Here is a 71,265-nt window from a genome sequence, read left to right on the forward strand (position 1 = left end):
ATATTTGGCCTTAAATAACCAAGTTCTCCATGTAGGGCTAGAACCACTATCCCACAGCCAAGTTAAGTGGGGAGGCAGGGATGGAGCTGTGATTAGAACTCAGTCCTCTGAGTACCTGGAACAGGGTTTGTCTAGCTCATCATTTACATATACTTCCCTCTGAGACCAAGACTGCCTTTTCTTTATGCCCATCTGTCTTGCCCACATTCATTGCACTACCCAAGGCAACCAGCTGACATTACCGACCCATCAGCTAAGAGTTCATGCCTTGATCTTACAAAATGTCTAGGCTACCTTTTAATAATCAGTTCAGCACCCCAACATATTTTCTGGTAGGGCTTAGAAATATACTATGTATTTTGTTAAGTCAAGAACCCATGGGGAGATGAAGGAAGATAAGATATCAGAACAACATAGAAGAGAAAGAACAGGAAAGAGGAGGATGGCAACAATGGGTGCATGCGAATCAATCCATTAACCAATTTGAGGCCATTAATCACTTATCACATTATTGGCTGGTGGAGAAAACACTCTTCTCGGTGTCAGAAGGGAGAAGAGATAGGGGGAGTGCTTCTCATGGCACCCCCTGCCCGGGTTTCTTTCAGGCTCACCTGTTCCTGCAGCAATGTCTTCCCAGCAGCAGCAGCAGCAGCACCTGCCCCAGAAGGCCCAGCAGCACCAGGTGAAACAGCCCTGTCAGCCACCGCCTGTCAAATGTCAAGAAACATGTGCTCCCCAAACCAAGGATCCATGTGCTCCACAGGCCAAGAAGCAATGCCCACCTAAGGGCACGGCCATCCCTGCCCAGCAGAAGTGCCCCATGGCCCAGCAAGTCCCCCAGAGTAAACAGAAGTAAGGATCAACTGGAATACCACCTGCTTGACATCTAGGCTACCAGATGGAGACTTCTTTCTTCCTGCTCCTCCCCCAGGTTCCAGGATTTCCCCTTCTCTCCCACTTCCACCTACCCTGGGTCAAATGAAGCATTGTTGGAAGTTCTTCCCACTGAGACCTTCACACACCTCACCATTGCCTCCAAGTCTTCTACCTTCCACCCTGATACTCTCTCAGGTGGATATGAGAAGGCCTCATTCTTTCCAACCTCCGGCCTGACCACAGCTATGGTGCATCCATGGCCCAAAGCAAAGAATGTATCTGGGCTTCTTTCAGGGTTCCAACCTGATTAGTGGGGATACCAGGGGCTGATGCACAGCTTTGGCCTCCTTTTCCTTCCCAACTCCCCTTCCCTTAGCTTCTTTCTTATTTCCTCCCCTAATAAAACTGTGCTTCATGTCATTGTCTGTTTCCTGGCTCTAGTCTGTGATCTTTCATTTATTCAGAGGGGATATTTGGGGGAAGTGAGTGTGTGAGCACACACGTGCCTGGGAATGCATCCTCATGGGCAGAGTTGCTCTCCAATGATTAATGACAGGAAGATCAGATCTTGATGCAGCTCAGGTATAGAGAGAAAGCCCAGAGACTAGCTGACAAGAGTCTGGGACACTTACCCTGGCTGGGTAGCTTAGTTGGTTAGAGCATCATCCCGATATGACACATGTAAGTGAGATCATGTGATCTTTGTCTTTCTCTGACTGGCTTATTTTGCTTAGCATAATAATGTGATAAGGGGGTAATTTCAAAAAAATAAAGAATTCATACAACTCAACAAAAAGAAGACAAACAATTCAATAAAAAATGGACAAAGGACCTGAATAGACACTTCTCCAAAGAGGACATACAAGTGGCCAATAGACATGAAAAAATGCTCAGTGTCACTAATCATCAGAGAGATGCAAATTAAAATCTCAGTGAGATATCACAGTGGTCAACAAACTCATTAGTCAACAGAGCCAAATATCAACAGTACAACGATTGAAATTTCTTTTGAGAGCCGAAAACCGACTTCTGCGCATGGGCCACGAAGTTTCAATCACACTGTACGTGCACACCCGCATGTGGTATTTTGTGGAAGAGCCACACTCAAGGGGCCAAAGAGCCGCATATGGCTCGCAAGCCGCAGTTTTTTTTTTTCCTATTTATTTATTTATTTATTTATTTATTTATTTATTTATTTAATAAATCTTTATTGTTCAGATTATTACAGGTGTTCCTCTTTTTTTCCCCCATAGCTCCCCTCCACCTGATTCCCCACCCCACCCCATGCCCTTACCCCCCGCCACTGTCTTCATCCATAGGTGTAAGATTTTTGTCCAGTCTCTTCCCGCACCCCTCACACCCCCTCCCCCCTGAGAATTGTCAGTCCACTCCCTTTCTATGTCCCTGATTCTATTATATTCACCAGTCCATTCTGTTCTTCAGATTTTTTATTCACTTGATTTTTAGATTCACTTGTTGGTAGGTATGTATTTGATGTCATTTTGTTGTTCATAATTTTTATCTTTACCTTTTTCTTCTTCTTCCTCTTCTTAAAGAATACCCTTCAGCATTTCATGTAATCCTGGTTTGGTGGTGATGAACTCCTTTAGCTTTTTCTTGTCTGTGAAGCTCTTTATCTGACCTTCAACTCTGAATGATAGCTTTGCTGGGTAGAGTAATCTTGGTTGTAGGTTCTTGCTGTTCATCACTTTGAATATTTCTTGCCACTCCCTTCTGGCCTGCATAGTTTCTGCTGAGAAATCAGCTGACAGTCGTATGGGTGCTCCCTTGTAGGTAACTAACCGTTTTTCTCTTGCTGCTTTCAAGATTCTCTCTTTGTCTTTTGCCCTTGGCATTTTAATTATGATGTGTCTTGGTGTGGTCCTCTTTGGATTCCTCTTGTATGGGGTTCTGTGTGCTTCCTGAACTTGTAAGTCTATTTCTTTCACCAGGTAGGGAAAGTTTTCTGTCATTATTTCTTCTAATAGGTTTTCAATATTTTGCTCTCTCTCTTCTTCTGGCACCCCAAAAATTCGGATGTTGGTACGCTTAAAGTTGTCCCAGAGGCTCCTTACACTATCTTCATATTTTTGGATTTTTTCTTTTTGTTTTTCTGGTTGGGTGTTTTTTGTTTCCTCATATTTCAGATCTTTGGTTTGATTCTTGGGGTACATTGATCTACAGTTGAGTTTCTGTATATTCTTTATTTCAGACAGTGTATGCTTAATTTCTGACTGGTCCTTTTCCATTTTTTTGGCATTCTCATTAAGGTCCTTGAAGGTCTCACTAAGCTCCTCGGAGGTCTCATCAAGTTTCTCGGCGGTTTTTAGAAAATTCTTGAGTAACCTTATAAATGTGGTTCTGAACTCTATGTCGTCCATTAGTTTGCTTTCCTCCATTTCTCTCATTCGTGACATGTTTCTTTGTCTCCGCATTTTGCTGCTTCCTTGTGTTGATGGAGTGGCTTTGTGTGGTAGGTGACCTATAGGGGCCAGTAGCTCAGCCTCCCCAATCACCTGAGGTGGACGCCTTTGGTACACCCCTTTGTGGGCTGAGTGCAAAGTCTTGATGTAGTTAAGCCTTGATTGCTGTTGGTACACTGGAAGGAATTGACCTCCAGGCTAATTGGCTGTGAGGACCCGCTGTGTCTATAATGGAAGAACTGCTGCGCTGGAGACACTCTTATGGTGCAGGACTTGTTTCAGTGGGGCTTTGGTGCTCACTGAGTCTGCCTCTTGAATGTGTCACTTATGGATGTGAGGAGTTGAAATCTGGTGTCTCACACTGACCACTAGGTACACTGGCTTCTGGATCTCCAATGGGGTGCAGGTCAGCTACTGTCTGAGGCCACCCAGCAGGAGCTACAGCAAGAACTACAGTTTTCTCCTCTTTGCTTGGGGTTTGGAGGTTTTGGAGCTGTCTGACCTGGGCTTCAAGTTTGCTAGCTAGCATATGAATGGCCTGCGATAGGGCAGGCCATTCATATGCTAAAGCCGCTGCTTGGAGCTTGGGTGGGTTCGTAGATTGTGCAGGGCAGGGTCTCAGGGCGTGACTAGGCTAGGGCGTGGCAAACAGCGATGGCTGCCAGTAAGCCTGCTCTGCGGCTCTGCATCTCCGACCGTGTCCCCGCTTCCCGCGCCCCAGCACAATAAACAATTGTTCCTGCACGCAGCCCTGCAAGCAAGCCTCCCTCACTTTCCGACCCCACGGCAGACAGTCCAGCTTCTCCCCGTAGGAGTTTGGGTCCCCTGTGTCTCCCCAGAAACTGGAGTTTGGAGTAATCGGGAGCTTATCTCCCTTCGGGTTGAAAACAGCAGCGCTCCCAGTCACCCGTTGCCAGCCCGATTCGCGCGTCTCCGTACCTCAGATTTTCAGCGCTTGTGCACCTCTCAATGCTGTTTTCTCTTTCCTTCTAGTTGTAGAACTTCCACTCAGCCAGCTTTCCCGTGGTTCTGGGTGATAGACGTTTTGTCTTTTAGTTGTAGTTTTGAAATTGTTGTGCGAGGCAGCAGTTTAGGTGTTTACCTACGCCGCCATCTTGGATCTCTCCCCTCGCAAACTGCAGTTTGCGGACCACTGAGATATCACCTCACACCTACCAGAATGGCTATCATCAATAAATCAACAAACAAGTGCTGGTGAGAATGTGGAGATAAGGGAACCCTAGTACATTGCTTGTTGGAATGAAGACTGGTGCAGCCACTATGGAAAACAGTATAAAGTTTCCTCAAAAAATTAAAAATGGAACTGCTGTTTGATCCGGCAATCCCACTTCTGAGAATATATCCTAAGAATCCTGAAACACCAATCAGAAAGAATATATATTCATAGCAGCATTATTTACAACTAGAAGCCCAGTGCACGAATTTGTGCTCTGGGTGGCCTGCAGGGATCAGGCTGAAACCGCAGTCCAATGCTGCCTGCAGCTCCTACCTGCTGCTCCTGCTCATCCCCGCCCCACTGTGCCTGCTGAAGGCTCTCGCCCAATTAGTCCCAATCAGGAGAGGCTCGCGCTGCTGCAGCAGCTGCCAGCCATGAGCTCCATGTCTGGCGCCCTCCCAAGGGGAGTGGCCTGCAGGATGGGGCTGAATCCAGCTCTCAGACATCCCCCGAGGGGTCCCAGATTGCAAGAGGGCACAGGCCAGGCTGAGGGACCCCACTGGTGCATGATCAGGCCGGGGAGGGACCGAGGGAGGGCTCCAGAGCATGTCCGGCCCATCTCGCTCAGTCCCGATGGGCCCGGACCCCAGGAGCAAGCTAACCTACCAGTCGAAGCATCTGTCCTCTGGTCAGTGCATGTCATAGCAACTGGTCAACCAGTTGACTGTCTGTCCCCTGGTGGTCAGTGTTCATCATAGCGAGTGGTTGAGCAGCCTTAGCATATCATTTGCATATTATGCTTTGATTGGTTGTTCAGTTGTTCTGCTGTTCGGTTTATTTGCATATTGCCCTTTTATTATATCGGATAGCTAAGATCTGGAAACAGCCCAAGTGCCCATCAGCAGGTAAGTAGATAAAAAAAAAAGCTGCGATACATTTAAACAATGCAGCTGTAGTTTAACCAGCATCTCAAGTGATTCTTATGCTTAGGTCAGTCGGAGAAACACTCCTCACCAATGGGTATTGGGTCTCAGAAACTCACCAATTGCTGCCTATTTCTCTGCCAGACTTCAAGCTTGACATTTGGTTGTCACTCAGCAACATGTGTTAGACAAATGATTGACTACTTCACAAACCAAGAAAATTGTGAAATGTTCTGAGTCACTGGAGATAAGTTTCTAACAATTCATGCATTTCTGATCCTAAGGAGATAAAATGCACTGACATCTTGTATCCATGGAGTATGCTCTAGTCACTGTAGTAGTTACTTCGCATATGTAATCCCATTTAAAAACGGTCTGGAAGCCAATATTATCATTTCTGATGTATGGGCAAGATAAACTGAGATTCATAAAGGCCTTGGAGTCACAGTACTGGATTTGCATCTTGAACGTTCCACCTATTTGCCACATAAACTTGAGCAGGTGTCTTATTTGTGCTTCAACTTTCGCATCTGTAGAATGGGTTTAATGATCTATTCCTAGCACTGCTCTTGTGACAATTAGCATCAAGTGTTCAGAACGAAGTCTAACACTTGTGGGTGCCAATCAAATGGGAGCTATTGTTATTAAGAAACTTTCCCAATATCATACACACACAGCTAGGAAGGACCAGGGGCAGAATTTGAACCCAGGACTTTATGTTTCCACACCTGTGACCTACAGAGGCCACTCTGTACTCTGGAGGTGCTGGCTCTCAGAGGTGGATCAGGGGAGCTGGCACAGCTGAACAAACAAAGGCAAGACCAACACCTACAAAGAGTCGTCACCTCCAGTGGGGTTCTGAACTCTCTGTGGAAAATGCTTAGCTGTGTTCTTGTCACTGTGCCCTTCCAATAGCCCAAGAGGCAATGAATGATTGGAGGGGGAGCACACCTATTATATAGCCTAAACCACCCCAAATTTCATTTCAAACTCAATATTCTCCACTAAAAATAGTTGTCTACCTGTGCTTTCAATCGTCCATACCCAGGGAAACTTTGTGTCCAATTGATAATAGATAAGCAATTGATCACTTCAGCTGTGCGGGAACATCAGGACCCAGTCAGTGTCTCTTCTGAGAGTAGTCCCCCAGCTCATAGAATGGCCCATGCTTTACTAGTATTGAGAAGCAATGTGGCAGAGTTGCTAAGGGACTGTATCCTGGTTCATTCTATCTTTGTAACCTCTTGGGAGAGTTACTTAACATTTTTCTGCCTCAGTTTCTTTATCTAGGGCATGTTCAGGCCATTGTATAATCACCAGAAACTTTAGCCACCCTCTGTGCCCCCACTCATATAATGAACTTTGCAGTCATTGCCACTATCCAATAACTCATGGTAAAACCCGGCCAATATGTACTCCTGAAAGTTAGTGGAAAAAGAGAAGGTAGTTAAAAAGCTCTCTCTCTCTCTCTCTCTCTCTCTCTCTCTCTCTCTGTCACTCTTTCTCACACACACAGCTGAAAAAGGAAAGCACACAGACAATAGGAACAATAGGAAGAAGTTTCATCTGATTCAAGTGAAAGAAGAGGGAAAAATGAGACAAATTAGCAAGAATCATTACGTACAGCATTTTTAGCCCATTCATCCTAAAAATGTCTGAAGCATCATTTCATTTCACCTTTACAATCATCTTGCAGAGTATAGTTTGAAGTTCTCATTTTAAAGACGAGGACATTAAAGTGCAGAAAGGTTAGACAACTTGCTCAAGGTCACCCAACTAACAAGGACAGAACAAGGCTTTGAAACAACTGGGCCAGACAGTAATGTAGATTCTTTCTTTTTCACCTGCCTCAAGCAAAGAAGATATTTAAATGTTTATCCATCCCTTAGGGATTGGAAAGATTAAAAAGGGAGACAGTGGCATGGAGATAGTATCTAATTCTGCTGCTAAGCAAGCTGGGAAGCCTGGACCAAGTCCCTTCCCTACCCCACATGTCCCTTCCTCGCTGTAGGACAAGTTGTAGAGGCTCTCAGTGCTCTTCACCTCTGCATCCATGCTTGCACCCTCTGCTTCCCCTGCCTGTGGACCAAAGTGCTCCGGAGGCTTCCATGCCCTGGGGCCTGGTGTGGCTTCCTCCTTCCCCTCCTCCTTTTCAGATGGGGAGCCTGTGACTTTTATTTATTTATTTTTTTAATATATTTTACTGATTTTTTTTACAGAGAGGAAGGGAGAAGGATAGAGAGTTAGAAACATCGATGAGAGAGAAACATCGACCAGCTGCCTCTTGCACACCCCCTACTGGGGATGTGCCCGCAACCAAGGTACATGCCCTTGACCGGAATCGAACCTGGGACCTTTCAGTCTGCAGGCCGATGCTCTATCCACTGAGCCAAACCGGTTAGGGCAACTTTTAAAGACTTTCCTCTTTCATTATCATGACCTGCACCAAGTAGCCAGTACTCTGTTCCTCTTGGTGATCATGGAGAGGATGAAAGTAAAATTCTCTTAATTCTACTTGTTTCTCGAGGTTGCCATATTTCAAATATGGGCTACTACAGTGAAAGGACTGGAACTGAACGTCTGCGTGACATTCTCTGCCTGCTCTGAGCCTCAGGAAGTAAAGGAGGAGGGAGCGACCGGAGTCAGGAAGGGCCTGATCAGTGGTCAGACTCAGGGCCAGTCTGCCCAGCTCTGTAAGTGGGTGGTGAGCCAGAGGCAGCTCTGAGCTATGGAAGATCCCACAGCTGGTCCAAAGGGGAGCCAGGCTCGCACTTGGGAAGAGCAGCAGCCCCCTGTGAACTTAGGAGGGGCTTCTGCCACAGGCTGAGCAACCCTGGGAGATGGCCTTTCCATTAGAGGCGTTGCTTTCCCCCCTTTTTTAATGTGGTGAGTTTGTAGGACTGGATTCACCAGCTAGGCCAACCCTGATAGTGAATCAACGCTTATCTGAAGGGGAGAACGGACTTAATACCAGCCACTGACTGAGTGTCAGGTAAACACCAGCCACTGAGTGAGCGTCAGGTAAACAAATGAGGGTCAAGGGAAAGTTCCAAAGTCAGAGCCGGAGCCGGAGCAGTGGGGTGGAGAGAAGGAAGCCCAGGAGGGGACAGGAGAGCCTGGCGAGTGCAGTTACTGGGTGACGGGGAGACTCTTTAATCCAGAGCCAAGGCCAAAGAAGGGCACAACGGACCCAGCCTCAGAGCGAGGTTCCGATCCTCAGGCTGAGACAGCTGGGTGGGCAGAGCAGAGGAGCAGAAAGCAGCTCCCTTAGGGCTGAGAATGGTGCCAGGCTTTTCCAGCTGCTCCCTCTGTCAGGGGTTCCTGGGAGGGCATTGGATGAAGAGAGGGACCTGGCTCAAGCCCAGAGGGTAGCTAACGTGAGGGGAGAGGCTTGGAGCTTGGTGTGGCCATGGTGCTGGTGGAAGCCCAGAGAGAGGCGGGTCGTTAAACCCATGGACAGTGAAGCAGATGTGTGGGGAAAGCAGTGGAAGGGCTGTCCTTGTCTGAGACCCCTTTTCTCAGCTCATCCCCGAAGATGAGAGACTTTCCAGCAGTCTCTGGGCCTCTCTTTACAAATAATGCCATTCATTCATTCATCCATTCATTCAGTCATTCTGTAATCACAAGCTCACTGAGCGGCTACTGCCCACTAGGCACCATGTGTAAGGATGGACGTGGACCAATGTCTGTGGGGACACAGTGGGAGGCTGACCCACGACTGAAGTTAACAAGAGGTGACTCAGCTGGGGAGCCAGCAGGTGCTCCCCAAACATTTAAGTGTGACAGTGGAGAGGAATGAGGAGGAACTGTCCACACACCTGGGTTATAAGGTGATTTGGATTTTCCTAAGGCCACACCTAGTAATACATTGTGTGTTGAAGGCAGCTCTGAACTTCCATTTTATTTTGTGTTGATCAAAGGAAATTGCTGGTGTAAGGTCTCAAGGAATCCCTGTTCTTAATGGCCCCAGAAAAGAGACCATGGCAAAGAATCTTCCGGACCTGCCCCGAGTGGAAGGAAGGTACACCTGGGCAGGTACTCAGAGGCTGCTCACCTTCTGCCATCCTCAGTGTCACTATGGTCAGGGTACCCGGCCCTGTCACTATGCCACCCTGGGACCTCCTACAGAGTGAAAGCAACTCTGGTTCAAAACAGGCATTTTAGCCTTTTCGTTCCTGTCAGACCCTGGCCCATGAGTGGGGAGGAACTTAATTAGTGCCTTATTTCCACCTCTGTTCATTAATGTCCCCTCCCATTTTTAGCAGAGCTAGAAATGCCTTCTGTTTATCCCCACAGCCACTTCAAACATTAAGCAGATTTATGACTACTTAAGCGGATTCGTCCTGGCAACCATTAAGGGCTCACCCAAATTCTGGAAGCCTCCTTATGACTTTTCACATTGCCACACACGCAAAGCTTTCCCAGGACTCTGAGTGGACCCAGCTCCAAGCCAGGAAGCCTGGGCTACCCCTGTCCACTTTTAATCATGTTCCTGCTTCATTTCCTCTGTAGGCACTAGGAGGGGTTAAGACAAAGAAGAACATAGGATTTCTGTGTAGAAGTCCTTTTCTCATGGGGTTTGTTGTTTGACTTTGGGGGAGTTACTTTACTTCCTGTGGCCTCTTACTCCTCATCACCAGGTGAGGAGTGTGGCCTGAGGATCCTTGAAATCCATTACACTGGAGTCTGTGTCTCTCGCCCCAGGGAGTTCCCGATCTAATGAGGAAAAGTGGTCTTCCTATAGCAAACTCCTAGAATGAGCTATGACTGGTGTATGCTAAGGATTCTGAATGAATGAATACTTATTGAATTACCATCGTTTTGAACAGGCACAGCTCCAACACTCAGAAAGCCCCCAGGAGATACAGAGCCAGAGGGGGGCGAGGGAAGCATTGCAGCCAGCGAGGCTGGTGTTAGAAGTGAGCAAGAGTTGGGGGGAGGGTATTCATCACTGAAGGCTCCATGGATGGGCTTGGGGTGCAGGTAGTTAGAAAGGGCTTCCAGGATTTCAGGTGGGGGGTGATGTATAGTTGGATAAGGAAGGAGGAAAGGGCCATGGCCAGAAGACTGGGTGGAGTAGAGGGGAAGTTATCCTAGAAGATGAATTAGCCCTTGAAAATCTCTTAAATAGGAAAGGGGTGAAGGTGTGGTTGGTGAAAGCAAAGCAGGTTTACCCAGGTTAGCAACCAGTCCGGGAGGGGTGGGGTTGGGGGAGCTAATAATTAAGTAATTCTGAATGGGTGTGGTTCAGTGGAGTTAGGAGAAAGATGGGAGAAAGGGATGTAATGGTCTTAAATCCCCCAGACAAGGAGTCTACCTTCAGTCAATTCCATGATCTCTAGCATCCATCTACCTTTATAAGGCAGGCAACTGGTGCCCATCTCCGCCCCTCCAATCCTCCACTCCTCCTCTCCCCTTCCCTTTCCCACTTGTTTATGTGCCCAACTGTATTCTATCCCACAGAACATGAGAAGCAATCATCTCAAGAAAAAAGAGAGCTGAAAGGTGGCAATATCACAGAAGTACTCAGATTTCCCTCTGGGGTTAACTTATAAAACTCCCCAGGAAACCTATGGCTCACCCCACCCCAACACAAGTCCTATACTTGGTTACACAGGGGAGGGTGGCCGTGGGAATTAGGCCCAGGTGACAATGCTGGCAGGCAGCCAGTGCCAAAAATTACCAAGTGGGTGGTTTTCATCACAAAAGGTGAGCCAACTGATAATTGAGGGGAGTGGGGTGAATCATCTTTGACAGGTAAGGAATGAAAACAGAGGGGCCTGGGATGATCCTATTTTCCAAAGGCAGGGCTCAGTTATCTTATAAAAAGCCAGCTGGCCATTGATTTTACACCAGATCAGAGGGACCAGGAAACTTGTTCTTCACTGCATACCAGGTGAGTCTCTGATTGGAACCAATGTGAAATTCTTGGTTATTTTTTCATTATTAGAAGCTGGGAAGAGGCAAACGTGTAAGAGGGCTGGTGCAGGGTATTGAATAGAGAGTGACACTATTGGGATATTTGTTATTTTAAATTAAAGCATAGTTTGGGTTTGAAGAGAACTTAATAGGTGGTTAAGTCAGCCATCTCAGTGGGCAGCTTTGAAACTGGGCTCAGGGAAGGGGACATATCTGGGCAAGATCCCACCATAGTTAAAAGCAGACTTACAGCTAGAACACAGCCCCAGAGACTCTCAGAAGCACCACTGTCCTCTCTGTTCATGAAACTTATTATAACATTTTAATTCATACGATAGACCTCTACAGAGCCTTTATTATATTTAAGCACTTTGGGTAACACATACCCATAGGAAATTACTCAACAAACTCACAGTCTAGCAGGGGGGAAAAATCCATGTACATATATAGAAGTAGATAGTGACTGGTATGAGGAGGAGACAGGGAAGGGCTGTGACAGTTGGGAAGCCCCACTCATGAAGAGCTCCAAGTGATGGCACATGATATGAGCTACAATGGAGGAGTATTTGGACAGCAAAGATGGGAAGGAAAGAATTTCAGGGGGTGCTGTGTAAGCAAAGGCCAGAGTCAGGTTGCAGGAGCTCAAATTCATGTAAAGTCATCCCCTGAGTCACAGTGCTGTGTAGTAATAGGGGTGGGTAGATTGCAGTCATTTCTAAGATATCTTTTCCCAAAAGACCCACTATGGGTACTTGTCAGTAGGGGTGTGACATGTCTGGGGAAGAAAGAGAGCTGAGGAACAAATTCCACTGAAATGGAACCAACAAACTGCCTTTAAGCTCCTCCCCCTGAGAGGGCCCAGAAATGACCAAAGCATATTTTACTCTCAAATGTAAGAGGGCAGCCAGGGGAGAGATGAGGCTCACTCTTGTAAAGGCTCTTAAATTAAACCTACTTGGCAATGAACGTGGCTTCTTCCTTAGCCATTCCCTGTTTAAACCATCTGTTCTGTCTCTAGGTCCAGCCTCCTTTGAACCATGAGTTCCCACCAGCAGAAGCAGCCCTGCACCACACCCCCCCAGCTTCAGCAGCAGCAGGTGAAACAGCCCTGCCAGCCTCCACCCCAGGAACCATGTGCCCCCAAAACCAAGGAGCCGTGCCACCCTAAGGTTCCTGAGCCATGCCACCCCAAGGCTCCTGAGCCATGCCACACCAAGCTGCCAGAGCCATGCCACCCTAAGGTTCCTGAGCCATGCCACCCCAAGGTTCCTGAGCCATGCCACCCCAAGGTTCCTGAGCCCTGCCACACCAAGCTGCCAGAGCCCTGCCACACCAAGCTGCCAGAGCCCTGCCACCCCAAGGCTCCTGAGCCCTGCCACACCAAGCTGCCAGAGCCCTGCCACCCCAAGGTCATTCCAGCACCAGTTCAGCAGACCAAGCAGAAGTAATGTGGTCCATGTCCTTGAAGAACCAACCGCTGAATGCTGAATCCCCTCTCCCATTCTGCTTATTTGTCCCACTTGCCATTAGCATGCTGTCACGCTGAGTCATAATCCCTCCCTCTTTGCACCCTCCAGAAAGATGTCTCTCACACTCAGTTTGGAGGGCTCCTGAGCCCAGGGCTCATCTGAAGAGTGATTTTTTGGAGGGAGGAGAAACCAAGTGACTCTTCCCTGCTCTGCCCCCATTAAATCATTTGTAACAATATAGCTGGCTGTGTGTGTCATTGGCTGACTCAGCTGTTTGCACTGGTCTCGCAACATGAAGTCAGAACTGCACACAGCCGGGCTGGTTAGGAGGGCTGTCAGAAGGTGCCTGATGCAGGCACTGAGAACATGCAGATGTGTACGTGTGACAGTTGTATTCACCAGATATTCCTGGGCTGCCAGTGGGAGAGTGGTCAAGGCCACCCAGAGCCTGTTACTTTGGGCAGCCTCAGCCAGAGAAGGGCTTTCTTTTTGCCCCTGAGTGCATCATATCTGAATATAGATGGTCCCTGCTTCAAGCCCTCTCTGCCTCTGAGTCCTTGTTCCCCGATAGCCCTCATTCTGTTCAGTTTATTCTATTTATTATTATTATTATTACTATTATTCCAAAGAAATAGTGCTTGTACATATTCCAATGTGATTATCTGTTCTTCACTCATCCTCCCTTCCTGATGCCACAACTCATGAAAGGCAAGCACTTGAACACTCACTCTCAGACACAAATACACACACACATACACACCTACCCCCACACTCATGACAGAGAAATACAGGTAGACTCCTACACACACACACACACACACACACACACACACACACCACACCACACAAATCCCAAAAATCACACAACACACACACATGTGTGCTGATTATCTTTCACTGAATGCCCAATATGAAGACCTCAGTGCTGCAGGAGAGTAGACTCCACAGGCCTGCCCTAGGAGAAACCCAAGAGGGGTGATCTTTACCTCTTTTCCTATGTAAACTTACACTAACACAACTCTCTCTCTCTCTCTCTCTCTCTCTCTCTCTCTCTCTCCCTCCATCCACACACACACATACAGGTACCTCACAGAGTAGAACATAAAAGCAAATGAATCATAGAAAAAAAGAAAAGAAGCATTTAGGAAGGTTTCAGAGATTAATACAGATAAGACAAAAAGTCATCATAAAGTTGAGGGAGACCACGTCATTAAGATGTAAAATAAAAGGCTTAAAGAGCACCTGTCACAGCTCATTCATGTTCCAAATCAACAAACGGATATCCAGGGGTCAACATTAGTACCTGCATGATGTACAGCACTCAGGTAGATTTGGGAAGAAGTCCAGATTTGGAGATGATAAGAGAAAAAGTGTTCAACAGAGCTTTGCAGGTTCAGGAGTCATTATCAGACTGGCGGGAGAGAATGACATCATTTGGGTTTGTGAGGTTTGCACATGTTCAGGTGATTTCAAATTACTACACATTGACATAATGGAAAATGTCACTAATGTCTACAGGAGCAGTCAGTTTTAAAGGGGCTGACCACAGATGGGGACACTGACTGGTGATACACAGCTGGAAGGGTATAAAATCAAGGAACCATCATAGGAGGAGTTGAGCAAAATGAATCAAAATCCTTAAACATTTGCATACCCTTTGTATTCCACTGGGAAATATGCATTGATGGGCACAAAGATTTATTTATAAGGAGAATCAATTCAACAATATATAATAACAAAAAATGGAAAGAAAAGGATGGAAGGGAAACAAAATAAATTCCCCCAAGGAGAAAATTAATTGAACAAGTGATTGTGTATCTATGTCATGGAATATACTAAGGTCATAAAATAATATTTAGTCATATGGAAAAATGTGCGGACAATGTCAAGGTCATGTAAAATATTATGGCATGTAACACATAATTACATAGTTATACCTTTGTTAAAATGTATGTCTACATGCATAAATCTTTTAAAATCCTCCAGAATAAACACAGCAAAATATAAACAGTGGCTATGTTTGGTTGGGCAGTAAAAGGAATTGTTTATTTTATTCTTTGAACATCCCTATATTTTAATCATTGTCAATACCATAAATTGAAAATATTTTTATTGTTCACACTTGTTTTACATATTTTAAAAAATTAAAGCACTCCAAGATGTTGATGAGGTAGAGGAAACATTTATTCCAGAAACTTGAGTCCTGTAGCATGTTTCCAGGCCAGCAACCCCAAAGGGTGGGGAGAGGATCACAGCGAAGTCTTTAAAAAAATGATATCCCATATAAACCCCAATACAATCCTAAATCTTTTCGTGAAAAATCCCCCAGAACACCACTCCCTTCACCCCACTCACAACCAAGGGCTCCAGTCTTGCCCATTGCCTTTGAACCTGTGACCTCGAGGTTATCTGGCAGAGGTAGAGTTCTCCAACCGGTCTGAGCTCCTCCTCTTCCCTCAGCTCCTTTCTCTCCATTTGTAGAATGCCATTCACCCAGCCAACAGCAGAGGGTAGGAAACTGTGTCTGTGTGAGGAATTTGAGGTACAAACTACACACAGGAGATAAACTGCATGTTTCTGGCTTGGATGCAGATGTCACCTGTGCAGATAAAGAAATGCACATTTGGTTCTCTGCATGGGTAGGTCTTGGTTTCCTCTGTTCCAGCAGCATCCTGAGTCTCCATGTGTGCGGAAGAAAACAGAAGACAGTATCTGGTTTAGATGAGAACTGTTCAGTAAGGGAGTTCCCACTGGGCTGCAGGCTGTTACCATGCTGGAACCTAGGCTCAAGAAAAGAGAGTCCAAGGAATTATGTGGCAACAGTCTACAGTCATGACAAAAGAGCAAGGCCCAGAAACTTTAAAAGTTACCCCATATCGTCCACATTCAGGTCTCAAGCAAGGCCTGGGACATTGATATGGGGAAAGAAGCAGCCTCCTTATGCCAGGAAAGGGGCCAGGAAAGGTCACCGCACCTCTGGAAGCAGGACTCTCTATCAGAAGTGATGTGATTCACTCTCTGCAATGGGGGTTAGTCTCCTTAGGGCAGTGGTCGGCAAACTCATTAGTCCACAGAGCCAAGTATCAACAGTACAACGATTGAAATTTCTTTTGAGAGCCAAATTTTTTAAACTGGAACTTCTTCTAATGCCACTTCTTCAAAATAGACTCGCCCAGGCTGTGGTATTTTATAGAAGAGCCACACTCAAGGGGCCAAAGAGCCACATGTGGCTTGAAAGCTGCAGTTTGCCAACCACTGCCTTAGCACATGCACACTGGTGAACAAACCAAGCTTCTCTGAAGGGCGGAAAGAGCCTTAACACCCAGACACTGAGTATGTTGTCCAAACAAAAAGGAACAACAGGATTGGGTAAAATTAGAAGTCCTAGAGGCTGATGCTAGAGAGGCTTTTATAAGAGTGAACAAGATATCAGGACAGGGCAGGAGAAAGCCCACTCAGGAAAGAAATATAGGAAATGAGAAAGGCATTTCTTCTAGAACCAAAATCCAGAATCAAGATAGGACACAAGAAAGACCCAGATTCATACAGAGGAGTAGGTACTTCAGGAGATAAGAATCCCAGGTGAAACAGCAGAGTCTGGTCAAAGCTCCTTCTGTCAGGGGTTCCTGAGAGATGGTTTTGGACCTGAACCCAACCCCAGAGGAGAGCTAATGTGATACCAGGAAGTAGAGTTTAGGTATCATGGTGGCACTGGCACCATCCCAGAGGTAGGTGACTAGTCTAACACTAGCAGAGAGAGAAGAAGATGGGTGGGAAAGGAAGCAGAGGAAGAGGGCGATGAGCCCTCACCCTCTTCTCAGATTATATCATGAGACCTGTCATAAGAAAGTGAGTCATTTTCAAGTAGTTGCTTTATGATTATCAAAGCAATTTATAGACATCTCTCTAAAACAATGATTTTTCTTTCCTTCCTTCCTTCCTTCCTTCCTTCCTTCCTTCCTTCCTTCCTTCCATCCTTCCTTCCATGAAACTACACATCCATCAGGGAAAATGACAATTTTCCACTGACTGAGCATCTACCAGACTGGTGTGAGGATAAGTGCAAATAGACCTTTGGGTAACTGATGGAAGGTCCTCATAGTATTGGCTCTGCCTGAAGGTTCAGGTTCATGGTAGGTAACACAGGAGTAAAGAAGTGGGAAGGGAGGAGCCATTCACATACTTGAGTTTTAAGGATGTTTGGATTTCTCCAGGGGCACACCTAGCAAAAGATTGCATGTTGAGGTCAACTCTGGGTTAGTGACCTCTGTTTCATCTTACCATGATCTGAGGACATGACTGGTGTATGATAAAAGAGAACCCATGAGAGGCAAGGTCTTCAGGGCTGTGCATCATGTTGAACAGACTCAGTCAATCCTGGCTCTCCATTCCCAAAGACATCTGCTGTCCTTGGTTAACATGGCATCTTAAGTCTCTCACCAGAGTAAATACAGTTCATTTCTAAAGCAGGCATTTTAGCCTTTCCTTTCCTCACAAAGGGCTGGATCTGCTAAGAAATGGAATAGCATATTGTTCACTTATTGAATAGTCACTTAAGTGAAGATCAGATGATTCACCTACTACTCTTCAGAGCCTCCCAGAAGAACCAGTAGTGCCTATTGTTCATCTCCACATCTGCTTAGAAAATTAAACAGAATTAATCTGAGCTAAAGACTAGGTTTCTGTCCAAGAAACACACTTGTTCCTGGTCCCAGAATCCAGAACTTCCCCCTGACATAACTCATCACCACCCAGGAATCCTGTTATCCATACCAACCTCATCACAAAGGGTAGACAGTGGGACCAAGCCCAGGGTGATATCTTTGTCAAAGAGTAAGTGCCAAAAAATGTTAAGCCAGAGATTTTCATTACAAAAGCTGGAATAAAGATAGAGCAGTCCAAAAAACTTCCACTTCCTTAAGGCAAGGCTCATACTCTGTATAAAATACTAGCTGGCCAGAGACTCCCCACCAGACCCGAGAGGCTAGACAGCTTGAACTTTTCTCTGCACCAGGTGAGTCTCTCTACTTGTAATTTCTTAATATGTGCCCAATTGTGTTTTATTTGTTTGGCGTCTGTTTGTCATGCTAAAAATATATTTACTTCAAATGCAATGGTCATTTATGTTTAAGGTGACATTCCGGTCTGTGGACTTCCACTCAGATTATAACTATGAAACTTGGGATAAAAAAAGGGGGAATGGTTTCTGTAATGATGATTTGTTCAGTTACAGGATAGAGACTACACCATGTCTAGGGTACTTTTAGTGACTTTTAACACTTCTTCTAATCATTACTGAGTATTTGAAATATTGTGACACTGATGATTTGGATGTTCAAAAGATAGGTTTTTCTTTACTCCATGAACTTACCATCCATCAAAGAACATAGGACATGGGCATAATTTACAAACATACTTCAAGAAAAGTGATTAACAGAGAGGACAAGGCAGGTAATATGCTGTGGCAAATGAGGAAAGTGACTTGGATTTGGCAAAGAGTGTCTGGGAGGATGGGTGAGCATGTGTGGAAATAGCAACAGGATGGAAAGCCTTCCATTAAGCATGCACAGAGGGGACGATGTGGACAGAGGGTCAGAGGTGGAATCATGTGGCTCAGGACAGGTTGGTGTGCAGTTTTCTTAGGAGAGCTATGTGGTGGACTTGAGAGGGTCGATCTTAGACTTTTGACTTTATCATCTTCCCAAATTATTAAAATCCTGGGGACTCAATCAATCCTGGGAGCCAATATTGTGTTATGCTTCCAATGTAGGTTTTCAGAATCACCAGGACGAAAGGAAGGATAGGCCAGGGGTCCAGTCATATGGAGCAGAATAAAGCACCTTTAAGTTTATCTCCTTGAAAGGGCACAGGGATCAACAAAGTTTCCATTGATTCAGGAGAGAAAGAAAGAAAAGAGAGGCTCTCACATCTGAAGGGACATACTAGCAGATATATTGAATGTTAAATTTGTCTTTTTCCTTGTTTCACCAAATCACTGGGTCAACTTTTCTGTCTTTAGGTCCAGCCTCCTTTGAACCATGAGTTCCCACCAGCAGAAGCAGCCCTCCATCCCACCTCCCCAGCTTCAGCAGCAGCAGGTGAAACAGCCCTGCCAGCCTCCACCTCAAGAACCATTTGTTCCTATAACCAAGGAGCCATGCCCCACCAAGGTTCCACAACCTGGCCAAACCAACATTCCACAACCTGGCCCTACCAAGGTTCCACAACCTGGCCCCACCAAGGTTCCAGAGCCATACTACCCCCAGCATCCTCAACCAGGCCAAACCAAAGTTCCAGAGCCATACTACCCTCAGCATCCTCAACCAGGCAACCCTGTGATTCCTGAGAAGGGTCACACCAAGCTTCCTGAGCCAGTCCACCCTAAAGTCCCTCAGCCTGACCAGCCTAAGATCCCTGAGCCATTTCCTTCAAAGGTTATTCCTGGCCCAGCCCAGCAGAAGACCAAGCAGAAGTAATGTGGACCACAGCCATGCCCTTGAGGAGTTGATCACCAGATGCTGAATATCTTCTTCCCTTCTGCTTCTGTGTCTTGATTATCTGTAGACCTTGTAATCAGTATGTTCTCACCATCAGTCAGAATCTTTCTCTTATTTGCATCCTAAAAAATATTTGCTATGAGACTTTTCCTTGCACACTCTGAAGAGTCCTCTGAGCCTCTGAATTATGCAGAAGGCCTGAGTGGCTCTGCTGGTCTTAAGTTGCTCAGGGCTCATCTGAAGAGTCAGTCTGGATGAGAACAATGCCTGTTTCCTGCTCTGTCCCTATTAAAGCACTTTAATCCCACTCTTGGCTGCTTGTCTTAGTGAGTAAATCTGCCCCTTCCTGTTCTATCATGAGTAGGACCTGCAATTAGAGAGGAGTTGGTGTAGACATCATCCACCTGTTCTGTTACTGTGTGCTTCCACGAGTGTGTGTGTGTGTGTGTGTGTGTGTGTGTGTGTGTGTGTGATTACATTTAAGGATTTAAGGGGCATCTCAAGATTGACAATGGCTATTGTGTAATGGAACCCAAAGCCTGTCACTTTGGGCATCCACACCTGGAGCAGGGCTCTCCTCTGGCACTGGACTGAGTCATGTCTCAGTCCCACGGTGCCTGCTCCAAGCCATCTCTGATCCTGAGTACTCTGCCCCCAAGTCTCCTGCTTATTCCCAAAAACATCAGTGCTACATACTTGAACCCAATTATTCTGGTTTTCTTCATTTATTTTACCTTCCAGACATCCAACACATACAGACACACTCTCACAAAGAGGCACATTTATTCAAGTAGCCACACACACCTAATTATACATACAGCATGGTCCTCATTATCTCAGACAATGTTATCTTTTGCTGGGCACCCATCATGTGCAGGGAGGCCTGATACCATCTATACCAGGAAGAAGGAGAGGAGGATACACAGTGTCTCCCCCTCAGAGAATTTGTAGGCTTCTCTGGGAAATACAATATTCAGGTCCTCATATAAACATATATACAACCACATGCACCCACTTCAGATAGTGTTTCTCCCAAAATAAACCACAGACAGCTATTTATCAAGAGACTAGAAAAAGGAGCTAAGATTGAAGAAGATTACAAGGAGGAGTATGTGATCCAAGTGAGATGGATAACTAGCCATGTACTGGTGGAAAGCAGGTCATTAAGCTATAAAATGTCAGGAGTGAAAGGAGAGTTAAATAGCACCTAGTACAGCCCCTGAATTTCCAGATAAAGAAACTGATAACCAGAAAGGAGAAGAAGATTGAGACCAACCGGAAATTGTTTCTGAATCACACCCAGAGCCCAGTGACCCTCATTTTCTCCTGCAGCCACTTTTGATCTCAAGGATGACCAATAGGTTTGTAGGTCTTTGTTGAGTGGATTATGGATTTTAGGGAGCTTATTTCCAAAACCAGTAAAGCCAACATAAAATTTTAGAATAGCTGCAGTGGTCACTGGGAAGTGAAGTCCATTTCTTGACAAGGTTGATGGTCCATAACACCAAGCAGGTGTGAGGCAGGTGACAGATAGTATCTGAGTGATGTAATGCACAAGCACTCCAAACACAGTTGGCAAGAACTCAGAAATCTTTGGAAACTATAAGACAGAAACTGTCCAACAAGTTATTACAAGGTGATGAGTAGTTGTCACACTGGCAGAAGGGAATGACGTGTCTTGGGTCTGCCTGGTATGCACATTTGAAGTGGCTTCATATTATTGCTGATTTCAATAGTGGAAGAGTCTAGAGATAACTCCAGGCCATTCACAATTAAATAGGCTGATTCTTAATGGAGAAATGGACTCTGTAATACACAGATTTTATAAATATAGTTTAAATGTCATAAAGAAGAATTTGGCAGGAAAGAATCAAAAGGTTTAAAGATCTACCTGACTCTTGAATGATCATTTTATTCCAGAATTTTATTTTTAGGAAATATTCATGCATGTACCCAAATATTTTATACATGAGGATATTTGTTTCAGCATTGTATCTAATATAAAAAAAGTTGATAACACTTAAATGCATATCCATAGATAATACAACAGTGGATGAGATGTCTATGCTGGGATTATACTACAGGCATTAAAAAGATTGTTGTAGAAAAATGATTAGTCTTATTGGGAAAAGTTCAGATTATATTATTACAAAAGCAGATGCTAAACAATATAAGCAAAAACATCTTTTTAATAATGGATGCATGTGTCTGGGTTTACAGGAAAAAACCACATGCAACCACTTCAGATAGTAAAGCAAAAATATGCCAACACTGAATAAAGCAAAATGTAACTATGTCTATTTCTGGCTGCTTATATGTTAGTGTTCATTTTTTTAATAGTTCTGTTTTTCCACTTTATGCATTATACAATGTTATTTGATTTTTGTAGAACTTTTAATCCTGATATTAGAAAATACAAAAGTCAGTGAAGATGTTGCTAGAATAATTGTATGTTCTGCCAATCAAGAACATTCCTGAGGCTCTGCAGCAGGTCCCAGGTCAGCAGCCCAAGGGTGGGATGCCACATCTTGGTTGGGGTAGCCCATATGTCTCATCTCTCCACACAGCTCCATCCCAGTTTTGATCTGGTGGGTACACTGGAGCCAACAATCCACTCACACTCACAGCCCAAGGACCTCAAATCCTGCCCACTAACCAACAGCTGAAGCCACCAAGATTTAAATGAGGTTCCTCAGCCTAGCCACACCAAGGTACAAGAGCTGAGTCACCCTAAGGTTCCAGGTTACTATGGGCCCATCCCAGCAGAAGATCAAGCAGAAGCCATGTGGTCCACAATCACGCCCTTGAGGAGCTGACCACAGGATACTGAACACCTTCCCTTCTGTTTCTGTGTCTTAACTGTCTGTAGATGTTATAGTCAGTATGTTCTCACCCTGTGTCACCATGTCTTTCTTACTTGCATCTAAAAATATGTGCTATGAAACCTTCCTTACACTCGCTTTAGAGGTCCCATGGGCCTCTAAATTAAGCAGGGGTCTTAGTGGTTTTGTTGGTCTCGGCTGCTCAGGGTTCATCTGAGGAGGGAATCTGAATGGGAAGAAATGCATGTTTCCTGCTCTCCCTCCATTAAATCACTTTTGAGTCCACTCCTGACTATATGTGTCATTGGGTGACTCTGCCCCGTTCGCTGCCATTCCATCATGATAGAACCTGTCATCAGAGAGGAGTTGGTGAAGACATCATCTCTCTGTCCTGGTACTGTGTGTGTTTCCATGTGTGTGTGATTACATTTAGGGGGCATCTCAAGAATGGCAATGGCTATTGTGTAATGGAACCCAGAGCCTGTCACTTTGGGCAGCCACACCTGGAGCAGGACTCTCTTCTGGCACTGGATTGAGTCATGCCTCAGTTCCATGAGATGGTGCCTGGTCCAAGCCACCTCATATCCTGAGGACTCTGCCCCCAAGTCTCCTGCTTATTCCTCAAAACATCACTGCTACATACTTGAACCTAATCATTCTGCTTTTCTTAACCAATTTAACTCACAGGAACAGATTTATCCAGTGACTTAAAACTGGAGGGGAGTTTTAGGAGGGATTAGGGATACATGGTCCAGGTGAGGTGAACAATCAGCCACAGTGTTGGGAAAGAGCTGGTCATTAAGATTTAAAATGCCAGGAGTGAAAGAAGACTTAAGAGCATCTAGTACAGCCACTCCATTTTTCAAGTAAAAAAAAATGGTATCAAAACGTTAATTAGAGTATCCCAGAATTCATCTTTTTTTGCATCACACATGACACACTAAAACCTGCTAAGAGAGCTTTCTTGTCTTCAAAAGCCTCTTATATGTGACTTTAATCCATCCTTATAGGTATCCCTTCCTGTGTAGAGTGGACATTTTCAAGAAAGTCCACGAAATGTAAGTGGCATTCGGGTGCCTGGAGAAGCACTCCCTGATGCATCTTGTTCTGAGCTGATGGTTGCTGCCGACTGAAGAGGCGTCCTGGAAGAAGAAAGATTCATCCTTGTCCTAATGGTGGCTGACAGCAGAAAGTAAAAGCAGAGGATAAACTTACTTTTCCTTCGGCTCTCCCCTCTCTTCTGCTTACTCTCTCCAGTCCAGCCACAGCATCCCTGGAACATGCCAAGCAAGCTCTGGCCTTAGAGAATTTACATCGGATATCCTCTTGACCTGGAACTGTTTCCACAGAGAGCCTAATAGCTAACTTTTCATCTCCCTCAAATCTGATCAAACATCACATCCCGTGCACACACACACACACACACACACACACACACACACACACACACCACCTCTTTGGTGCTCTCAATTGCTTACATGGGTATTCCTTTTTTTTCATAGCATTTAAATAATTTGCATATTCATCATGTTTCTTTATTGTTTTTTTCACCCTCCTCTATAGTATGTGAACTCCACAAGGTCAGAGATCTTTGTTATTGTTCATTGATACACCCCCAAGTGTCTAGAACTCTGCCTGACTTATTATAGCCACTCAAGAATCAGGTGAATGAATGAATTAGAGGAGTTCCTTTGAGCTATAGTTGAGAATCCTCAAAAATTTCCATTGTCACCAGCATTTGTTGAAACTACAAGGTTAGACAGGCCTCCAGTGCCAAGCACATATTCCAGTGGGGAGATGCCAGGGGATGTCATCACCTGACACTCCCTGACTTGTCCTCTTGGGTGACTTGAGAAGTAACTAATCCTGCTCGGTCTTAGGAAGGCTGCAATCTCCCATGTAGCTGAGCCTGAGTTGTTGAGATTTATCTCTATTTTAAAGCAATCAGATTGCGGTTTGCATTTGAAAAAAAGTATTTTGTGTGCTTTTTCTCATGTGGTGAGAAGATGTAGAACTCTTTGTCTGGAGATGAAGGCAGAAGTATTTGTCCATAACCTCCTATCACTCCCATTCACAACCACCATTTGTCCATGTGCATTAACTCTTCCTGGATTATGCACTCAATAGTGCATTGTTCTATGGGTATCCTGCACTTCAGTATCATAGAAGGCTTAGATCAGGAAGGGACAGGACGATCTTGCACAAATCCCATTCGAGCCTACATTGAAAGGGCCACATGACAGTGTGTGGATACAAAGTAGGGCAGAGAGGCTGAAAGCGGCTTGGCTCAGTGGATAGAGCATGGGCCTGCAGACTGAAGGGTCCCGGGTTCGATTCCGGTCAAGGGCATGTACCTTGGTTGCGAGCACATCCCCAGTAGGAGGTGTGCAGGAGGCAGCTGATCAATGTTTCTCTCTCATCGATGTTTCTAGCTCTCTATCCCTCTCCCTTCCTTTCTGTAAAATATCAATAAAATATATATTTTTAAAAAAAGAATAAATTAGGGTTTAACTCAAGTTTGTCTGAATTCAAAGTTCATGCTCTCTGAAGTGGCTTTGGGTCTTGTCTTCACTCTAAAAAAAAAAAAAAAACAAAACAAAAAAACAAAAAACAAAGTAGGGCAGAGAGAATTTGTAGAGATGCCCAAAGGTGTCTAGTACAGTTACTAGTAAGACTAAGAAAGATCAGGCTTTGGAATAAGAACATTAGCAGCATCCAGACAAAAGCATTAGTGTGAAAGTCAGAGGTATTTGGGGAGATGCTAGCTGCAATCAGAAGCCATATGGCTTCCAGCAAATTCATTGGCTAATTCAGCACTGCTGGTGAAGAAATTGAGCTTCCATGTATAGTATAAAAAGGTGTGGTATCCAACTATTCACTGTACTTTAGACAAAAGTGCAGTAGGGTAAAGAGGAAATTCAGATGCTAGAAAGGAAAAGGTGTTGTCTGGGGGAAAGGACACACAAGTCAGATAGGTGTATCAGGTCAAACCTAGAGAATATGAATGACAGTCCCTCCCTCCTCCCCCCCTCCCTTGGCAACCAAAGATGTGGGTCCAGGAAAGACATGTGAGGCAGGGCATGCTTGGAATTTCCTTTGCAGGGTCCTTAGATACAGGGTTTAGGGGAGGAGAGGCTTGTACACAAGCCTAGAGCAGAGCTAGATTGATGCAAGAGGTCTTAATCTCAGGTCTGCTTGAGTGGTCGCAGTGGTCCAGCCCAAAGGGAAGTAGCTATTCTAACTCTAGAAGGGAAACAGATGAGTGGGGATGATAGCAGAAACAGCTGCCTCTTGCTGAACCCTTACTCCTATTCTCAGCTCATACCATGTGGCTTGTGACAAGGGAGTGTTTCTTTTATAAGAAACTTCCTAGTGCCCTGGCTGGTGTGACTTAGTTGGTTGAGCATTGTCCCATGCACCAGAAGGTCGCTGGTTCAATTTCTCGTCAAGGCGCATGCCCAGGTTGCAAATTTCATCCCCAGTAGGGGGCATGCAGGAAGCAGCCAATTGATGTTTCTTCTCTTCCTCTCCCTTCCTCTCTCGCTCTCAAATCAATAAAAACATATTTTCTTAAAAAAAAAAAAAAGAAACTTTCTAGCTGTTCTCAAAGCAGCCTCTTGGTATCTCATAAAAGTAATGACATTCATTCATCCATCTATTCTATAATTGTCAATCTATCAAGCACCTTGTGGGAATGAAGAATAGAATAATCACTAGGAGATGAGTGGGAAAAGCTCCTGGTGATGGCTGGCTGGTCCTGGGCTCCAGTTCAGGGGAGGTGACACAGCTGTGGAGCCAGCAGGTACTCCACAAAATATAGGTGAGCAGAGTTAAGGAAGGCGGGAGCACACAAACACCTGGGTTTGAAGAATGATTTGGATTTTCCAAATACCCCAGCTTGTTACAGATTGTGTATGAAAGGCAGGCCTCACTTTCATTTTATCTTAAGGAGAGTGGACTCTGATATAAAGGGTCAAGGAATCACATGTCCCATGTTCCTGTGTTGCTCCCAGGAAGGGGTCCTCCTGGGAGGCAGCATCTTTAGGGTCCACTGGCACATTAGACAGAACAAGTGGATGGGTAAAAGGACCAGGTTTCTCTGGGGCTGCTGAACCTGACTGTCTTCTCTAGGTTTTCACTGATCGGCAACCCCATCACTGATCGGGGTCCCCATACCCCTGTCTACTATTGACTCTGAGGTCTCTCTTGGAGTGAAGGAATTTTAGGGCCAAAAGAATCATTTGAGCCTTGCCTTTCCCCTCCCAGACCTGGGTACACTTAGGAATGGGTGAAGAGAATGATTACTTTTTTCCACCTGGGGAAGTTCATGGGACCATGCCCTTGGCCTCCCAGGAGAACCAGGAACAACTGCTTATCTCCACATCCACTTCCAATACTAAGCAGTTCAATAAGCCTGGACTGTGCCAGGGATTAGGGCCTTCAGGAAACAGGGCTGTTTCTGGATCCAGCAGCCCTAGAACTTCTCCCACTTCTTGCCTTTCAGCCCACGCCACCCTCATCATAAACATTCCACTTGGGTGTAAAGGACCCTCCGTGGGGACAAGGCCCAAGTGACATCATTGTCAGCCAGCAAGTGCCAAAAAAATGTCAAGTGGGTGGTTTCATCACAAAGACTGAACCAACAGGTAGATGAGGGGACTGAGGTGAATCATGTTTGACAGGCAAAGGATTAAGACATAGCAGTCCAAAAAAAAAAAAAAAAATCCCATTTCCTTGAGACAGATTTCCATCTATAAAAAGCCAGTTGGCTGGGGACACTACATCAGACCTGAGTGACCACGCAGCCTGCTCTTCTCTGCACACCAGGTGGCTCTCCTTCCTCTGAACGCTTACCATTTGCTCAAGGTATTTTGTTTTTATTGGAACCTCCTTGGCACTATTGAAGTTCTGTTATCAGAGTTATAGCCTCTAGGGAATAGCTTTGTTGTAAATGCAATCATAGTTTGCGCTTGAAGTGACTTAAGATGCTATCAATGCTGCCCCATCAGCTCTTGCTATGACAGAGAGAAGAGGATTAGCTTGTGTGAGACACTCCATTAGAAGGATAAACTCTGCTAACGTAGGGTTGGTAGAACTTTCTTTATTCATAACCTTAATACAGATAATTTTATTCTTTCACCAAAATGTTTTATGAGAATTTATTATGTTGATACTTTGTCTGCTAAAAAAAACAAACAATTTAGACAACAGAGAATTTATTCCATGAAACTACAACTTATACAGGAAAATAAGACATGGGCAGTAGAAAGTCACCCTCATAAAGCAATAAGGACAAGCAAAGTGCTGTGCAGTTTGGGAAAGAGAAATCTTGCTCTAGAAATGCCTCCCTAGGTATGGGATGAGGATCACAGAGGCCATCTGTGACCCATGGTGTTCAGGTAGTACTTGAACGAGCAGACTGAAGGAAGCACTTGAGGCAGAGTAGGGTGTGAGCGAGGCTAGAGGGGGATCAAGTGGGGTTCTGGAGAAGTCAGTAATTAGCTTATAGATGATAAACCATTCTGTTTTCAGAAATGTGTGGGTCGGCTGGAGTTACTGGATTGTTGTTTTTTTTTCCCAAATCGTATCACATTTCCATGTGATTCAATATTGTGCTCTCATATTTCTGCCAGGAGCCTGCGGCTGTGTTGCGTTGCTAATTGGGTTTTAAGTTGTGCCAGGAAGAAAGAGAGCACTGGGAGAGGCCCTGAGTGGAGCTGAACAAATTACCTTTCGGTTCCCCCTGTTCAAAGGTTCAGAAATCACAGGGTGTTCTTAGTCATAAATGGAGGAAGGGGAACATTTGCTTCTTAGGAGACCTGAACTGGCATTGAACGTGGCTCCTTCCCTAGCCAATCCCTGTTTAAATCATCTGTTCTGTCTTTAGGTCCAGCCTCTTGTGAACCATGAGTTCCCACCAGCAGAAGCAGCCCTGCACCACACCCCCCCAGCTTCAGCAGCAGCAGGTGAAACAGCCCTGCCAGCCTCCACCCCAGGAAACATGTGTTCCTCAAACCAAGGAGCCGTGCCACCCTAAGGTTCCTGAGCCATGCCACACCAAGGTTCCTGAGCCCTGCCACCCCAAGGCTCCTGAGCCATGTCACACCAAGGTTCCTGAGCCATGCCACACCAAGGTTCCTGAGCCATGCCACCCCAAGGCTCCTGAGCCATGCCACACCAAGGCTCCTGAGCCATGCCACACCAAGGCTCCTGAGCCATGCCACACCAAGGCTCCTGAGCCATGCCACACCAAGGTTCCTGAGCCATGCCACCCCAAGGCTCCTGAGCCATGCCACACCAAGGTTCCTGAGCCATGCCACACCAAGGTTCCTGAGCCATGTCCCTCAACGGTCATTCCGGCACCAATTCAGCAGACCAAGCAGAAATAATGTGACCCATGCCCTTGAGGAACCAACCATCAAGTGCTGAATCCCATTCTTCTTGAGTGCCATTTTCCTTGTAATTAGCATGCTGTCACCCTGAGTGACAGTCCTCCCTCAGTTGCCCCCTAAAAATATGTGCTATGAAGCCTTCCTTCCCAAGCACTCTGGGCCTCTGAACTTCTGAAAGGGGCTGAGGGTCTTGGTACCTTAGAACCTTAGTTTCAGCTGCTCAGGATTCATCTGAAGAGGGACTTAAGGTGCAAATATGCGGATCAGCTCTGTTCTGCCCACATTAAATGCACTTTCCATTTCACTCCTGACTGTGTGTGTCGTGATCTGACTCAATGTCTTTATTCCTTTCCCTTGTGAAATAGGACCTGTTCCCAGGTTGGTGAGGAAGGGCATCTTTCAGAGTCTTTGGGTCCTGGTAGTAGGTGTGTGGTGCGTCTCCCCACCCCCACCCCACTGCTGACTTTTCTTGGGCTGGCATTGGGAGGTTGTGTAATGCCACCCAGAGGCTGTTCCTTGGGCATCCAAGGCTGTAGCAGGGCTCGCCTCCTGCGACTCAGTGAGTCACACTGGAGTCTAGTTAGTGCCTGTCCGAGCTGACTCTGACTGTCTAACCCTGAGTGCCCTGCCCCTACATCTGGCCTTCAGATTGCTCACTTATCTAGCCAATTTCTGTTTATTTCAAAGGATGCTGTTCCTACATATGTGAATCTGCTCCTCCTCGCTCATTTCTTTCTGACACCTGTGACTCTGTTTCTCAAACATACACAAGGACTCGCAGCCTCCACATTGAACTCAATCAATCCTCTCCCATTCACTGAGTGCCCACTCTGCCAGGAAGGAAATGAGGATCCTTAGGGCATTTCCAGTCATCTAGAGGGATGTACTTCACTCCCAACCCAACCCCTCACACAAACACACGTACACACCCATGCAAGCTGGATTGGGGGTTTCCCAGAGTAACACACCAAAGCTGATCTACTGTATCCTCAGGATGCAAACTGTTTACTTCACACACAGTGTGGCAGGAACCACAGGCAGTGAGGACTGGAAAGCCCACCACCCCATCTTCCTAGAATATAAAAATGTTTACAGAGAAATGAAGCATGGTAGAATTGTCAGCCATGCATTCATATATATGTGTACATATTCATATTCATATTTATATCAAAAATATGTTTCTTTTTATATTCCTGGGGAACACAGCAAATTTTCCTGCAGAAGTATAAAGAGATGTATTTTTCCTTAGGTTGTAAATGAAATAATGAAAAAAAAACATGAGCATTTGGTATAACACAAACAATTGTGATAGTTTTGATCATCATGTTTTTACCTGACCACATTTTTTAAAAACTATTTGAAAAATGTTCATCCTAAAAGTCTTATTAATCTGTCATCTTGTTTTATCAGTAGGTAAGGTCTACTATCATATTAAACAGTGCCACCTAGCATCAAAATAAAGTAGTCAAACAAACAAACAAAAAAAATGTGTCCTAATCATATAATTTATTAGTCAGCATAGGCTAGCTGCTATGACAAACACCCCCTAAACTGTCATGGCTCAGTCCAGTAGAAGTACTTTCTTACTTGTGTCCAAGTCTAGCGTGGTTTGGGAAGGATTTTGCTCCATGCAGTCATAAAGGAATCCAGGCTCCTTTCCTCAAATGATCTCACCATCATTGAGTGCCTTGTCTCCCTCTGAATTCTTTCAACACTTTTTATTTCTATAAGATCAGTAATGATTTCTTCTCTTTGCTAATTTCAGTAACTCGAGTCTTTTCTCTTTTTGGTCAGTCTACCTATAAAATTGTCAGGTTTATTGATCTTTTCAAAGAACCAACTTTTAGTTTATTAATTCCTTCTTTTTTTCTATTTTTTATTCATTTATTTCTTTATTATTTCCATTTTTATCTTTACCTGAGATATAGTTTGTCTTAAACTTCTATAAGGTTATTGATTTGAAATTTTTCTTCTTTTTTAATGTGGATGTTTCCAGACTTAAATTTTTCTGTATACACTGTTTTTACCTGTATCTTATGAGTTTAGTAGGCTCTGTTTTTATTTTTTTTCTCCCAAAGAATTTTCTGATTTTCCTTATTATTTCTTCATGACCCATTGGTTATTGAGGAAGGTGTTGTCAAGGCATAGAACTCAGAAGCAGAGAGGAGAATAAATGTTACCGGGCTGAGGGGTGGCAAATATGTGGAGATATTGGTCAAAGGGTAGAAACATTCAGTTACAAGATGGATAAGCTTTGGGGGTGTAATGTACAGTATGGTGACTATTCCTAATAATATTGTGTTGTGTACTTGAAATATGCTAAGATGATCAATATTATGTGTTCTTAACACATACACACAGATGGTAACTATGTGAGGCTATAGATATGTTAAATTATGATGATCATGTCACTAAGTAAACATGATTATCTTATTTACTTTAAAATATACAATTTTATTTGTCAATTATACATTGGTAAAGCTGGGGACTGGGGGGAGATGGAAGAAAATAACCATCATTCAAAAGAGTGGCAAAGTATAAGAATTTCTGTATTCATTCTCCTCTTTGCCTTTATTAGGTTTGCTACTATTCTCTGAGAGAGAATCTTTTACCCATTGTTCTCTGAGGGTTTTGTATATACCTCATGAAGTTATTCCTCTTAAGTGAGCTGCATTGCCCGCACATGAAATGGGTAGTGTGGAAAGTAAGAAAGGAGGGCCAGAAAGTTGTTGGTATTCTTGAAATAGCAAAGTCATTTTAATCTAGGCTCACAGTTTACTTCATCAATACCCTCAATAACTGCCCTGGCTGGGCCCTGGCTGGGTGGCTTGGTTGTTCGGAGCATTATCCTGTAGACCAAAAGGGGAGTGGGTTCCATTCCTGGTCAGAGCACATACCTAGGTTGAGGGTTCGATTCCCATTTGGGGCATGTTCAGAAGGCAATCAATCAATGTTTCTCACATCAATGTGTTCTCTCTCTCTTTCTCTCTAAAATTATAAAAGACATGTCCTTGGGCCAGGATTAAAAAATATATTTAAAGACAAAAATCTGCCCTATCTGAGTAGTTCAGTTGGTTGGAACATGGTTGCGGGTTTCATCTCCAGTCAGGGCTCATACAGGAAGCAACCAGTGAATGCGTGAATAGGTGGATCAGGAAGCAATCTCTCTCTCTCCCTCTCTCACTGCTTCTCAGGGCATCTCTCAAAGTAGGTGTCAAAACGACATACTTTGATCTCTTTTCTGTGATGTTATCAAAAACGGAAAGTGAATTTAAAGTTTAAAAGAAAATATAATCCCATCACAAACAAAAATGTGCTTTATTCAGAAAATGGAAGAATAGGTACAGTTGCTCAGGTGGTAGGAGCCCTCTGCCCAGATCACAAGATCACAGACACAGAAGCCATCAAGGGAACCCTCTGCGGCCCTCCCTCCCCCTCGGGAAGACAGCTGCTGCTCTTCCTTCTGAAGCTGGGGAACAGAACGCTGGTACAGCGGAGGACTGCCCTTTCTCAGCTTCCTTCCCTTCCAGAATAGACTCAGGAAGGAAATCACTCGCTGTCAGGAATCGTTACTGGCACATCAGGCTGAAGGGTGGAAGAGCTTCTTTCTCATCCATGATGGGCTCTGAAGAGAAGATGAAGGAGGGGCTGGGGACGAGGTGAGCCAGTTGTCCTTATTCTTCCCTGTCCCTGCTGAAGCTGTTAGTTGCTCTTGGGTGGGCACTTCTGCTGGCATGGTGGAGGAGGTTGCACAGGTGGGCACTTTTGCTGGCCCAGCTGAGGTGGGCATGGCCCAGGGCACTTTGGAGGTGGGCATGGCTCAGGGCACTTTGGTGGTGGGCATGGCTCTGGGCACTTAGGTGGGCATGGCTCTGGGCACTTTGGAGGTGGGCATGACTCAGGGCACTTTGGAGGTGGGCATGGCTCTGGGCACTTAGGTGGGCACACGGGAGGTGGCTGGCAGGGTTGCTTGCACTGCTGCTGCTGGGAAGACATCTTTCTGGAGTCTTAAAACCTGAACGAAAATACATGACAGTGATCACAAGAAGGCATTCCTGGAGAGAGAGAACCCAACACTTAGGTAATACCTTGAGATTCATCTCTCCAGTCTCCAAGAATTATGCTTTTATCTCTTAAGTTTACTTTAAGACTCTCTGGCTTTTCCCTTCATCTTTATAAAATTATTTCATCAGCCCTGAGAAAGACTTGTCTTTCTGATTACCATTTTTCCAAAGAAAACATTGCTGAAAGAATAAAGTCATATGTTTTGTATGAAAATAACATCTTCATGAAAGTCCATCACAAGTTCTAATATCATGGGCAACCTTACGAGCAATTCCTATCATCATTATCTCTTGTGAGGTCCCAATAGGCTGACAGGAACACAACGAAGGGCTGTTTGGGAACAAGGCAAAGAGCCAGAATGGAAGGGACACCAAAATATACATATTAAACAACAAGAACAAATACTTTTGTCTTTCCTCTTCTTTACATCAAAGCTTTCCTATTAATTTGTTTTTTTGTACAGGAAATCAAACTACCTAAAAACAAGTGAAAACAGTATATCAATGCACCCCAATTCTAAGGTTTCTTCAAATAAGTAGCATCAAACCCAGGATCATGATGTAGGACATGCCAAACTTGCTGTCTTTAGGTAAATTCAACAGTTGAAAGCACCAGAAAAGCAGTTGAACTCTAGAAATAGACTCACCTCGTTCTCAGCGTAGATCAGAACTCGCAGCTGGGAGGATGGCAGTGGCACAGCAGGCAGCCTCTTTATAGGGCCTGTGCTCGCTCCACCCAGGGGAAAGTGGAGCCCTAAACTGACCTGGTCCAATAATTTTCCACCCAAAACGCAAATCCATCCATACAGGCTTGACAGGGACGCTGAAAACAGAACACATCCTCTCCAGGCTCTCCTCGCTGAGCTTCGTGCTCATGACTCACCGAGGCCCTGGCTTAGCTCTCAGCCAGTGACTTAGGGCTGTGGGAGAACTTGGGGGATTCTCTAACTGGTGCTCAAAGGCTCTCCTTCTTGATTGGGGGAGATGACCCTTTCCCATAGTTCACCTTCCTTGAGTCATAAAACTTTCTGCCCTATTCCACTTCAGCTGGTTGTCATTTTGTTGTACATGCTGAGTTGAAAAAAGCCTTTCTCTTTACCCAAAATGTCCTTACATGCATTTGTCTTTGATCCTATGGCCTGCTGATCTAAGTCCTCTTTTCTTCTTCTAAAACAGGCTGAGGTAAGGCTGCAGATCATCTCAGTAGATTCCCCGTAATGATACTAGGGACATTCAGTAAAATGTGACCTCCATGGTCCTATTTGCACTGTTTTGGTTCTGCAAATAGAGGACACAGGAGCTAATTCCTTTGTTCTTGATAAATCTGTACCACTTTGACCACATGGAATCTCCTGGGACCACACTTTAGCTATTGTTATTCAAATACTCTGGCAGATTTCAGAGTGGGAATCAGTCTCCTCAGCACTTTTCCTCCTCGCTGCCCTCACAGTTGTACATTTGAGCTCTTTTATTTTTTTAAAAAAAGGAACTCTTAATCACCATTTAATGAAATGCAGAGAAGCGAACAAAAATCACAAACACTCATTAAAGTCTATTTATTGAACCACACCCATGTGGTTCCCTCAGATGTTGCCTACAATAGAGAACAAGATGCAGTCTTTCCTTATTCACAGGTTAATGGGCAACACAGACCAACACACCAGCTATCAGGGTGCACTGTTCTGGTGCCCACCCAGTGGGGGGAGTTGAATCTTCTGAGAAATGTGCCCTCAGCTTTTCCCCTTCCATCAGGAAGTGCATGAGGTACCTTTCAGGGTCACACACTCCCTGTCCTGAGGTCTTCTGTGCCTCAAATGAGAGGTGACCACACAAAGAGGCACTAAAGTTATTTATAAAAAGCCTTTTGAAAATGTTTCATCTGCCTACAGGGGAAATTTTTCAGTCCCCAATTCCTAACAGCATCTCCAAAAGCAGGAATGCTGCTTGTGTTATGGGAGATGGCCTCAGATGGGAACAGAATAACTCAAGTGTTGGCTGTATGTCTATGTTAATTCTGCATTAAATACATAATTTGAATAGTTCATCTGCCATTTCATGGACATAATTTCCTATAACCAATAAAGTCAGAAACTCAAAAACTTGGTATATAAAGTGATTTTAAATATAAAAATATTAAGAAGGTTATATGAGACAAGTGATGAGTAAATATACTGGGCCTTATGGGAATAACTAGAGTTTGGGAAACAATGTCCTGGAATGTTCTCCTCTCTTGGATACAGGTTTGATTTCTGCTTTTTCAGAGTAAGCTCTCAAAAGTTCTTCCACAGTTTCTCTATTGGATCTTGGGCCTGAACTAGCCTCTTTTCCTTACTGCCCCATCAGGTACTGAAACATTTAGTTTTGAACTATGGCTGATGAGAAGGCCCAATCTGAGATAGGAATCAAGTTACAGCACTGAATTTATGTTAATGTGTAATGTGGAAACACACTTGTTACGGGATCAGCATCTCTCCAACCCACCTGACCCAACACAGCCCTAGCCTGCTGGTACTGCAAGAAATTCTTGCAATTTCCTTATCAGAAAATAAAGCCTTTTTATTCCATAACTAAATATCAGTTTTTAAATTGCAAGAAGCAAATGTAAATAAAAATACCATTTAACACTCACTCCATCACATGTAATGACGTGAGGAAGGGAGTTAGGTCAGAACACTAAAAGTCTGAAATCGAAGTGAAACTATGAACTTAAGCTGATCAGATATATTTGCTTTCTCTTACTCTACAGACAGGTTTTAGGTCTTTAAAGACAGTCATTTTTGAAATATTTTTTCTCTTTGTTGTCTGTCCTCCTTAAGGCCTCCAGACCCTCAACCTGCCACATTATCTTCTCTTATCTGTCCAGTTGGTGTATATCAGTCACTGAAGACCTGATGGCAGTGCAATTTGTGATTACTCCTTTCATGTCTGTACAAAATCTACCTGCAGTCAGTAGGGCAGACTCACTCTTGTGTATTAACATTTTAAAGCGATGTTGCTGCAACTTCCTTGTCTTGGCCAATAATCAGGAAGCTTTCCAAGAACTTGGTTTCATCATTTCAAAAGGAGGAAGAAGAGAAAGAAGAGGGAGAGAAAGAGGAAAAGGAGGCATAGAAAGTCAAGGATCACTGAATCAACCCAGCAGCACACCCCCTCAGTTAATAGGCCAGGTTCCCAGAAATGCTCTTGTTTTGTCAGTCAGGAAGGGCTTTGGGCCAAGATTACCATTAACCATGACCATACAGGGACAGAGCCATCATTTCAGCACCTTAAGGCCAGGTATCTACAGTGTCATCGCCAAATGGTTCCTATAGACCAGTGGTCGGCAAACTCATTAGTCAACAGAGCCAAATATCAACAGTACAACGATTGAAATTTCTTTTGAGAGCCGAAAACTGACTTCTACGCATGGGCCACGAAGTTTCGGTCACGCTGTACGTGCGCGCCCGCACGTGATCTTTTGTGGAAGAGCCACACTCAAGGGGCCAAAGAGCCACATGTGGCTCGCGAGCCGCGGTTTGCCAACCACTGCTATAGACTGAACCACACTTATGTGGTTCCCTCAGATGTTTATTGTAGTATTTGCTTTATTGTGGTCTGGAACCAAACCCACAATATATCTGAGGTATGTCTATATTCCCCTAACTGCTATCAGAATATTTAAGGGAGTGATTTCAAGAGCTAATAAAAAATATGAACTTATCCAGTATAGTATGTGCTAGTGAGATTGAGGATGTCAGGCAAGAAATTGAATGAATCATACACATCTCCTCATAAGAGTCTTTCTGAGATAAAAAAAATAAGTACATGGGCTATTAGATCCCTCCACAAAAAAATCATAAAAGAAAAGAAAGAAACCTGGGTAAAAATTGTGAAAAACTCTAGGGAGAAAAAGCTCCTTGGACTTCCTGGGGGGAAGTAGATGACTGTTGCCTGGGCAGAGAGGGCTGACAGACTTCTAAGAGGTTAAGTTAGAGAAAAATTTAATGACATATAAAAATTCCTCAAAATAGCTAGTTTATCAAAACTGACTCAAGGTCTTGTAGAGCTAAATTTTACCATAAGATCTAGTAATAACACCCCTGGAAATTTACCCAACTGGTTTCAAAATATGTCCACACTAAAACCTGCATACAAATCTGTAGAGCAGTTTTGTTCACAAGATGTCCTTCAGCAGATGATTGGATAAGCTGTAGACTTAACCATGGACGAGCAATAAGGACCAACCCATCCCTCTTCCAGTGCCCAATTGAAATGTACATCCCCCGCCTTTCATGTCTACTCCTCAGACGTAAGATGGCCCTATTTGAACTTACTTGATCTAGTGAGATCATCGAAAATCTTTCCTAGAATGTAATTTTCCAAAGAAAGAAGAATGAAGCAAAGAAAGAACACCTATCTACCCATGCTCTCCAGGTAAGGTGAAGGCAAGGCAGAAACACTGAGTCATCTAAGCTTCTAACTCAGGGAACAGATACCTAACACTGCCAGGAAGCAGGCAGTTTTATGTGAAATCAGCAATGGTCATGACTGCCAGGAATAAGGCTGCCACCCTCAACAGCTTAAGAACAAGGTATCTGCAAATTGTGTCATCACCACTGAGTCCAAGGTAGTTGGGACACAGACTCGGGCACGCCAAGGGACTTCCCCTAACACAAAATGACTCCTTGTATCCTCATAACACACCCAAAACATGATTTCTTAAAGGAAGACCTGACTTCCATAACTCAGGATATGTGAATCGCTTGCCTAAATCTGATGTCACAGTAACAGGGACATCAGTTTCCGAGGACACACCTCCTAAAAGGTAGCTGCTGTCCATGACAATGAAGACACTAATGTTTCTTTAGGTGTGGTGCCCCAGATCCCTCAAAACAAAAAGCCTGCTGCATACTGGGTCCCTGGGGAATCTATGGGTTCTCCTTAAACAATGAGTCAGCCACAAGAGCAGCTACTATCAAGTGACGAGCCCTCAGATGGCTGCCTCAGCCACCCAGTCAGTCTTGACCCCTGAGACCTATTCTTCACCAGCACCTCCTCCTCGGTTAATAGGGAGTCTTTGTGACCAGCTGGTGGGGGAGGGAGATCCCATGCTTGATTCAGTAAATGGGTGAGAGCCAAAAATGAACTTCTCCATCCCAACAGCACTACCCTAGGTCGGGCCTAAAATATGAGGTGAGGGGAAACTCTCCTAGCAGAGAGGAAGAAACAAAGAGCAAGGAAATCTAGACACAGATAATTGTAAATAAACACAATATGTTAATAATAGTGATATGTGAGGTTTAAAATTTATGCATATGACAACAGTAACACAAGAGCTGGGGATTAAGTTAGTGCAATTAAGGCACTGTGTGGTTCCTAGGGATTTCTGAGGAAGAATTTAAGTACTATTGTTTATCAGATTATAAGAAGTCAAGTATGTTTATTGTGATATCTACAGTGTCCTCTAAAAAAAAAAAAAGCAACACATCACTTCTCCACCTTTTAGCTAAGATCAAGTGTAGCATCTGTCCTTATCAGTTTAATATCTGATACTTCCTCTATCTGAGGACCTTATAGTAAATGTATTTTTGGAATAGAGAGATGGAATAGGAGCTTGCTCCATCCACTTCACGCATCAACCCGGTATTGCAGTACCTCCGGGAATGGTGCACACACACACACACACACACACACATACACACACACACACACACACATACACACAAACAAAAAAACAGCAAATAAATATGTATCCCTAAAGAACTAATGGGGAGGGATGAAAAATAAAAACATTTATTTATCAATCTAAAAAGGGGCAAGATGGGGTGGGAATGACTGGGGGTGGGGGGGCGTCAATTGCGGGGGAAAAGGAGACATATGTAAAACTTCAGACAATAAAAAATAAAATAAAATAAAAAAGGGGCAAGAAAAGAGACATAAAGAAATATTAAAGCAATGGGGGAGGAGCTCCAGTTCCACTGAGGATGTAGAAAGCCAGAGAGAGCTGCACTCTCGCCTTAAAAAGAGTAAAAGTCACATAAACTACAAAAGCGTAACTTTTACAAGCCCATAAAAGCAGCAGTTTCAAAACAGTCCAAGGCTTAAAACATTCAAGAGGCAGAATGTGAGCACTGGCCCCGCTGTGTGAAACCTCGGGAGAAAGAGATGTCAGGAGCCATATATCAAACAAGAAAAACTCAGCGAAGATGTCTAATACATTTCCAGCAACTAAGTATCAGCCAGCATGACAGTATGGGAGCCCAGATGTCACGGAAACAGGGGACTTTGCACCCACTTGAAGGTTATTCTCCATGCTCCTCCACTTGGTACTTGTGAGAAATGCTGGGAATAGCGAGGCAGGCCCGAGGATGCCCCCCTCCTTGGTGCTGACACAGGGGAAGGGAGCAACCAGCACTGTAAGAAAGGCATAAAGCCCCACCAATAGCCTCTCCTCTTTGGGAAAAGCAAGTCTTAAGCTTCTGGGGAAGGGGCAGCAGATTCTATTGCCCCCCCCCCCCCCTCCCGGTGCACAGAGAAAGACCACTGTGGCCGGGGAAAGAGTGGAAGAAAAAAGCCTTCTACTCCTAAGGAAGACTGAGGAAGAGGGCTTGGGTCCTAAATTCCTGTATCAATAGTATTAGAGGTCTCTTGTACTAGGAGAGGGCAGAAATTCTCTCCCACGAGAGACCTGCCAACAATACGGGAAAGAGTTTGGCTGCTACAGGAAGGAGGCACAAGACCCCTGAAGAGTTGCAACCTTGTTTTCCTAGGTGCTGACAGTCCCACGCTGGGTGTGTTTTCACATGGCTCCATTAATGGCCTTGAACAGGACAGCATCATCCCTCCATTTTCTAGGCCAAAAGGGTCACGGGCTGAACCTGAAACTAATTTTTTAAAAAAATGTATGTCCATTGTAATTGAAAAAATTAAAAATGATTTAAATTTTTTTAAATGTCACAGGCTGGGGCCTTCCCGAAACTCTACATTTGCATATCTACACACTGACCTTTTCGTGATCCTCATGCCCATGAGTGACTTGTGATCTACTAGAAACCCAAAGTCATCTTCTCTCATTTTCTTCAAATCTGATTCAGCATCTAGGCTACATCCATTTAGAAGCTTTGCAACTCATGCTCCCAAAATATCATGGGCTACTACCTCCTACAAAAGTTAATCTAATTGATCGCCTATCAGGCCATCTGTTTTGAAATGGCATTTACTTATGATTTTGTTAGTATACTCAAGAAATGAAGCTCCAAAGCCATTAACTCTACCATTCAATTCCTGGATCCAGATTCAAAGAAATCAACTTAAAACAATGCCAGCAAATACAACCAAAGGTATAAAGGAATGACAACATTTAAAAGGTTCCAATGTACAAACACGAATATGATAACTGATACACATCATAGATCATCAAGAAATGGTGAAGTTTTTAGAAAAGTAATGTTAGAGAGGAGGATATTCATACACTCTCAAAGAGCCACTCACCAAATGACTAATTGTAGAAAGAAAAAGATATGTCTTACAATAAACAGATCTGGTAGGCCCCTCCATTGAGCCAGACAAATGACCTGTCCTCCGCAAACAAGACATCACCAGGAAGCAAGACGGTAGTCAAGAACATTCAATGGGTATAAGAAGTCATCTGGAAGTATTTCAGTGTAGACTTATGACTCCACTAGTAGTACAGAGCCTGGCTACAAAGTGTAGAAATGTCCTGTCTTCTGTAATCAAGGCAGTTACAATACAAAGCTGAAGAGAGGAGGTACTTTTCTACTCATCCCTCAGGTTTTATGTCACATAACTTTCTCCAGGTGAATGCTCTTCCTTTGCATTCCCTTAAAACTATCCCCACACCTCATGAGATGGATCACAAAGATGATCGTTGGTGCACACATCCCACACTGTCCTCAAATTTAAATTTGGGCTGCTACCCTCCTCACTTGTCCCTCTGCCCTGCCTTCTTCTTCTTTTTCTTCCTCATGGGGTACATCCTCGAAGGGTGCCTCTCTGGCACCACCCCACTCCACGATTGGCTGCTGGTGGGAGGCCATTCCTTTGCTCTCATTGGTTGCTGAAGAAGAGGCACATTCAAGGATCTAGGGTCATTGTTAGGGTTGTCAAGGGTCTGGGTGAAGGGTCCAGCATTAAGGGGTATAGTCAGAGGTCAGGGGCCATAGGTCAAAGGTAATGGGTGAAAGGTCAAGTGTCACAGGTCCAAGGTCACAGGCCATAGGTCAAATGGACAAGCGTCAAAGGTCAAAGGTGAGAATACAGTTTGACAGTCAGAGGTCAAAGGGTGAAGGTTGAGGGTTGGTGGTCAAGGGTGATAGGTCAGAGTTAAAGGTCATGCATGGGTCAAGGTCAGGTGTGAAGGGTCATTATCCAAGGATCTAGGGCAGGGGTGGGCAAACTTTTTGACTCGAGGGCCACAATGGGTTCTTAAACTGGACCGGAGGGCCGGAACAAAAGCATGGATGGAGTGTTTGTGTGAACTAATATAAATTCAAAGTAAAGGAGCGGAGGGGAGAGCAAGAGAACCGGATAGAACAGCCGGATCCAGCCCGCAGGCCATAGTTTGCCCAAGGCTGACTAGGGTCTAGGTTCTAGGGTTCAGGGTCTAGTGTTAGTTTTCAGGTTAGGATTGTTAGGGTTCTCAAGGGTCCAGATGAAGGAGCAAGCATCATGGGGCAAAGGTTAGTGGTGGGAGTTAAAGGTCAGGTCAGGGGTCAATAGTCATAGGTCCGCATTAAATTGCAAGGTCAGGGGTCAAGGGTCAAAGGTCAAGCATCAAGGGTTAGAAACAAAGGTTTGCTGTCAGGGGTCAAAGGTCAAGGGCCATAGGTCAAATTGTTAAGGTTGCCAAGGGCCCAGGTGAAGGCTCAAGCATCAAGGGGTAGGGACAACAGTCAAGCATCAGGGGTCAGAGGTCAATGGTCATGTTAAGGATCAGGGGTCATGGCTCAGAGGTCAAGGGTCATGAGTCAAGAATCATAAGGTCAAGGGTCATAGGTCAGCATTAACCAGTTAACTGCCACGTGTCCACAACAGAAACCACATGCCATGATATTTTCAACTCAATTAAAAAAATCAGTTTGCAATGAATATTATAAAAATAAATATATTACAATTCTAGTGTTCTTGAATATTTTAAGCTGAAAATTCTCACAAAAAATGATTTTAAAGTTGGTCAGGGCTGCCACTTAGGGAAAACATTTTTTTTATAGACACACCTGGCGTGTGAGGAAGGTCCACTGCTTGTGTCTACAGCCGCTTATGGCGTACAATGAGTTAAAGGTCATGAGTCAATGGATCACATGTGAAGGATCAGTGCTCAAGGATCTATGGTCTAGGTTCTAGGGTCCACGGTATAGGGTTAGATTTCAGTTTAGGGTTGTTAAGGTTGACAGGGTTGTTAAGGGTTTGTGTGAACGGTCAAATGTCAAGAGGTAGGGACAAAGGTCAGACACCAAGGGTCAAATGTCAAGGGTCATAGGTAAAATTGTTAGGGTTTTCAAGGGTCCAGATGAAGGGTCAAGGGGTAGGGGGAATGTTCAGACAACTGGGGTCAAAGGTCAAGGGTCAGACATCATGGGTCAACGGTCAAATGTGAAGGGTCACTGTTCAAGTATGTAGGGTCTAGGTTCTATGGTCCAGGGTCTAGGGTTAGATTTTGGGTTAGGGTTGTTAAGGGTGTTAGGGTTATTAGAGTTGTCAAGGGACAGGGTAAAGGATAAAGTGTCAAGGGTTAGATTAAAGGTCAAAGATTGGGAGTTAAAGGTCATGAAGAAAGTGTCAGGTGAAGGGTCAGTGTTCAAGGAACTAGGGTCAAGGTTTTAGGGTCCAGGGTCTAGGGTTAGGTTGTGGGTTAGAATAGTTAGGTTATTAGGCTTCTCAAAGGTTAAGTTCAAGGGTCAAGCATCAGGAGTAGGGTCAATGGTCAGAGGTAAGGGGTCAAACATCAGAGGTCAAGAATCAGGACACCGATTAAAGGTCAAGGGTCTAAGGTCATGGAAAGGGATCAAGGGTCAAAGATCCATGACCCTGGAGCACCCTGGGTAGGTAAAAAAGTGGACATCACACATCAGCTGCAGAGACCGTCCTGGTTCCCAATCCAGCTCTGCCCCATCCCAGCTGAGGGAAGCGCCGAGGCCTGGTTCTGACCTGTGGAATGGGAAGGATGTGCTGGGCTGCGGGCTCCCAGTGGACACAGGCTGGGTGGCAGGGTGACTTACTTTCTGCAGTAACAGAAACTGGCCAGCAGAGGGCGACCGCCTCTGCCGCCTCCCAAGGCAGGCAGCTGGGCTGGGAGGAAACCACATCTGGTTCCCCTTCAGAAGGAGCAAGGGGGAGGCTGAAGGATGGCTTTGGGGCCAGGTGGGCACCCAGCTGCCCTGGGAGGCCTGTTCTGCCTACCACCCTGCAGACAGGTCCTCTCTGGTGGCCACACTGCGCAGGCTGAGCCCTCCAGGAGCTGGATGTCAGCACAGATTCAGTGCTCTCAGAATTTCCTCCGGGGAGAGGCGGGGCGGAGGGGAGATGGGAGGCGGAGTGCCCACCTGGTGTCTGCACCCCTCTGCCTAAGGGGTCAACCTCCCAGCCGGCCCCTCCCAGGCTGGTTTGAGGACCTGGGGCTGCAGGCAGGACCTGGGGAACTGGTGACCGGCTGGGGCCCGGGTTCAGCAGGTCCCTGGAGCTGCAGGGGAACCCTGAGGGTGCTGTGTGCTGAATGGAGGCCCAGGGGCTGAGAGATGCTGCCACGGAGGTGGGGTGGCATCGGGGACTTGGACCAGGAGGCGCTGGGGCAGGGCCACGGCCACGTCTCACAGAGCGAATGCAGGAAGTCTGCTGGTTTGCAGACCCCGAATCAATTTGATTTCGAGGGAAAACAAAATCTGCCAGGAGAGGCAGGCGGCCTAAGCCAGACGGGAAAAATCATGGCACTTTGTAATCAAAGCCACAGACGGTGAGAAGAGGCGGGATGTTCTCCACACAAGGCCCTCGCCCCAGTGCAGCGGGACTCCGCCAAGGTCACCAGCTGGGAGGGACCGTGGGACAAGGAGAGCAGCCGCCCAGAGGCACTGGTGCCATGACAGGACCCCTGTCTGCTGGGGGTGGCGGAGTGGGTGAGGGGAGGGGTGAAGCCCATCAGAGCAAATGGCCACAGGGTGAAGGGCCGCTTACCCAGAGGTCACAGGTCAAGGAGACAGAGGCTCTGGGCGGCTGAGGGTTCCATTTTCAGCTCTGTCCTTTCACTGCTGTGTGCCCTCCAAGGAAGAAGCCACTAGCCCTCTCTGTGCCTTGGTAGCTTCACCTGTACCATGGGCAGGTGAACAAGGGGGCGGGGCCACGTGGACAGCCGGAAACGCTCACGTGAACACAGTGTGGGGTTCTGTTAGGAAGGAAGAGGGGGCAACTGAAGATGGAGGAGAGGCCTCGGGAAGACAGGGGAGAGTGAAGGGTTGGGGCCAGGAGCAAAGGAGCCCCAGGAGCCCCCAGAAGCTGAGGAGGCAGGAAGGACCCTGCCCTGGAGCCCTCCGATAGAGCACAGCCCTAGACGCCCTGATTTCAGATTCTGGCACCCAGACGGGGACAGCACTTGTTCCTGTTGATGTAGGCAAGTCTGTAGTCATCGGAGCAGCAGCCTCAGGAAATAGACACCCTCCTTTTGGAGCTTTTATTTTATTTTTTATTTTTATTGATTTCAGAGAGGAAGGAAGAGGGAGAGATAGAAACATCAATGATGAGAGAGAACCATTGATTGGCTGCCTCCTGCAAGCCCCCCACTGGGGATGGAGCCCACAACCCGGGCATGTGCCCTTGACTGGCATCGAACCTGGGACCCTTTAGTCCGCAGGCCAATGCTCTATCCACCGAGCCAAACCGGCTAGGGTCCTTTTGGGACTTTGACGGGGTTCTGGGAACAGCTGAGCCCTGTGCGCTGGGGCAGGGGAGGATCCCCTCCCAGACCTCTCACTGCAGGGCTCACAGGAGATCCATCCCTGTGTCTGTGCCTGGGCCCTGTCTCCTGCTCCCTGGGGCTCCTCCGCAGTGACAGTGCAGTGGGCACACCAGGCAGGCTGCTTGGTGGGAAGCGCAGGCCACGTGGCTCAGGGGCTCCCCACCGCCTTGCCCAGGCCCCAGCTGCAGGATGAGGCAGGGCACTCCCCAGCCCTGCCCTTACCTCCCGGGCCTTCCCCTAAGGAGTCCTGCCTGGGCCTGGGCTTCCTGGAGCACCTGGGTTGACCAGAGCCCACAACTGGGTTGCCGTGCCCATAGTCTAGATGCCAAGACTGAGGCTCAGAGAGGGGGAGCAGAGGTCCCTACCCCCAGCCTACATCCTCCTCAACTCAGCCCAGCTCAGAGGTGGTTTCCCCAGCTGCCTCCCGGTTGCCATGATGTCAGAGGAGGAGGAGGAGGAGAAGGTGGAGGGGCAGATTTCTGAGAAGCAATGCCAAAATACACACCAGCTGGCCCCTCCTTCCTCACTCCCTCTCTCTAATGTCAAAGCATTCATTTGTGCAGCTGGGCCGGGGCCTCTTCCTAGCCAGGAGCAAAGGAGGCCAAGAAGGCAGAAGGCCCAGGAAGTGGGTTCTGGGACCCCAACCTCACCCAGCAGATTTCCTGGACCTGGGCTCCATCGCCCTCCCAGTTCCCAGACCAGGCGGGCTCTTTCCTGCCTCCCTGCCTTCGTGCATGCAGTTCCCTCCACCTGGAATGCCCTTCCTCATCTTTCAAATCCCAGCTCAGCTTTAACTCCCCTGGAGAATCTTCCCTGAGTCCCTTGGGGCTGCCCCTGCATCCTGCACCCACCGAGGTCACAGGCTGGCTACTTGGTTGGAGGCTGCTTGGTGGAAAGCTGCTTGGTGGGAAGTGCAGGCCGCATGGCTCAGGGACTCCCCACCGCCCTGCCCATCCCCCAGCTGCAGGATGATGCAGGGCACTCCCCAGCCCGGCCCTTACCTCCTGGGCCTTCTCCTAAGGAGTCCAGTCTGGGCCTGTGCATGGAGAAAATCCAGAAGGAAGGGAAGGAAGGAGGGAGGGAGGGAGGGAAGGGAGCAAAGAAACACCTGTCATAGGACTGGAGAGGATCTGAACCATGAGCACCTGGCACAGGGTTGGGCATGGAGCAAAGCCCACTCCCTTCCTGCTGCCTCCACTTTAGCCTGGACTCCAGCACCCTCTACCTCATCTGATTTGGAGCTGGTGTTGTGGAGCGAACGTGAGTGAACGACCACTGGAGTCCAGATCAAATTAAAATTTGGGGAGCCTTTATTAGCCAGCCGGCGACAGCTCTGCCTTTCTCCACGCATGGAGTCCAGAGAGCAGCCCCAACCCTTTGTGCAGGACCACTTTTAAGCACATTCACCACATCCTGTTTTTGCAGAGCAAGCAACCCAAGACAAAACAGTTTTTCCCGAGCAACGTCAGGGTCATGCCATTGACGACCATGTTATTCACAAGGTCATCCTCTTCTTCAGAAAGCTGACAGTGTTCTATCTTGCAAGGCTATTTTGTGAGGTGCAGCTGGGAAGGGGCCATGAGACCATATCTCCAGGCCTGGCCTGGTGTCAGCACTGACAACTGGGGCATAGTCCATGGCCTCTCTGGGATGGGAATAGTGTTCAAAAATTCCCACTCTCTAACATTGGCTCAGGGGCCTGTGTCTGTTGCCCATTTGGATACAAGGTAATGACACCAGGGTGCAGAAGTGCACTTGACTTCTTAAGGAGCTCTGTGTGTTTTGGAGAAAGTCCTCCATTCTTGGAAGTCTGGGAATGTGCAAACTTGCAAGAGCCTGAGGGCTGACCTTCAGTAGGGGTTTTCACAATGAATATTTTTTGCACACAAAGCCTTACCTGAGGGCCATTATGTAAAACAGATGGAAACTAAGCTGCTTGGGGCAAAGTGGTGGGAATTGAAGGCACTGGGAGAGGGGACCAGAGCCCCCTTCCCCCTGTAGCTCTAGGTCCCGGGGAGATGGGGTTTGGGGTTGATCCTGGCAGTGGGATGGGGCAGCCTGGAGAGAGGGAGAGCCCTGGGGAGAGTCCAGTGGCTGACATTTACTAACTGGTACAGAAGGGCTTCAGTAGTTTCAGAACTGCGTGTTCATGCCCCCGTGTGGCTGGGCCAACGAACTCATCCTTCATAGCAAGAAGTCAGTCTATCACACAAAAAAGAAAATATGTCCTTGGAAAAAATCATAATGACTTCAACCTTTAATGTTCTCACACTTTTTTATTTTTTTAATCTTGAAGGAATGTGTTAGGGGAAGTATCTCTTATCTATGGGAAATATTTATATGAATTCAGCAATTGCATCAACTTCTCTTTCTTTTGTGAAATTAAATTGTATCTTTAAAAAAATGAAAGAAAAAGAAACAGAGTTCTCTGACTCCTTCCATTTTATGAAAAAATATAAAGACTTTGGAAAGCTCAACTGTTCCAAAGTTGATAAGAACTATCTTAAGTCACCTGGAATTTCCCCCCAAATTCCAGAACTTTGCCATCTCACATTCAGCCGAGGAGATGGGTCCCGGTCTTTTGTTACGTGCACAGGAATTGTGCGTGCCCTGAAGAAGGCAGGCCCAGCACTCAGGGGTTTTTCCTCATCTCTGCTCTCTCCTTAAGAACACCTGTCCCAGTGATACCCAGGCAGTCAGTGGGTTCTCTCTCGTGGGGAGCTGGGAAGGGGGTAGAGGTGCAGGAGCACAGGAAACAGAAGTTGGCTGGAAAGCATTCAGAAGAGCCGAGGAGAATATGGGTCACAACCGAGGGAGCTAGGGGTTTCACTCAAGGAAACCACCCACCTACCCACTGCCTCCCAGCCCCCATGTCCAGCAGCAGCCCTTCCGAGTTCACCTGTCCCCATGTCCTCCCATTACTCCTGAAGAAGGCCACCCCAGTCAGGGAATTTGTTTGTATTGGAGGTTTTTTTGGGGGGGAGGTTCATGGCAAGGGAGACACTACCTCCAGGGAAGGAGAGGTTGGGTATCAAGGCAGAGCCTGCTGTGTGTGCCCATCTCTCTGCGGAACCATGGACCATGTGGACGAAAGGGGCCACATGCTGACCTGACAAGCTCAGGGGAGGCCTGCATGACAGTCTTGCAAACTCAGAGACCTAAAGTAACCACAAAGGATGGTCTGAAATTATCTTTCCTGACAAAGATCAACAGATCTTTACTGAACCCGTTTACCTTTTGCCTCTCAGATAACTTACCTGTGAGATGTCTGGGTAACTTGTAACTTCCCTTTTTCTGGAGCCCCTGGGGCACAACCAAACGTGGTGGGCGCCAGGACAGATGCCACCAATTCCTTCAATATCATGTTAATTGTTCCTGCACCCACCTAAGTATGTGTCCATCATTTTACTTTTTATCCAATCCCAGGGGTTTCCCACCGCTTTGCTTTATCCCACCTCCTTAATCTATCACCAGTGAATTTCATGTAACCCACCTCTGTCCCTCCTTTGATTACAATGTATAAATACAGATGTAACCCACCATTCTCCCGAGCATTATCTCAATTTGTTGAGGTTCTGCTTCCTGGCATATGTCCACAGTTTGGCTCAAATAAACTCACAAAAATTCTTTACAGGTTTCAATGTTTGTTTTTTACGTTAACAACCAGATAGGGGCCATCTCCTGGACAAATCTAGATGGACTGGGATTTTCAGCCATAAGGCCCAAAGCTGCCTGACCCCGGGGGTCTCGGGGCTGATTCAGGTATATGGATGGTGGACGCTGACTCTTGGAGATAGATCTCCTTGGTACCATCGCCACCTGCATGAAGTCGGTTCTCCCTCCTTTGGCAGGTAGTTAACATCCCTGCTAGATTTTGTCTCTTACATTCATTCATTTATTTCCCAAGCATTCACTGAGCATCTATTATATATCAAGTCCTGGGCTAGCACTAAAGATGCAAAGAAGAATCAGAAGGCTTTCCTCTGGAGCAGGGCACCTCATGTGCAGGGGCCAGAAATGTGCCCACCCACGAGCTCCCAGCAGAACAGCAGAGGGCATCGGCTTGGGGAGTGCCTGAGGGTGTTCAGAGATGGCATCTCGACTCCAGCAGGGCCCGGAGCCAGGGGAGTCTGCATGGAAGGCAGGTTTTCAAGATGAGTCTGGGAGGTGAAAATGAAATCAATATTAATCCGACAACAATGAGGAAGACATTGCAGTTTTGGAGAAGAGCAACGGCAAAGCTACTGAAATAATACGATGGCAGCTGTTCACTGATGATAAGCATTCATTACTGAGTGACTAAGACGTGCTGGGGACTAGGGTTACAGAGATAGGAAAAAGTGGTTCCTAAAATAAATGAACAAACCAAATAGAAACACATTCATAGACACAGAGCAGACTGATGGTTGCCAGAGGGGAGAGGGGTTGGGGGACTGGGAGAAAACAGTGAAGGAATGAAGAAGTGCAAATTGGTAGTTACAGAATAGTCACGAGGATGTAAAGTACAGCATAGAGAATAGTCAATAATACGTAATAACTATGTACAATGCCGGGTGGGTACTAGATTGACCAGGGTGATCACTTTGTATGTTATATAAATATCTAATTATTGGTTTGTATACCTGAAACTAACATAATATTCTATGTCAACTGTAATTGAAAAATAAATTTATAAATGGTTCCTGATCACTAGGCTAGCCCATCATGTGAGGATGAGAAATCTGGATATGCAAAACTACAAAATACAGAGATAAAAATCTCAGGATGAGTCTGGCTTAGGCAACTAACAGCCTGAGAGGGAATCAGTCATGCCCAGGGCATAATTCCTATGAGTTCAAGGTGGGAGGACTTGACCAGCAGAGAAAAAGCTCAGCACGTCTTAAGGAAACAGCAAGTGGTTCAGCCCAGTATCTATGGTAAAAGCAGAAGCCTGAGCTGAAAGAATCTTGTAGACTCAAACTAACAACTTTGGGCCTCATCTTAAATTGATGGTAAAATTGGACTTTTGTTTTATAAAAATTCACGTGGCAGTGCTGTGGGGTATGAATGAGAGCTGGGTACTTGGGGAGACGTGTAACAATGACAACCTCAATGAAGGCAACAGCAGTGGCTGTGAGGGTGATGGAACTGACTTGAGAGATGCTCACTGGGGCCCCCAAATGCCAGCCTGGGTCAGGAGCCTGTGGACCAGGAAACAGAACTAGCAGATCTTCGTGGCGCATTTGGCTGGGATGATCCTGAGTTTCTGACTTAGAGGTCTGGGTGGATTGGGACACTACCCACAGAGTTGGAGCACCCAAGAGGAGCATGTTGGAAAAGATGTGGCAGGTGACAAGTTCTGATGATTTTTATATCAGTTTGAGGTACCAAAGTACGTCGGATGGACTTTGGACTTCGTTAACATTTGGACTTAGACATGGTAGTTAAGAGAATAGTGGGGAATGAGATCGAAAACCAGTGTGTAGAGTGAAAGGGGCCAGGTGAGGTTGAAGGATTGAGCAGAAGGGGGAGAGGTCGTGGAGGAGAGTAAGTGAGGCCAGAGAAATGGGACACCATCCAGGCAACAGAGGAAGCCAAGAGGAGAGGGGTAGAAAAGAGGACACAACAATGTCAAATACTGCAGCGAAGTCCAATGGGGAAAAATAATGACCCATGTGCCTAAAGATGTCCTAGAACTTCCCTCACCTAATACATAACGAATGAGCAAAAACACATAAACCTCAGTAAGACGTCACCAGGAGTAACTGATGAACAATGAAAGGGGAAGGTTGTAAGCGTTTCCCATGGACCAGATGTGGCCCACAGGAGAGGCAGAGCTGGCCCTCTGGGCTATGTCAAGCCCCATCCAAGAGGGCCACCTGGCGGTGAGGTAATCAGCAGGGAGAGCTGGGAGATCTGCCAAATGCCTAGGCGCTGCAGGAGCTCTGGGCAGCCAGCCAAGGAGATGTTCGCTGATATTGAGGAACTGTGATCAAAACCTCAGCTAGGGGACGGGGGTCCCCTAAAGAACACCTTCAATTTTCCCTCCTGCTGGGTATCAGGAGATCAGAACGACATCAGTTAGGTAAGACCCTTCCTGCCCCTTCTATCTCCTCCCTCTGCAGCCCCCATCCTGGAACCGGGGACACCTGGGTGAGTGAAGAAAGAGGAAGAGAAACACCAGATATAGAGGATGCTTTTTCTGTCCCCGGTGGGAAAGAGAAGAAAATCCAGCGTTCACAGAAACAGGCCTTCTGATTACTGAAATAAGACTGTATAAACAGAAGGAACCAGAGAACTTGTTATTGCCCATACTTTATCATAAAACTCAATGGCATCTGCCACAGACCTCATCCCAGGGGGAAGGGAAGAGCCAGCCCCACAGAGAGAGTGTTAAGAGGCATCCAGGGAAGGAATAGAGCTGTATTCTGACTTTATCCTGTAAGTCTTGCCTACTCAACAAGAATGACACAGAGAGATAGAAAATGAGAGTAAAGAAGAACTTCATCTAAAAAAAAAAAAAAAAACAGAGAGGGGATCCAAGTGTAGTTAAAATTGCTGACACCTGGACTTCCCTGGCCCAGTCCAATATACAGACATACGGGGCCTGCAAGGCCACCTGAAGGAACCTTAAGTGGGCTGCTGACTTTGTTGGCATTAGTAAATGTCTACTTACTATATTTTCCCAATAAACTTTATATCATCTCTCCTTACTCAAAACCAAAATCATTCGTTAACAGGTAATATTGAAATATCTAATCTTCCTATGAGCACCACCAGGAACTTTGGCTGGAAGGCAAGAAAAATAATATGAAGAAGTGAGATTTCAGTGCCAAAATCAGAAAATAAGAGAGAGAGAGAGAGAGAGAGAAGCAAGTCAAGGGATAACAAAGCCAGGAAAGCACTGACAAAAATAATAACTCATATGTATAGCAAACATTTATTGGGGGCTCTTAATATGTAGACTCTCCTTTGCTCTCCACAACAACCTATTACTATAGTGGACAGTATGATGAATGAGAGTGTAGGCTTTCCACTTGCAAATGTGCCGGTCATGTTATAAGCACTCAATATAAGTTACATATTAACATAGGTGCTATTAACGTAAGTGCTAACATGGGTGCTATTATTTCACATTGTATAGGTGAGGGAATGGAGACTTAGAAAGGTTAAGTAAATTATTAGGCATCATTTGGCAAGTAAGGATGAAGGCACGATTTGAATCCTGGGATCTGACACTCTAAGAATGAGTGTTCTCATTTTTAACCTGGGGGGTTTGACACCCACTCATTTCCCTTTCCAGGGTATCTCTTTCTGAGACCCAGTCGCCCAAGAAGCCCGTTCTGTGTTTCATCTAGGTAGTGCCTTGCTGCCAGCCAGCTGCCAACCAAACCCTAAGCCAAAGCTGAGGCTGATAGTTGGGATACTAAATGTAACACTGCCAGGAGCCTTGCCCTTTAAAGGAGGGCTGTAAGAGCTGAAAAGATGATGGACAAATGCCCCCATGTAAGTCCAATGAATGGTATAGTACTTTCATTTGGTGGGGATTTCTTGCCCAAGAAATGGGAGATGGAAAAAAAGAGAGAGAGATGACAACAGCTAGTAGAAATGACTACATCGTTTGACACACTTTTCCATACCCAGATTGCTGGCTTTGGTACAGAGCTGAACAGCAGGTGGAGCTAGGTCTCCGGAGGTGGCTGTGGGAACCGCTTCTTAACAGCGTTGAAGAGCTAGAGCTTAAAATTGTGGAGGAAAGAAAATGGGCAGAGAGGAGTGGGCCACACCAAGACAATGGGTCTAACACCAATTAATTTTTATGTCAGGGGGTTACATTTTTACCCACCCCTTTTCAATCTTTACTTTGTGAATACCAAATAAACCCTATATTAGGATTCACTATCCTCCCCAATATCATTTCTATCCTCCCCAGTATCCTTTCTCTCCCCCAAGTCCCTCTTTAAACCAGCTCAACTTCATCCACTTAGTAAACATGTGTTGGACTGAAATGAATGCAAGGTCTCGGGTCTGCCCAGTGGTACGAGGGCCAGAGCCATATCTCCAACAACCATTCAAGATGCTTCATTGCAACCACACTCAACATTTTGAGACTCAAACCCATCTGCTAACACAAACTCCACTCCCATAAGCACCCGAAATAACTAGGAGTCATCTTTCTTAATTTTCGTCTTAATTTTCCATTAACCAAATTCCATAAATTTGCCTCTCTGATAATGTTCCTTTCATTGACACCCTCTTTCTACTACTACCACTGCCTTCCTTCAGACTTGGAGATTTTTACAATTTCTTTGAAACAAGCTAATTCAACTTTTGGGCTCTGTAATTTTTTCCCCCAATCAGGGGGGAGTAGACATCCCTTGATATACATTGAGACATTGAGAAAAAGAGCTAAGCCCAGCCTGGCCAGTGTGGCTCATTGATTGAGCATTGACCCATAAACCAAGAGGTCACCAATTCGATTCCCAGTCAGGGCACATGCCAGGTTGTGAGCTCCGTCTCCAGTAGGAAGTGTGCAGGAGGCAACTAATCGATGATTCTCATCATTGATGTTTTTAGCTTTCTCTCCCTCTCTCTCTAAAATCAATAAAAACATATTTTTAAAAAATTGTTTTTTAAAGACCTAATCCCAGGCCAGGTGGTTCATTTGGTTGAAGCGTCATCAATTGGTTGGAGCACCAAAGGTTGTGGTTTCAATCCTGGTCAGGGGGCGTCCAGGAGGCAACTCATCAATGTTTCAATGTTTTCTCTCACATCAATGCTTCTCTCTCTCTCTCTCTCTCTCTTAAAAAATCACTTTTAAAAAACATATCCTTGGGTGAGAATTTGAGAGAGAGAGAGAGAGAGAGAGAGAAGTCCTTGGACTTGGGCCAGGCATATAGGGTAGCAAAAAGAGGCTTCAGAATCTCATATTTAAAAAATAGAGAGGAAAGGAGAGTCAAAATGGGAGGCTGTCCTAGAAAGGGGGAGAAGGGGCAAGTACAAAGGAGTTAAAATTGGGGAGGCTGGGGGAGCAAAAAGACACCACCTGTAAACGGAGCTTTTCTGTTGCTAGCAACAATGAGCCTCCCTGTCCTTAGAATTCAGTGGTCTTCACCATACCCTGATTTCACCCGCACAAAGTTTGAAGAACCCAGGGAGAGGACAGGAAAACAAAGGGAGTGATTAATCATAGTCCATCCTCCTGTTCAAGGGCTTGAGGTGAGTTGGAGGCTCAGTAGTCACAGAACAATCCCTACTTGATGATGCAGCGCTGAGGTCACAAGTGGGACTCCCCTCCCTCCCCCCCTCCGGCTTCCTCATTGCTGAGCAGAGGAACCAGAGGGAAAAGCCACCTTCCCAAGCACAGCCATACCATCTACCTCACTCGACTACTTGTCAAGTTCAGTACCAACACAAAGGGGTGAGTTGCATGTACAACTGGAAATGCCCCCCTCGTTTTTATCTCCTTTCCTGGGAGTGACCTACAGCATCCCAGGCAGTAAACAAGGTTGAGATAGTGGCCATACCGAGGTGCAAGTTTCCTCTCACTTTCAGTAGCAAGTACAGGAATACACATCATCTGAAAGAGAGATTCTTAACAACTTTTTGGAGTTCAATTTCGTGATCTTTATCTCCAGAGAGCAATACTGATTTGAGACTAAATTAGATAAAGTTGTACTTTTATATTGTTAAATCAAAGTGTGCCAATTAAATCCAACTTGAAAGTCTTCTCAGAAACTAAAAACCCCTGTTGTATCTAGAAGTCAACATGTCCTTGGAGGAAGACCCAGCTCAAGGCAAAACTCAACAAAGGGAAAAGGAATTCCTCCTCACCGTTGTATTTTGTGGTCCTAACATTTATGTTTTCAGATAAATTAGAATTTTCCAGTTCATCACATCCTCTCTTGATTTCCTCTCTTACCCGAATCACAGTAGCAGGGGTTCCTAGAGTGGTCCAGCCACGGTAGGGATGCAACCATCTTCCCGTGCCAGCACTTGAGTAAAAAAATCAATTCTCAAGGTTTGGAGGACTTAAGCTGGACACAGGATTGAAAGAAGTTCCTGGGTCCAGAAGCCCACTAACTAATACACCCTCTCATTCCACCTCCAGAGGGATGGGGAAGTGGCTTTACAGGAGCCTCTTAGCAGTCTGATCAAACTTACGGACTCTTTGGGATGTTTTTAAATTAATTGATTTTAAATTAATGTTTTAAAATGCATGAGATTACAGGTGATACTGAGTATATTGATAAATACATGGTTAAACACAGTTCTTATGATTTGGGGGGATGGGGTGGTTCCCAGGACCCTATGTTAAGAACTCCTACTAGGGGCTGTGAAATGGGTACAAAAGTGAAATGAAAGCAAAGAATGGAGAGATCAAGAAACGTGGTCACCAATCCACCAAAACAACAAGAGGCCAGCCCTTATGCAACGGAGCGCCCTCCACACCTTACATGAGAGTTTGGTCTAGAGCCGTGGTCGGCAAACTGCGGCTCGCGAGCCACATGCAGCTCTTTGGCCCCTTGAGTGTGGCTCTTCCACAAAACACCACGGCCTGGCCGAGTCTATTTTGAAGAAGTGGCGTTAGAAGAAGTTTAAGTTTAAAAAATTTGGCTCTCTAAAGAAATTTCAATCGTTGTACTGTCGATATTCGGCTCTGTTGACTAACGAGTTTGCCGACCACTGGTCTAGAGCCTGAACACATCTAGGAAAGCTTTCTTAGGAACAGGATGGGCAGGAGGTATGGGTAGGCTGTACTGGTCCCCTCTCACTTTGCAGAGTGGTCTCCCACATACAGTCTGTCACATATTTCTTTGCAGGGCCCGGAAAATCAAGAAAGAATGTCGAATGATGATAAAAATAAGCCGAGCGATCCCAAGAATGAGCCCAAGAACTGTGACCCAAAATGTGAACAAAAGTTTGAGACCAAATGCCAGCCCAGCTGTTTAAAGAAGCTGCTCCAACGGTGCTCTGAAAAGTGCCCACGGGAAAAGTGCCCACCACCACCCAAGTGCCCCCCATGCCCCCCGCCGTGTCCCAAGCCATGCCCATGCCCCCCGCCATGCCCCAAGCCATGCCCATGCCCACCGCCATGCCCTCCCAAACTGTGTTCTAAACCCTGTCCTCCTAAATGCCCACCGCCTTGCCCACCCCAGTGCCCACCCCCGGAGTGAGGTACCAAGGGCGTCACCCAGCCCCATACCGCCATCATCTCCACATGCTCACCACCTTGGGGCTGAGGACTGAAACCATGAACTGACAAGTAAACGTGTCCCTCTGCTGTGCAAGACTAGCTTCTCCTGGGGTGTTGGTTTTTTGTGGGGTATTTTTTGGCAGTTTTCGATTTGTCTGTTGTTTTCCAGCACTAAACCACCCAGAAGCTATCCCTGAGGAGTAAGGCCAAGACCTCGGCCCTCCACGATCAACCACCTTGGAAGACGGTGTCTCCTCTGGCCCCACCTGCTCCATAGAGAGAGATGGCATCTTCTGAGGGTGCACCCAGTGTACAGTTCCCTGTAAGAGCACAGCCTGAAGGCCATAAAGATGGCTATTAAAGTGACTAACCCCAGGGACCAAGTGGGCATGAGGGAGGAAGAGGAGAGGGATCTTAGGAAAGGTCCCGGAAGGCTCAGGAAAAGAACCCTACCTGTTGCTTTGAGACCCATTGCCCAATGCTTGCACATAGCACTCTGAAAGCAGGCTGCATGGATTTAAACCCCAGCTCTGCTCTCTAGCTACTTTGTGACCCTAAGCAAGTTGCTTAATTTCTCAGCCTTAGTTTCCTCCTCTCTGTACAAGCAATGATGGTGCTAATAGCGCTGGTGATACAGGGTTGTTGTGTGGCTTAAGGAGTTAAAGGCCAAGCGCCTGGCTTACTGGACATAGCCAGTGTTTAGGGAGGGGAGCACAGTGCACCTGCCCAGGTGTGACACATCGCACCTGAACTTAATTGCACCATTGGACTTAATTGCCCCGTGCTGCTCTTCACCAGCCTGCAAGTCTCCTGGATGCAATAGTTAGGTTCTAACTTACACCTGTAAGCATGGCTAGGTGTTCTTTTTAAAAATGAAACAGGCGCCGTAGACAATGTTAACGTCAGTTGGCTGACTTTGACCCTGAACTACAATTATGTAACATATTACCATTGATAGAGTTCCAGTGAATGGTAAAGTGGGATCTCTATTTTTGCAGCTTTCTGTGAATCTATAAAATTTCAAAAGAAAAACTTAAGTACAAAGAATAGAAAAGAATAAATCTGGGAGGACCTCTGCTAGAAATGAACAGGAAAAACACTCTCAGCTGATACGTTAGTGGGGATTATTTATAGGTAGCTAACGAGAGTGCACACCAAACAGCTTAATTCATAAAAGGGAATTTATCATTTCTAGTGGCTGGAAAGGATATTGGGATGGTGGGAGGCACAGAATTAAAGAGAGAACTGTAGGAACCAGGACTTCAGGAGCGTGGACTCACTGCCACCCTTTCTGTCTCCCTCATCTCTCTCCATCAGTCTCCACTCCTTTTCAGGGTGGGTCTCCCCCCGACCTAGGGCCCCTCCGTGTGGGAAGGTCCTTGGCCCAGTGCAGACCCAGCGTGTTGATGGATTGGGCACAAGGTGCTCCTGTTATTTCCAGGAAAAAAAAAGTGATTGCTGGAAGGGCATGAGCCTCCGCTCTGACCAAGTGGGAAAGAGCTTTGCCACACCGTCACTGTCCACACACTCAAGTGGGAGGAGGGTTAGGCTTCTCCGCTGTCCCGGTAAGAGGCAACGGGAGGCCAAACGTGGGGTGGCTCCCTGTGGAGTGGTGGCACATAAACAGCTGTCCTTCCTTCTGAGTCTAGAACTGGGGTGGGCAAACTTTTTGACTCGAGGGCCACAATGGGTTCTTAAACTGGACCGGAGGGCTGTAACAAAAGCATGGATGGAGTGTTTGTGTGAACTAATATAAATTCAAAGTAAAGGAGCAGAGGGGAGAGCAAGAGAACCGGATAGAACAGCCGGATCCGGCCCGCGGGCCGTAGTTTGCCCAAGGCTGGTCTAGAAGGTAGTTCAGGACAACCAAGGGTGCAGAGAGTACAGAGTCCAAACTGGGCCCAAGAAAAGGCACCTGCGGTCCCCACCAGACCAAGGTCATTGCAGAAGCAGACTTTTAGGACAAAAGAGCTGACAAGGCCTTTAGGGGAACCCCCTCATTTTCCAGATGTGAAAACGGCTAGTTACTTTCTCGGACAGGAGGAGGCCTTGGGGTCTTGGTCGCCTGGCCAGAATGGGAGCCTGGCACCCACACTCCAGGGCGTGCAGAGAGTGCCTCCTGGACAGGGGGAACCTCTGGAAGCCTAGTTCAAGACATTAGGGGGCCTGTGGTCAGCTGTTGATGACAGGTTGAAAATTCTTCTGCCCTCATCTCTCAGAAAGGATGAGGGAGAGCCCTGGCCGGTGTGGCTCAGTTGGTTGAGCGTCCTCACATGCACTGAGCAGTCGCTGGTTTGATTCCCAGTCAGGGTACAAGCCCGGGTTGCAGACTATATCCCCAGTAGGGGGCGTGCAGGAGGCAGCCAATCGATGTTTCTCTCTCCTTCTCCTTTCCTCTCCCTCACTAAAATAAATAAAAACATATTTAAAAAAAAAAAGAAGGAAGAGAGGGAGGAAAGACAAAGAACAATGTGATGTCCTCCTTCATCTATTTAAAGATCACTTTGAAGTAACAAAGCCCACAGTCCCAGTGCTATAAAGAGTATTGGTGAGAGTGCAAATAGACAAAAAATCCTTTTAGGAAAGAATTTGAGGAATATGGGAATAAGAATCAAAAGGATAAAATGGTTCAACTTTTTGGCCCAATTTTTCCATGTCTTGAAATCTGTGTAAAGAAATCAAGTTCCGAATGGGTTGGGGGAGGTTATATAAAGTTGATTATCACAGTGTGACAGAAAAATTTAAATATCTAACAGGGAGCTGATTAAATTTGGACTATTACTTGATAGAATATTACATGTTCATTAAAATGTATAGTATAAAGCAACTATGTTTAACCAAAAATTTTTATAAATAATAATGATAATAATAATAGAAAAAAATGTCAACATTCTAGTTATTTTAGGACAATGGAGTTATGGGTAACCAGTGGAATATGTTTATTTTTTCACTAGTCCCTGGATTTCCATTAATAGGTTATTTTGTAAGCGCAAAAAAATAATATAATTATGTATACTTGAGAAACCCCCAAAGTCCTTTCATTTGCTCAAAGAACAAAAAAAAGGGGGGGGGGGGTAAAGGAGAAAAAATGTCTTCTCACACCTGAGCACACCATGTAGAAGATGCCCTCACCCTGGGTGCCTGCCTTGGAGATGTAGGAGCTCACTCCCTCCCAGGCCTCCCAATGGCTCCATGGCAGTGTCAGGAGGCAGGGGCTGTGTCCTCCCGGACGGCTCTGAGGACTCCGGACACAGACTGGGTGGCAGCCAGCCCTGAGAACATGAAACCATCCATTTGCCGATGTATTTTCTTTTCTCCCATGTAAATGAAGCCACAGATACACATCTCTTAATGGCTACTTTCCCAGCAGAAAGCTGGATCAAAGGCAATTCTGGGGAAGATGGCTAGAACGTGATGAGTGTGCCACCTCCCTGCGGAACGCCATAATTACTCCCAGCCCCAGCCAGCGGCAGTCCCCGTCCAGGTCCTGCCCCAAGTGGAAGAGGGTTGTATAAGCAAATAAGCAGGCCCGAGGAGTGGCAGCTGGGAACCTGCAGTGCCAGGCTTGAGGGCTCACAGGTAATGTGATGGGGTGGCACCAAGCCCTCTCCTTTCATGGAAAAGCAATTCTGAGGGTCATGAGGATGGTGGTGAGAGGAGATTCTACCACAGACCCCTTGCATTGTGCTTTCTTGAGAATCGCAAAAGGACTTCTAAGTCCTCCCAAGCCAGGCCAATGGGGCGACTGGCTATGAGGTGGGCCAGTGCTATGAAAGGGCTGCCCAGAACCACACAGATGTCTTAGGAAACGAGGAACCGGAGAGGTCGTTTTCATGCATCCCCCGCCCCACATGCAAATAACAACTGGAGAGCTATCAGGAAGGAACCAGTGACCAATCCTGTCTTGTTTCCATGTCCTGCGTCCACATGGCCAGACTTGGGTACACATCTGCTTACACGGGACTGCAAGCTCTTTGATAACAAAGCCTGCCTAGCGCAGCGGACATTCAATAAATGAGTGAATGCTCCGCGGATTTGGAGGCACTTTTCCAAGAGCCTCATCCACTTTGCTCCTTACCCTCACCACTTGGTGTCATTCCCAGAATTCGGAGGTGGGGGTAGGATGAACAGGCTGAATATGGGTGGCTGGGGGCTGAGAGAAAGGCATCCCTGACCTCGGTCACTTTCCCCTTAGGCCACAAGAATTAGATCCTTCCTGTCCTTTCTCTGGGCAGTGCAGCCTGGAGCCGATTTCTCTCTCTCTCTCTCTCTCTCTCTCTCTCTCTCTCTCTCTCTCTCTCTCTCTCTCGCTTAAACCTAATATATTTCAGATAAACCAGATATTGCAAAATAAGAACACAAAGCCATACACATAATACAAATGTAGAAGAATATTGGTGTGTTTTTTTAATCCTCATCCAAGGACATGTTTATTGATTTTAAGGAGAGGAGAGGAGAGGAGAGGAGGGGAGGGGAAGGGAGGGGAGGGGAGGGGAGGGGAGGGGAGGGGAGGGGAGGGGAGGGGAGGGGAGGGGAGGGGAAGGAAGGAGAGGAGAGGAGAGGAGAGGAGAGGAGAGGAGAGGAGAGGAGAGGAGAGGAAAGGGGAGGGGAGGGGAGGGGAGTGGGGAGGGGAGGCAAGGGGAGGGGAGGGGGAAAGAGAGAAACATAAATTTGAAAGAAAAACATTGATTGGTTGCTTTTTGTATGTGCCCCAACTGGGGACCAAACCCACAACATAGGTGTGTTCCCTGACTAGGAATCGAACCTATGACCTCTTGGTGTACAAGGTGATGCTCCAACCAACTGAGCCATACTGGCCAGGCTCTGAAGGCAGGTAAATGTAAGGGCCATCCCCTCAACCTCATTCCCAGGCTGGGCCCCCAGGAAACCACAAATCACAGTAGAAGACAAGGGGACTTGCGCATTGATGAATATGAGAGCCAGAAGTGGCATTTAAGAGACCTCAGTGTCTAGGTGAGGAAACTAAACTCCAGGGAGGGAAACAGCTCAACCAAAGCCGCCACGATCTCTAACTGTGTCTAGGATTTCTTACTTTGATTAAGGCCAAGATGAACCAGCACCCAGTGCAAACAGGAATAGGATTAAAGACCAATATCAGATCTGAATAATTTGGGAACATCATTTGGCCCCATGTTTTGGCAGTGGTCTTTAGCCTGGGGATCATGAACCCCCTCCCAAAGGGAAAGGTGTGTACATATGTGTATTTTCTAATCATCCCAAAACTAGTAGTAACCATTGGCTAGTCTGCATCTTTGTCACCTCCTTGAAGTTTATAAAGAAGCTCCTAAATGTTTTCAAATAGGCCATTGCCTAGTCTCACCACATGATCTTGAACAAGGCCCTTAACACATTTGCACCTAACTCTACTCATCTTAAAAAAATGCAGCCAATTAATAACTTTGTGCCTCCTGTTTAAGGCATGAGCATGTGCTGGACTAAAACAAGGCGGTAGAATCAGGTGTCCTCTCATGTCCCCTCTGGGTCCAGTGGCCTGGGATCCACAGCCCCTCCCACCAACTCTGACTCAGACTCTCTCTGTGGGTGACACAGGAGGAAAGGAGGTGAGGGGAGTGGTGGACTCTCCCCCAGGAACCCACAAGCTCAGTAAGCTCTCCAGAGGCACCTGATCCCCAGGAAACGGGATGAGCCACATTCTGCACCATTTAGCTTTATCGGAGCCTTTGCCCTGTAATATGCAGACATCGCCAGCCCAGTGAATCAGAGGAGTCTCAGAAATTTTATGATCTGAGCAAAGGAGATAGTTATTTGATGGGAACGGGGAAAAAAAATAAGCAATGTCCTGCACACAGCTGACTCTTCTGCTGACCCTGTGTAATTACACCCTGGCTCCCAATAATGACACCTGCAGAAATCTAAAATCTTAACTCTCAGGTGACATTACATCAGATTATTCCCAATCTTGCTGAAGGGCTTCGGATGATTAGAGAAGTTACTTAGTCACCTTATCTTAAGATGTGGGGTGGGACAAACTCCCCATAGCTATCCAAGTCACAGCCCCCGATACTGGGCCACTAGGGTTGATTTTCAAAGGCTCAGACCCCAAATACTCCCACTCTGCACCTAGGAAAAATTAGGTCACCTTAAGTCATTCAGCCAACTGGCTGGGCCACACACAGAAGACAGAAGACTGGGTCTTCTTATGGGTGGATTATAACTTAATCAAGGAGGAAGACATCCCTACACATGCGTCTATACACTTACAAAGTCATAGAGATACCCCAGCTCATCATTCATGATCACCTTTATAGTATCACAGAATGTCAAAGCTGGAATGAACCCGGCTGATTCCTAGTCGAACTTTCGTATTTTGAAGATGATAAAAGTAAGGCCAGAGAGGACCAGGGACTTACCTGAGCTTGCACATCTTTAGTATATTGTCTACTGCACCACAGTGAGTAAAAAAGTTTAAGTTGGAGAATGAGTGCTGGGGAGACAGAGTGAAGAAGCTGGAACCAGCAGAACTGGGGGAAACCAGGGAGGCTTCATGAAGAAGGTGAGTCCTGAACAGGTTCAGATTGTACTACGTTCTGTGAGCACCTTGATGGCCTGAAATGTTGGTGCGTATGTTCTCTAATTTATTCCTCACAATAAATCTGTGAAATAGTGTTACTCCTTCTCAACAAGAGGGAATTGAAGCTGTGAGAGACTAAGTAACTTACCCAACATTACACATACTCTACATGCAATAGGTCAGTGGGATCCCGAGTCCAGTTCCTTTTCCATGCATTACCAAAAGCTAGTCTTTGGCTGAAGGGATGACACGATAAGCAAGTATGTACTTAAATGAAGGAGCACTAACCTGGGATTTTACTTCATATGACACTTCCCTCCTCCGGAGTTCCCAAGAGCTTCAGACATTGGGAAGGTGTATTAATTTTCTGCTGCTGCTGTAACAAGTTACCACAACTTTAATGACTTAAAGCAATAGAAATTTATTGTCCTATAGTTCTGGAAGTCAGACGTCTGGCATAGATGTCTCTGGGCTAAAATCAAAATGCCAACAAAGCTGTATTTCTTTCTGGAGGCTCCAGGGAACACTCTGTTTCCTTGCCTTTGCAGCTTCTGGAGATTGTCCACATTTCTGGCGTGGGGTCTCCTCCCATCTTCAAAACCATCAATGGCCTATCAAGGCTTCACTCTGACATTGACCTGACTCTTTTGCCTCCTTTTCCATGGTGAAGGATCTTTGATTTTACATGGGCCCGCTTCAATGTAATCAGCTCAATGTCAGGCAGAGTCCTCTGAGAACAGCTGAACTCTGGGCTCTTCTTAACTGTGTTCACTCCCCTCCATGAGAGCATGACCTGGTGTCTCCAGTGTTCTGCACATCCCTATTTGGTCTCTTTCTTCTTAGGCTCGACCAAAGACACAGAAATTCATGTGGTATGAGCAAGATCATCTCCTGCATCCCATCAGAAACCGGAAAATCTCAATCAATCAGGTCTCCTCCAATTGCTCATGCACCCCTTTCCTGAATCAGCCTCAGGCTCTCCCTTCAACCCAGGCAAGGAGGGTGAAATACCCTTGCCCACCCTCTTTGCCTGGGTAATTCCCACTGTCCGGTAAAACACAGCACAGACATCTCCCCCAGGAGCTTATAGGAACCTTCCACCCAAGAATAATAAAAGGGCCTTTGTCTAGGACCTGAGGGCTTACCTCTGTCTATCTTCTCAATGAGACTGTAAACCCCTTGAAAGCAGGACTATGAATGATTGAAATAATAAACGAATAAACCTAGTGTTGGAGAATTTCTTGCCTCCTTAAGCTCTGGAGAATTACTTTGTCTCATTGACAACATTCCACAGAAAATATGGAGTAATTGAGGAGGAAGAAGAAGATAAGAAAAGAGGGGGAGGAGAGTCCCCCATTCTACACCTGTTCCCAGATTCCTCAAATGCCCTTGTCTCTTCAGATTCACCTATGAGTCTTCCAAATTTGTCTTTCATCACATGTAGCCCCACTTCTGCCCCAGCCTCCAGAAAATCATGTCCCTCACAGGGACATCAGCATGACTCCTCTGGGTTAGCCTCTGACCACTCTCCACTTAGGCATCTGCTTCTTACCAAGACACAAAGGGCTCATACCGGTGTTATCGGCCAAAAGTTCACCTGGTCTCCTTCAACTCACCTTTTTAAAACTTTTTAGGGAGCAAGCATCCAAAAACTGTATAAACCTTTGAAGCAATTTCTGATTTTAGCCAAATACCTCTCTTAGGAAATGATCTAAACAGACTTCTTCAAGTTATGGGGACCATCATCATCTTTAAAGTCCCCAGAATTTGGTCAACTATAGCAAACAAGCTCAAGGCCACCACTTATGGTCTAAGGATTTCTTTCATACTGAATCATTTCCCATTTTGTATTACATGGGATCGTCCTCTACTCCCAGTTGTCTCCTACATCCACCTTCTTTATTCCTTAATGCAGTTACTGCATCAATAATCATTTGTCTTCTACTTTCTATATCTATGGCACAGCCCCTACCCTCTTGGAACCTACAACCCAGGACAGTGATAAGATTTTATACATAAATAACTGGAATTCCTAATAACAATAGTAAATGTTATATAAATAGCAGAGATAATAGAGACTATGGAAGTTCAGAAAGGGGTGAAGTCATTTCTGGCTTAGAATAACCAGGAAAGGCTCTTGGAAGGTTGTAGACTTCAACAAATACTTAGGATTTCAACAGACACAGAGAGGGAGGGCACACAAGGTAGAAGTGACAGCTCAAACAGAAACTTAGCAGTAGAGAAAATTGGGTGTGTTTGCTTTGAAACTTTTCCTTTCATCCTCCTGGCTTTTATTGTATTCTAAGAAAAGGTTTTCCAGAAGGCAAGGAGGCAGACCAACCTTGTTCTAGCCTGTTTTCTTGGTCCCTGTGAAACCTCTGTAATGCCAGTTTTAGAAATGTCATAAATCAAGGTTGAGAAGATGAAGATTACCTGCCTTTCCCCTCCTCTTTCTTCTCCTCCACCTTACTTCACACCCCAAGAGCAACAAATGACTTCAATTTCCCTCAAGACCTCTGTACAAGAAAATCATTCTCTCTAGGAGGCTGTGGGTCCTTCATTAGCTTGGGGCCCTGGGACAATCTGCCTTCCTTGGGTCTGAAAGTGTGGCTTTCCAGGCTCAGGGAAGACACATTCATTCTGAAAGAGACCATATGTGCCCTTGACCCAGACAGATCCCAGGCCTCAGGCACAAAGTCTTCCCACCGGTGAAGACAAGAGGAGCAAGGTGGATCTTATCTCTCACCACATCCTGAACCAGTTTGGGCTGACTGAGATAACGTTTTATGAAGATTCTTTTGCTGCTGCTTCTAATGAAAGATCTGAGAGGAGCCCCTCCCTGCTGAGGTCTGCTCAGGACCCAGAGGCCAAAATGGAGGCTGATTAACAGGCATCCCAAGCAGTGACTCAAACTATGGGCAGTTTTAGAGGAAGCTCGTTATGGTGACTCCACAATTAGGACCTCAGCCCACGTGGCCAGTCATGCCCGTGGAAGGCTGGACCAAGCACTATATAAAAGTCCCTATCTGGCTGGACTCTGCAGTTCACATTCTTTGTTGACTTTTGTTGAAGATCAGGTAAGTGCCCTCTCTCCCTAGCTGCTCTGTCTCTGGGAGGCTGTTCTCTTACTGGTCTGTACTTTCTACTGATTTTTGAAATGGTTGGCCATTTCTTGGGCCTCTCAAACCATCCTGTATATCTTATCTAGTCTCTTGCACCTGGTTTTCAATAAGATTCATCAAATAGAGGAGAAAAGGGCCTGTGATAGGGCTGGGGGTTTGGGTAGGACTGGGCTATTGATAACCAGACAAGAGCTATGAGAATATTCCTACCTAGGGGATGGGCATCAAAGGGAGCTGAAGTCGGGACAGAAAAGAGAAAAGGATAAAAGGGAAATGAGTTCTTGGGGTTAACAATAATTCATTTCCCGTTTCCTTCTACCAACCCTTCATTTATCAGTCCCAGCCTGGTACTGTTAAAACAGATAATTTTAAATTTTGTGTTTGTTTCAGGTTCTGCAAATTGCCCTAAGATGTCCTTTAACGAGCAGCAGTGCAAGCAGCCATGTGTGCCTCCTCCATGTCTTCAAAAGACCCAAGAGCAGTGCCAGGCAAAGGCTGAGGAGGTGTGCCTCCCCCCATGCCAGGACACCTGCCAAGAGAAGTGCCCATTGCAAGCTCAGGAGGTGTGTCTTCCTCAGTGCCAGGAGTTAAACCTAGAAAACTGCCCACAGCAATGCCAAGATCCATGCCTACCTCCATGCCAAGACCAATGCCCACCTCAGTGTGTGGAGCCATGCCAAGAGATATCTCAGGCAAAATGTGTGGAGGTTTGCCCACAAAAAGTCCAGGAGAAGTGCTTACCCCCTGGCAAGGGAAAGTAGCTGCTTTCATAATGCTGTCGAGGATCAAGAAGATGGCCAACAGATGAAGACCCAATCCCAACTTACGCTACGGTGACCTTCTCCTGTGGGTACCTCTGTGTGCACCTGTTCTCGCCTCCTGGCTTTTTCAGTATTCCAGGACTTGGTCTGTGTCTCTGAAGACAGTTCTCTCTGTATTTCATCAGCCTCTATGAATAAGTCTTTTTTTTTCAGCAGTTTAGTAGAAGGGCTCAACTATAGGAATAGTGTGCCTGTCAGGGGAGACCACAGAAGCCTGCTTCAGCTCCATTGGGGCAAAAATTCCCCCAGCCCTGAGTGTGTACCAGCCAAGGATGCCTGCATTCATTTTTAGAGTGTCAGCTGCTCACTGGAGCCTCAAAACAAACTGAATTTGATGGACTAGGTCCTTGATTACCACCATTCAGGGTGTGGAAAAGAGGTTGGTGGTATTTCAAAATCAAAAACTGGGTAATTTATTCACTGCATTCTAAAAATGGACAGCAAATAATTGGGTGTTGGAATGTTGGTTGTGCTGTGTTTTTTCTTTTTTAAAATGAAACTTGTATTTAAATGGTTGAACTCAAACAGTCAATAAGGAAAGGCGAGATGGGAAGTTTGGAGTCTTGGTTAATATTTGTGCTTCACGGCTGGTCTGCTTTGGGCCCTTGATTTCCACCATGTACACTCTTTACTGATGTGATGTGTGTCTGTGTGATGCAGGCTGGTCTGCTCTCCAGCTGCTTTGCCTTCTTCTCCCTGGTGAAGGTAAAATACAGAATAAAGCTGACCCTATGCTGATATCTGACCTGTGTGCTCTTTGCTCTTTCCTCCCCACCACACAAATTCCAAATTCCTGCTGTCCTTGTCATGATATGTTCTCCTCCTCCTTCTTCTTTTGAGAATCTGGAGTAGGAATAAAAATCGGACCTCACAGCAAGGCTGAAAGAGTCCTCCTTAAGGGGCACCTGGACCACTCACCCCCACCTACAACCTTCATAGGCTCACTCATGCACACAATTTACACTTGAGAAAATCCAGCAGGGTCCAGGAGTTCAGGTCCAGGAGTCTTTCCTATATAGCATACTTTTTCTCTGATCTTTACTTTCCAGAAAAAAAGGGCCAAAATGGGGTGAGTGGGGAGTTGTATAGGAGAATGGGTACCCAGTCAGTCCGTGACACCTCCAAACATAGCATCCCTGTCAGAAGTAAGGACTAAGCATACCTCTGAGATGAATGTAGACTGGGGACCAAAATTGTCTGCCTGGCCATCTGACCAGATTTCAGGAAAGCCAGGCAGCCTGGTTCCCCTCCCTCCACCCTGTTGCCCACCAGGCTGGGGGCCCTGGGGTTGTGTGAAAGCACAGAGAGGAGCAAGATTTACAGGAAAATACCAATACTAACTTCCTCCACTATGCCCTGGCCCCAAAGGCTGATGTCAAGGGCCAGCCTGCTGAGGGGTGAAGGGACTTCCATTCATTCTCCTGGGTCCCTCTTCCCACCCTGAGTGTGCCCCAGTGGAGGACTGTTTGGCTAACCTGTGGGCCATCCAGCACTGGAGTGCCTGAGTCTCTCAATCTTGGATATTTCCAAGGTGAGAGAGAGACAGAACCAGGGGATGACGTGGGGGAAGATCTCAAGTGGAGACACAGAGCCCTCAGGCACTTGAGGAGCCTGCAGATGGCCAGTGCCAGGCCCTGAGCTCCATGCACATTCCAAGGGAATCCTGACGGCAGCCACGGGCGGTTGATATGCTGCCCTTTGCTAAGGACCTGGCCTGGCCTCACACAGCCAGTAAGTGGTGAAGTCAGGATTTAACTGGCATTTCTCTGGACTCCAGCATGAGCTCTAACTTGCATGAGGAAGTGCCCGTGGCACAGAGAAAAGATTTCCAGACACTGTCTTCTTCTCCGTCATTCGTTTACCACCTCACAAGAGGTAATTGGTCATCTGCCAAGTACCAGGCACGGCACCAGGTGCTGAGAGAGAGCAGTGAACCAGGCAGGCAGGGTCCCTGCGCAGAGCATGAGAGAGCTTCCTTCCATAGGCCACACCAAACCTTTCCTAAAGCTCTTGTATGTCTCAAGTTCCTGAACATCTCCAGGGGCCACAATCACAGTTCTCTTGCCTCCCTGTCTGGTTGGAATGTTTTCCATCTTACCACTTTGGAATAAGCCAGCTGCACCCCAGGGCCCCAGCCTGCAAAGGAGCCCCAGAGAGCCTTTCTAGCAGCACGGTTTCTGACGGGGCTGAGGGAGGCTCACGGACATGTCTCCATCTTGGCGCAAGCCCAAGGAATGGCTTTGTTCTCAGCACTAAAGGTGTGCACAGATTGGAGTCCAAGATCAGACACTCAGATACTGAGAGGAAGCATGGGGCTGGCAAGCAGGAGGAGTTCAGCCATATCAGAGAAAGGACAACCCACGATTGGAGGGGAGGCCTCAGCCGAGGGGAAGGAGACAAACATGCAGATTACAGATAGGGGGACAGACGTCAAGGAGCCAGCAGGCCTTCAAGCTCTGTCCTGGGAACCACCACACTTTCCTGGAGCTCACAGGGCTCTGACCCAGCCCCTGCCTGCACTGCTGCAGCTGGAGCCAGGGCCCTAATGACACAGACTGGGCCATGGGGACAGCAAGGACCAAGCACGCAGCAGCCAAACACACTCCCCCAGCTGTGTGTGTCTGTGCTGAAGCCTTTCAGAAAGAGGGGGAAGGGCATTGCCAAAAAGAATGCTAGAAGTTAGAAGTTCTAGTTGACAATTATTAAAGAAAAACACACACACAAACATACACACACAATGGGGAGATCGAGGAAGATGGCGCTAAGACCTGTGCTGGTGACAGGAGCTGCCTTTGGACGTGCCATGTCCCATGAACTGGAGGTACGCAACTAGGGGGCAAAAAATAGTGTGAGCTCTAAGCTCCCTTCCAACCTCTCTGGCACTGAGATGCAGCTCACTCATCTAACTGTCCTTGGCAGGATTGGGACCCAGGGACAGAGGAGCCTAATAGGACAGGGAGATTCAGAAGACCTGACCTCAAGGTCTTCTGAAGACAGAGAAAATTATTGTGGCCTCTAGAACATTCCTGGGAGGCCCTTTGGGGGCCCAAATTCTTAGGGCCTAGCAGAGTATAGACCACAGCTTGAAGCTAAAGGAGGGGAGGGAACAGGGAAGCCATGGGAAGTAGCTCCCCAAATTTGAGAGTTTTGATGTGATTTTTAGGCCTAAACACTTGAGCTCTGGGTAGCATTTTACAGGAATTCCTCACACCTTCCAAATCCAACCTTCCCAGTCAGGGATTAGCACAAGTTTCTCCCCTTTGTTCTCTCCCCTTTGGACCTTTCTCTCCTGGGCTAGAGTAGTTTATCTGTTCCATGTGCGTGGACACCTGACAACCTATCACCATCTCCTTTCTACCTGCACCTGCCTCTCTCCAACCCAGGATTCTCCCCCTGCTTATGTCTGCCAACCCACAGGTTTCAGACTCACCTCCTCTGGGAAGCCTTCCATGATGTCAAGCCCATTTTCTAAGGGCACTTCAACCTGGGCTCCATGATGCTGCACTGGTCCTGGTCCCTAGGACTCTGTGGCCTCCTTGGAGCTACTCGTATGTGAATAACCTGGGTCTCCTGCCAGCATGAGAACCCCAGATGACAACCCTGGGGCCTTGCTGGGTTCTTTGCCTGTCTTCGGGGGACCAACCACATTGAGTTTTAGACACTCTCAGAATTGGCCAACCAGCATACCCTCTGAGGCAGAGACTAAGGAGGCTTCTTCTACTGATGGGGTGACCAACCTTCCTGGTTCGCCTGGGACTAAGGAAGTTTCCAGGATGCAGGACTTTGTTTTTAATCTTCACCCTAGGATATGTTTATTGATTTTAGAGAGAGAGGGAGGGAGAGAGAGAGAAAGGTCGATGTGAGAGAGAAACTTGATTGGTTGCTTCGAGTACATGCCCTGACCTGGGATCGAGCACACAACCTAGGTATATGCCCTGACTGGGAATCGAACCCACAACCTTTTTGGTGCACAGAATGACACTCCAACCAACTGAGCCACCTGGCCGGGGTGATGCAGGACTTTTGATGCTAACATTGGGACAATCCCAGGCACCCAGAACGAGTTAGTCATCCTAAGAGGGTACCTGTGTGTATAGACATGATGCTTGGTGCTGTGGGAGCACAGAGGGAAAGCAGACAAGGCTCTCATGCTGGATAAATCTGTAGCCCAGGTTGGAAGAGGAAGAACTTCCTAGAAAACTATGAGCCCAGAAGGCTTAGTGCCCACTGCCTGCTCCCCTTCCCAGCCCCGGTGGTGTGTGTGTGTGTGTGTGTGTGTGTGTGTGTGTGTGTGCGCGCGCGTTGGGTGAGGGACAGTAGATCAATAGGCAAGTGCCCAGGCTAGCCCTGCATAAGCATGAACTGGCAGGTCCTGGCCCAAAGAGTATAGTGGGGGATATCCCCATGTCCTCCCACTCTATCCCCTGCCATCACTAGCCTCAGAACACCTAAGCCAATAGGCAAAAGATTTAGACTCACCCACTCCTGCTCTTCCTTCTCTCCCACAGATGCCTGCCTGGCACCTGGAGATGGCTGGAGGAGGCAGGCGGGCTGGCAGGGATCTAACCTCAAGCTGTCCACCTCCCTCCCTCCCCAGCCAGTGTCAAAACCAACGTGCCCTCCTTTAAAAGCCCTGTTGTCTTCCCAACAGCACCATCTACTGGCCATAGGGGCACTGGGCCTTCCATGGGCCGTTCAGTAGTGAGCTCACCAACTCTGAAAGTATGCAAGAAGAGGCCAAATGACTAGCCAAGGTTATAGGAAGTTTGGACTGGGTTTTCTTTTAACCTTTGAAGTTCCACCCACCCTTGCACTTGAATTACTTACAGGTTGCTCTGAATCTAGTGAAAAGAGCCTTTGCCAGATAATCACTGAGAGACATCTGCCCCAGAGCACTAGGACCACAAACACACCACATCAGGGCAGATAACTGGGTGTTGGGATACACAAGAAGCTGTCTTGTTGTGTATTCCAATCCTGGCAAACCCTGGCAAAGAAGAGGAATGAACGCCCTCACTTCCCCTCTGTTTGTACCCTACCTGGGTTATACAGGAGGGTCAAAAACTTGGAGAGAGGCTACACCATGA

At 46.3% G+C, this 71,265-nt stretch overlaps 6 protein-coding genes across 6 annotated transcripts; 5 read left to right on the forward strand and 1 right to left on the reverse strand.

The window, feature by feature from the left end:
• Positions 1–625: 625 nt before the first annotated feature.
• On the forward strand, positions 626–856 carry SPRR4 (small proline rich protein 4; the record flags this gene model as incomplete). Its single annotated transcript, XM_080647338.1, has 1 exon — positions 626–856. One exon carries the CDS (start codon positions 626–628, stop codon positions 854–856), a length of 231 nt encoding a protein of 76 aa, XP_080503464.1.
• Positions 857–12,355: 11,499 nt separating this feature from the next.
• On the forward strand, positions 12,356–19,263 carry LOC308237006 (uncharacterized protein; the record flags this gene model as incomplete). Its single annotated transcript, XM_080647327.1, has 2 exons — positions 12,356–12,727; positions 19,198–19,263. The coding sequence occupies 2 exons, from the start codon at positions 12,356–12,358 to the stop codon at positions 19,261–19,263; spliced, it is 438 nt and encodes a 145-aa protein (XP_080503453.1).
• Positions 19,264–28,012: 8,749 nt separating this feature from the next.
• On the forward strand, positions 28,013–28,495 carry LOC308237004 (uncharacterized protein; the record flags this gene model as incomplete). Its single annotated transcript, XM_080647325.1, has 1 exon — positions 28,013–28,495. One exon carries the CDS (start codon positions 28,013–28,015, stop codon positions 28,493–28,495), a length of 483 nt encoding a protein of 160 aa, XP_080503451.1.
• Positions 28,496–32,200: 3,705 nt separating this feature from the next.
• LOC308237291 (uncharacterized protein) lies at positions 32,201–32,494 on the reverse strand (the record flags this gene model as incomplete). Its single annotated transcript, XM_080647832.1, has 1 exon — positions 32,201–32,494. One exon carries the CDS (start codon positions 32,492–32,494, stop codon positions 32,201–32,203), a length of 294 nt encoding a protein of 97 aa, XP_080503958.1.
• Positions 32,495–55,329: 22,835 nt separating this feature from the next.
• On the forward strand, positions 55,330–55,662 carry LELP1 (late cornified envelope like proline rich 1; the record flags this gene model as incomplete). The annotated part of the gene is made up of 1 exon (XM_080647333.1): positions 55,330–55,662. The coding sequence occupies one exon, from the start codon at positions 55,330–55,332 to the stop codon at positions 55,660–55,662; it is 333 nt and encodes a 110-aa protein (XP_080503459.1).
• A 10,105-nt stretch (positions 55,663–65,767) lies between these two features.
• On the forward strand, positions 65,768–66,118 carry PRR9 (proline rich 9; the record flags this gene model as incomplete). Its single annotated transcript, XM_080647332.1, has 1 exon — positions 65,768–66,118. The coding sequence occupies one exon, from the start codon at positions 65,768–65,770 to the stop codon at positions 66,116–66,118; it is 351 nt and encodes a 116-aa protein (XP_080503458.1).
• Positions 66,119–71,265: the final 5,147 nt, after the last annotated feature.

Source organism: Plecotus auritus (genome assembly GCF_963455305.1).
Source record: "Plecotus auritus genome assembly, chromosome: 12".
NCBI classification, from domain to species: domain Eukaryota; kingdom Metazoa; phylum Chordata; class Mammalia; order Chiroptera; family Vespertilionidae; genus Plecotus; species Plecotus auritus.